This window comes from Trachemys scripta, chromosome 3 (assembly GCF_013100865.1).
Source record: "Trachemys scripta elegans isolate TJP31775 chromosome 3, CAS_Tse_1.0, whole genome shotgun sequence".
Taxonomy (NCBI): Eukaryota; Metazoa; Chordata; order Testudines; family Emydidae; genus Trachemys; species Trachemys scripta.
The window spans coordinates 114766284-114838372 of NC_048300.1; positions in this window are offsets into that span (position 1 = coordinate 114766284).

Genomic DNA, 72089 nt, shown 5'->3' on the forward strand with positions numbered 1-72089 from the left:
TGGAGCTAATTGAGTTATTCATTGTGAATAAGTTATCTGAGGAACTTAGCCCATTTTTTCTGTTCACATATTACTTGCAAATTCATCATGAATTCTGTAGATCTATTGGTTATTTGTCAAGGTCAAATAAAATTTTCAGTCTATGGATTGTTCAGACTCTTCAAATTGACCATTCAGTATTGGTTATTTAGCATTTGTAGTGTGTGATTGGTTGTCTGAGTCACATACTATTTCTGCTCTGAGTGAATGATAGACTTTATAATGAAGAATAGCAAACAGTGAACAGAGAATATGGAACAACATTCTTGTGGAACACATTTATAGATGAGTTATCATTCAAGCTAAAATTTCATGAAAAAGAGATTGTTATCTGGATGCTCATGACGGATTCAAAGACCGGTAGCCAAATGAATTTGTCAAACTTTGCTGATAAAAATATTCTCAAATCACTTTTTGTATTGGACCAGCTCTGTATGGAGCAGCGAAAACTCTTTAGAAATTTTCCATACCCTTAGTTATATTACACACACTGAAATATATGAGAGCTCTTCTAAATGAATACATCAGAAAGGAACAATGGTACAAAAAAACAGTGCATGCAAAGGTATGAATCAACATATAATGCAGAGTTATTGATTCCTAATAAAGAAATAGCTATGTCAAATAGATACAACTCTAATGCACTAACCTCTTAAATCAGGTTATGTGTTCAAAGGGACAATCAACATAAAGGGTACAATTTTCAAAAGCACTTAAGTGAGTTAGGAGCCTAAGCCCCATTGACAATACTAGTTAAGTACCTAAGTTACATTTGAAAATGGGACTTAGGTGCTTTTGAAAATTTCACCTAAAATCTCAATTATTGTAAAATAAATTTAAAATTAGTTTCAGATAGCACACCTACCTCCAAGACCCCTTGCCAGTTAAGACTTTACAAAGACCTGTTTGATTTTTTTTACATGTTTTTTGTTCTCTTCTTTGCTACGTGAAAGACCCACACTAAGAGGAAATTGACTACGTAGGGGGAAAATGTGGAACTGGTTCTACAATATAATAGAGAAAAATATTTTTCCTCTAAGCTCTTTCAGTTGTAGTAAACTTAAGTAAATATTTAGAAGTGCGATTTAACTTGCAGTGTTCCTATAAGTTTCCTATTTTACAGTACTCTACAGAAAGATGAAGCATCATGCTGAAGAAATGGAAGAGGAATGCAGCAACGTTCTTTGTAGTTCTGTATGCCTGCTATTGTCTGCATAGCAGCCATTCGTTCTGTAAGTCTCTCTTTTCCCCTCTAATGTATTTATACATATTGTGTGCATCTGATTTATGCCTCTTTTTCCTCCCTAATTAGGTAACATACAGTAAACTGATGTGCCTACAGTACCTCTGTATTCCTCCGGAAACAAACAACTATTTTGAACAAATTGAGAGTAAATTATTAGTTTTCTATAGCCATTAATATGCTGTTGATAGAATCCTCTAACTGGTGGTAGTTCTATGTGGGGTGAGAGGATTCTATGTGGGACAATGTGGGTGCAGGCAGCTCAGTGGGAGGTCTAGGTTTGGGGGAAGATCTGGATGCACAGAGGCTCATTAGGGGTTCCAGGTGCAGGGGCAATGGGACTCTACAGGGACTTCCAGTTGAAAGTGGTTGGGGCTCAGCAAGGGTTCTGGGTGCTGGGCAAGTGCCACTAGTTGGGGGCCTGGGTGCCGCTAGTTGGGGGTCTGGATGTGGGGGCTCAGTGTGGTGTAGGGGGCAGGGCTCATCAGGGTGGGGGTCTGGATGTAGGGGGCTCCAGATGCAGAGGTTGAGATTTAATGGGGTGTGGTTTGGATATGGAGGGCTAGGGGGGTTCTCAGTGTGTGGGGTGAGGCTTGGCAGGGGTGTCTGAGTATGGGAGGTCTGGATGCATGGGGGTTGGGCAAATGGGGGAGCAACTCCCCAGACAGTGACCCCTGCTCCCCCCACAGCTGAGGAGCAATGGGGGCAGGAAGCAGGAGAGGATGCTGAGCTTCCTGCTGCTGGGGCATGTTTCTGGGGGTGGGTCTGACATAGCCCCAGTCACTCCTTGCATGGGAAGAGGAAGTCTCATCCTCTCCTGCCTCCAGCCCAGCCAGGACTAGCAGCTGATCCTGGCTGAGGGTAGGAGGCACTGGCTGGGGTATCCCCAGCCCTGCAGTAATTTACCTGTCCACCAGCTGCTCTGGGTGCCTGAAACTTTGTTCCTGCACAGCTAGGGAGTGGTGTGTGACTGATCTTGCAGCTTTCCTTTGCTTCCCTGTCAGAAAGTCATTTTTCTGCAGGAAAGCAAAGAAATCTGTGGGTGACATGAATTCTGCACCTGTGACTAAATCTTAGCTGCTCCTGGGGCCCCAGGGTATTGCTGCACTGGGAGTTCCTGGGGGCCAACAGCTGGCTCCTGCTCCGTCAGCAGGAGCTGACCGTCCCCGGCCACCCCCTGCTCCAAGGCCCCTGGGGAAAAGTGCTGCTCTGATGCCCTTCAGGACTGCCCCCGGGGCCACTGCTGCTCCAGGGCCACCCCTGGGGCCAGCCATACTGGCTGCTGCTTGGGCAGCCCCCACGGCCACCCAAGCAGCAGCCAGTGCAGCTGGCCCCGGGACTAGTTGCTTGGGTTGCCCTGGGATCAGCCACACCAGCTGCTGCAGAAGTCAATGAGGTCCTAGAGGAAATCCATGACTTCTGTGATAGACTCCCAGCCTTACTCATGGGGGAGTCTCATTTGCTGAAGCAGCCATTTTTAGTACTGTTTTCTGGCCCTTTAGCTGTCAACTTTCACTAAAAAAAAAAAAATCTAGTGGTTTTGTTTAAAGATAATTGTGCCATGGCTGCAAGCACCACAACATTTTTGTTGGTTTTAAGCTCTCCTTTTGCCAGTACTTCGCCACACGCTATGGCCACAGGCCCTCCTTAAAACCAGTCTATGTATGTAAATCCATATTCCAAATTGTATTTGTGGTTTTTTGTTTTTTTTTTTTACTGCTGCTCAGATCCTCGTGGTCAGCCCTTCTTTTCCTGCAGGTGGCAATCAACTCCTCTTCATTACACCACGTTTCTTCAGAAAATGGTCCATAGCTAAAATTATTTCTACAGCACCTTTTCAAACTGGCTTTAACCACAAGGTGCTGAGTAGGTTGCTAGGTATCTAGTTCAGACAGTTCCAACAGGCACGTGCTTGAGAAGAGGAAGTGACGCATTATAAAATAAAATAGCTGTAATTTAATAGACCTACTTTTATTATTAGTTTTTGTGCAGGTGACCCCATTAAAACCAACTTTCAGTTTGAGAACCACTGTCCTTGATCACTCTCAGTGGTACTTCATGACAGCGCTGGAAAATATGCAAAACTGAAGCAAGGGAAACACTTTTCTTAGAGACAGTTCTCATTTCAGCTATTCACCCAGGACATACATACACACCACACCCCAAAAGAAAAAGGAGTCTCACATCCTGCTACTGAGCACCCAGGAAAAAGGCATTTCTACAATCTCTTTTTAAATGGGCTTGAGACATTGACTGGCTCTACTCAGAGAATGTGGAACTCACGTCTGTTTGAGGAACAGTCAACAAAATACATTACAGCAGTTCATGAACAGTTCATTTGAAGATTAGTTCATGAACTACTGATTACTGCTTAACTGAGCACAAGCCAGAAGCTATTGATGAATCAATTAAGATCTGGCTGAGCAAATGCTTTAAACAGTTTTTTAAATTTATTTGAAGAGACATTTAAGCTGTGCTTTACCCCTCTCTGCCTTATATAAACTTGTTTAAAAGATTCAGAGTGGTTGGGGAAGTGAGAGACTATTAAAAGGACCAAAGCAGCATTGAATGCCAATCTCATGCAGTGCAAGGGCCAAATGAGAGTAGCCTATCCCCAATCCTCTGTCCATCTTCCATTTTGTCTACCTTTTAGGATTCCAACCCTTTATTCCTTTACTTTTGTGGTTCTTTCTGCTCCCTTCCTCTAGATTTAGTCCTCCTTCACTGATTTTTATTCCTGCTCCTCTCCCTGCTGTTCAGCCATTCTTCCTTTCCATAAATCCCCTTCAACTTTGATTCCATTTGTCTGGACTCCTCACCCATCTTTCTCCCTGTTAAAACTAGACCAGACTCATGGTTCAAGTAGACCATCTTGTCTCTGACTATGATCAGTACCAGATTCTTCAGAGAAAGTATGATAATCCCCAGGATGGACAAATGTGGAATAACTTGTTGTGATGTAATGGACAAAACCCAGGGCAAGGAGGAGTTAAAGGTTTGAAGCTGGCCCTGTTCTGGAATACCTGGCAGCAATAGGAACTATGAAGTGATTGGAATAACAGAGACCTGTTGGGATAACTCACATGACTGGAGTACTGTCATGGATGGATATAAACTGTTCAGGAAGGACTGGCAAAGCAGAAAAGGTGGGGGAGTTGCATTGTATGGAAGAGAGCAGTAGAACTGCTCAGAGCTCCACTATGAAATTGCAGAAAAACCTGAGAGTTTCTGGATTAAGTTTAGAAGTGTGAGCAACAAGCATGATGTCATGGTGGGAGTCTGCTACAGACCACCAGACCAGGGGGATGAAGCTTTCTTCAGGCAACTAACAGAAGTTACTAGATCACAGACCCATGTTCTCATGGGAGACTTCAATCATCCTGATATCTGCTGGGAGAGCAATACAGTGGAGCACAGACAATCCAGGAAGTTTTTGGAAAGTGTAGGGGACAATTTCCTGGTGCAAGTGCTGGAGGAACCAACTAGGGGCAGAGCTCTTCTTGACCTGCTGCTCACAAACGGAAGAATTAGTAGGGGAAGCAAAAGTGGATGGGAACCTGGGAGGCAGTGACCATGAGATGGTTGAGTACAGGATCCTAACAAAAGGAAGAAAGGAGAGCAGCAGAATATGGACCCTGGACTTCAGAAAAGCGGACTTTGACTCCCTCAGGGAACTGATGGGCAGGATCCCCTGGGAGAATAACATGGAGGGGGAAAGGAGTCCAGGAGAGCTGGCTGTATTTTAAAGAATCCTTATTGAGTTGCAGGAACAAACCTTCCCAATGTGTAAAAAGAATAATAAATATGGCAGGCGACCAGCTGGCTTAACAGTGAAATCCTTGCTGATCTTAAATACAAAAAAAGAAATTACCAGGGAGGAGTATAAAAATATTGTTCGGGCATGCAGGAGTGAAATCAGGAAAGCCAAATCACAACTGGAGTTGCAGCTAGCAAGGGATGTTAAGACTAACAAGAAGGGTTTCTACAGCTATGTTAGCAACAAGAAGGTGGTCAGGGAAAGTGTGGGCCCCTTACTGAATGGGACAGGCAACCTAGTGACAGAGGATGTAGGAAAAGCTAATGTACTCAATGCTTTTTTGCCTCTGTCTTCACGAACAAGGTCAACTCCCAGACTACTGCACTGGACAGCACAGTATGGGGAGGAGGTGGAGAAAGAAGTGGTTCGGGACTATTTAGAAAAACTGGACATGCAGAAGTCCATGCAGCCAGATGCGCTGCATCCTAGGGTGCTAAAGGAGTTGGCAGATGAGATTGCAGAGCCATTAGCCATTATCTTTGAAAACTCATGGCGATCGGGGGAGGTCCCGGATGATTGGAAAGGCTAATGTAGTGCCCATTTTTTAAAAAGGGAAGGAGGAGGATCCGGGAACTATAGGCCAGTCAGCCTCACCTCAGTCCCTGGAAAAATCATGAAGCAGGTCCTCAAGGAATCAATTTTGAAGCACTTAGAGGAGAGGAAAGTGATCAAGAACAGTCAGCATGGATTCACCAAGGGCAAGTCATGCCTGACTAACCTAATTGCCTTCTATGAGGAGATAACTGGCTATGTGGATGAAGGGAAAGCAGTGGACGTGTTATTCCTTGACTTTAGCAAAGCTTTTGATACAGTCTCCCACAGTATTCTTGCCAGCAAGTTAAAGAAGTATGGGGTGGATGAATGGACTACAAGGTGGATAGAAAGCTGGCTAGACTGTTGGGCTCAATGGGTAGTGATCAATGGCTCCATGTCTAGTTTGCAGCCGGTATCAAGCAGAGTGCCCCAAGGGTCGGTCCAGGGGCTGGTTTTGTTCAATATCTTCATTAATGATCTGGAGGATGGTGTGGACTGCACCCTCAACGAGTTTCCAGATGGCACTAAACTGGGAGGAGTGGTATATATGCTGGAGGCTAGGGATAGGATACAGAGGGACCTAGAAAAACTAGAGGATTGGGCCAAAAGAAATCGGATGAGGTTCAACAAAGACAAGTGCAGAGTCCTGCACTTAGGACGGAAGAATCCCATTCACTGATACAGACTAGGGACCGAGTGGCTAGGCAGTAGTTCTGCAGAAAAGGACCTGGTGGTTACAGTGAATGAGAAGCTGGATATGAGTTAACAATGTGCCCTTGCTACCAAGAAGGCTAACAGCATTTTGGGCTGTATAATTAGGAGCATTGCCAGCAGATCGAGGGACGTGATCATTCCCCTCTATTCGGCATTGGTGAGGCCTCATCTGGAGAAGTGTGTCCCGTTCAGAGCCCCACACTACAAGAAGGATGTGGAAAAATTGGAAAGAGTCCAGCAGAGGGCAACGAAGATGATTAGGGAGCTGGAGCACATGACTTATGTGGAGAGGCTGAGGGAACTGGGATTATTTAGTCTGCAGAAGAAAAGAATGAGGGGGATTTGATAGCTGCTTTCAACTACTTGAAAAGTGGTTCCAAAGAGGATGGATCTAGATTCTTCTCAGTGGTAGCAGATGACACAACAAAGGGAAATGGTGTCAAGTTGCAGTGGGGGAGGTTTAGGCTGGATATTAGGAACAACTTTTTCACTAGGAGGGTGGTGAAGCACTGGAATGGGTTGCCTAGGGAGGTGGTGGAATCTCCTTCCTTAGAGGTTTTTAAAGTCAGGCTTGACAAAGCCCTGTCTGGGATGATTTAGTTGGGGATTGGTCCTGCTTTGAGTAGGGGGTTGGACTAGATGACCTCCTGAGGTCCTGTCCAACCCTGATATTCTATGATTCTATGAATATCAAGTCTGGAGGGAGGGCCTTCTGTGTGGAGGGAATAAAAAGGATGACTTCAGAATACTACCACTCAGAGAGACATCCTGAAAGGGAAAGACTTTGTTCACATCTTCACCACAGTGTTGATCTTCGGCAAGGAGGTCTACCTGGTTTTGTATTTTAACACAGGGGGGAAAGGGAGCATCCACTTTTACTTTCTCTGTACCATTCATCATTCGGCATGCCTCTACTGCATCCCCTATTTGTCTCCTTTCTAAAAAAACCACACACACAAAACACCTTTTTATAATTTAGATTTATAAAACAGACAGATTAAGATTGGGACAGCATACCTTCTTTTCTCTCTACACACAGTAATCTCTGCTTATCACCTGTCTCTGGATACCGCCCACTCCCTTCTAATTCTGCTATCCCTTTTTTAAGATGGGTGTCCAGAAATGAACACAGTTGCAACTGAGGGCATACAATGGGATCATTAGATCCTCAGTAGTTTCTATCCTATTCTCTGTGCAACCTGATATTGTTTTCTCTTTTACCACTGCTGGAAACTGAAAGACATTTTCACTGAGTGGTTCACAGTGGCACAAAGGTCTTTTACTAAGACAAGCAGGTGAATGATCGACAAACACATGGGATGGGGTTAAATGGCACACTGCAGCTTCATTAATTATAGCTTGGGGAGGGACACCAAGGAGAAAAATCAGTCATTTACCTGGTTCTACTGCAAGTTACAGCAAAACCACCACCACCTCCTCAGGTTAGACCTCTCCCTGCCCCCAACATAAGGGAGGTGGATTGACAGACCACAAGGCTGGTTGGGAAGGACCTTCAGTCTGCAGAGAATTCAAGCTCCTCCCCACTACAAGCACAAGGTCCAACTGTACAATCCTGGTTCTCATTTATCTCCAGCAGTTGACCCTTTTAGCTTTAACCCACACTGGACACTTGGAGCACCAGCAATTAGCATGGATGCACCCCATACCCACAATGCCTGGTACCCATCTCCTGCTTCTGCACTGAAATCTCTATATGGGTCTGGGAAACCTGCTAGCCTACACCAAAAGGACAGGCCAACTAGTCGACATGATATAGTGAAAGGAGCTAACCTATGGTGCATCAACACTACTACATACCTTACCACCTGATGCTTAAGGATGGGTCACAGATGCTGGAGCCCTTCCCAAGCTCTAAGTTCTATGAGCTCAGTACAGGCTTTATAGACCCTGAACATCCTCAGAGCAATTGCGTTCGACTAGACCTGCGGCTGTCAGAAGCCAGGGTTCCACAGTTGGTTGAGCATCACTTGTGGATTTCTGCTGGCCAACAAGATGAACTCCCTGAATCTGTTGGCCACCAGTCGCAAGGTGAACAGTCCCAGACTAGGTTGTGGTTCCTGTCTGCCGAGATCTCCCTGTCCTAGTCTGCTTCTCAATCTGGATAGGTTGGAGGCTTTCCTCAGTTCCCTTCCTCAGCCTCAGTGCCTTGCCAGTGGTCCCCTGTCCTCTCTAAGGTCTGGTAGAAACTGAAAATCATTCCCCTTTGGAGCAGAGATTTGAGGTCCATGATTCCCTAGCAAAGCTACATAAAGGAATCCATCCCTGAGGCCACCACTCAATGCTTCCATGAGAGATGGACTGGGACCCTCCAGGGCATGAGAGGAGACAAGTACTCTATGGTATGAGATGCCCCCCTCCCAAGTTAGAAGGAGATAAGGGATCAAGGCCCAGTGCTGTCCCCGCAGTGGCTCCACCACCATGTGGACCCCAGCACCATCCCCCACCAGCCAAGGATGGGGGGGAGGGGACCCAGTATCTTGCCAGCTCCTAGTCTAAAGTCTCTGGGAGCATGTTCATGAAGTTCCCCATGCCATACCAGCAGCAGCCACCGTCACTGCACATGTTCTGTTGGTGGGGGAGAGGGGAGCAGCAGCACCCCATGTGGGTCTGGCAGCAGGACCCAGGAGCCTCTCTCTGCACCCTCTTCCCTGAAAGTAGGGAGAGGGCAGCCACACCTTACTCAGTCCCTGCAGATTCCCCCAGGTTAATTATATTCTTTTTTGGCTCAGGAAGCAAGCTATGTCAGCCCACCTCCTTCCCCCCCAAACAGGACTCCTACAACAGGCTGTGCCTCCAGCTTGGGAAACTTGGGTGTGAAGCCCATGGTGGGACAGAGACCCCTCCACTGATGTGCATCCCCACAAGCAGGGAGGGATTCCCAGAGCTGCTACCTTCCCTTCTTGCACTGCCGCTCCTGGGTGCAGAAGACACCTCAATTCTTCCTTATCTTGGCATCTGGGGCTGGGAACTTAAATGAGCCCATGTGCTGGTTCTGTTATGATTCTTCCAGCATTATCCACATGTTTTCTTGCTCCAGGCTTATTTAGGGAAAGGGACACCGCACAGCATGCTCACCTAAGGTAACAAACATACATTTCTAGTATTTCCCAAACAAGAAGTATTTTTGAATAGGATGCCTACTTATCCCATTGACCAATGGCCACAGATTCAGACATGAATACCAATAGTAGTTCTAAGTCATAGCAGACCCATGAGCATCAATGGACTCGTACATCTCTGCTGCTACCTCCACTTTTAGAGACATCCTAAATTTTTTATCAAAAGTCCTCTTTCTACCACCTCGTTCTGTAACCCTTGATTTATGTGTTCCCAGCTAGTAGTTTAAACACAAGGGAAAATAACCAAAGAGAATTCTTTAAGATTTGAGCCTCCAGAGGTGTAACAAGATAATTTAATTTAGTGGAGGACTGTGAAAGACACCATGAGTGATAAAACTAAAAGACTAAACACAACATTTAAAAGTAAGATAGTTAAAGCAAACAGGCATTACAATATAACCATACACTGCATTATACTCATATTCTAAGATTGAATGATGCATCTGGGGCAGTCAGTGCCTGGATAGGAAAAATGGGCATAATCCTTTTTTTAACAGTACCTTGATGGTAGATGGGCACGTCACTCTAAAATTAGTGAGCTACCCCTTTTATAATCACTTACAATAACACCTCTGTAATGGGGTCTGCACCTGTCTCTCGCAAAGGACCCCTTTCTGATCAGGTGTGAGCCTGATTTTCTTTCAGTTCTTACAACCAGGCGGCACCTGCTTCTTGTGAGCATCCCCTGGCTGATGGTTCTTTCAGCAGGTCTTCAGTGACTCATTGCTCCAGCGGAGTCTCTCACACGGTCACCCCTTCCGGGGTATACAGTGTCTAGTTCTTACTCATGGGCCTGTTATGGGTACATAGCACCAAGGCTTCCTCACCAGCAGCACTGCTTTCTTTAACAGCCCAACAGCTTTAACCAGGTTAACAGAGCCCATCACAGTACTCTTGCCTGGTCTGCCTAGATTCTGGGCTCAGTCTGCCTGCACTGACCTGTCCATGGTCCTGCTGCTCTTCCAGCCAGCACCCAGTCTTCAGCAGCCTTCCCTGGGCTTGGCCCTGCTACTCTTCCAGGCCCCAGATCCTTCCTCTGAGCTCCAGGAAGCAACTGAGTGCTCTGCCGCTTCATTTGATATGGCCGTTCTGGTCCGATTGGCTACTCCCTTGCAGCCACATTAGGCTGAATGGAGAACTACTTCTCTGCTCTTTTCTGGGGCAAGGCTGTGAGGCCTCCAGACCTACTCCACCCAGTCACAGCCCCTTAATTAGCATTAAATAAACCTTTTACCATATCTATATTTCTGCTACCCTAATTAAATGGTTTCTACTTTCTTATTGGCTATTTAACATTAAGCATGGTCTTAATTAACATTGAGTAAATGCCATGCTGATAACTCATTATAGATGTTAATGTTTTGGAAAATGCTAATTTATGTAAGACACTTGTAAAAAACAGTTAGGACCAAAAAATGTTTTTAACATGACAGAGGTTATGCTCTACATTTGCCTCTGAATTGCCTCTTGACTTCACTCATGTTTTACTAGGCCAGGAAATCTATTTCTAGGAAATAGATTTTTGGGCCTACTTACATTCCAACACATTTCTATGCAACATAAGCAACCATCTCTGTAGGCTATAATTTGTAAAGAGACCACATCAGAACTGTAATGTCAAGAAGAGTTTCTTATATTGCAACTTCAACATCTCAGCCTTTTTTCTTTAATTGGAGATACTGATAGAGAGTTTTCAGACACTGGGTTCCCACCATTTGGCGTTTCTCCCAGATTTTCATGAGTGTAGTTCCTGGATCTCTGGAGAGCAGAGATATATTTTATCCTTCATATGCTTGTCTTGAAAATAAATGAATAAACAAGGTACTGTGACCTGGAGTGACTAGGGTAGCCCTCACTGAAAATGCAAAGGTCAGAGCAGCTTGCAAAAGGGAGAGCAGATAACCACCAGTTTTGGGAGTAACACTGAAGTTAAACTCACCAACCAGTCACAAATTGCACTTCTGATCCCCCACACTGGTTATCAAGAAGCTAAAAAAAAGAAAATCACACAGCCCCCTTATTGCATCCCAGTTCTCTGGCTCCCAATCAGCATGTAGGTCCAGTACAGTGAGAAGTTATTTAAAAAAATCTGTTCACTACACAAAATGTTCTTCTGAACCAAAGGGCCACCCACATTGCCAGGTCAATATTAGGTTGGATCTTACCCAAAATACCATGCTGCCAGCCAATCCTTTAGTGTCTAAAACTAAAGATTTATTATAAAGAAAAAAAAGAATGAACAAGAAGAGGGTTGTTAAATGATAACATACAGAAACATACAGAGATACAAAGTCCATGTATCAGGTTCTTAGCAATATTGGTGAGTTTGCTGGCTTGAAAGTCCCTCTGAAATACATCCACCACTTGGATGGGTCATTCAGTCCTTTGTTCAGAGCTTCAGTTTGTAGAAAAGTGGCTCCAGAGGTAAGAAGCAGGAATGAAGACAAAATGGAGATGATGCAGCTGCCTTTTATATTCCTTTGGCCATATGGCTTGTTTCCCAAACACAAGCTTCACAGCACATGGCATGGAAAAGCCTTAGAGTTCTCTGTCCACTAGCATACCACATGCCTTGCTGACTCATAAGGTGTTTCCCCTAGTTCCTTTCAATGTGTTCACTGTACCTTTAATGACCCTTGATGGGCACTCGAACAGCTTGGCAGTGCTGTTGTCAATCTGTCTGTGGGTGTCACTCAAACACAGCACAGGTTTGGAAATACAGATATACCCTACATATCTATAACTCACAATACAAAGGTGATACAAACATAAACAAGATTATCTTACTATCATATAACATTTTCAGATACCTCACATGGCATATCTGGTCAGATTCCTTGCAATTTTATAATATTTGTGTCAACAATATCATAAATGGTCACCCATATTCCCTAGAGCATCACAGGTACAAAAGCAAATTAAGGAAATGAAAAGACACACAAAGCCAGTTTAGGACAATAGAATGAACACTGTCCTTTGGCAGCAGTAAAAACAGTACTCGTAACAAAAGGATTCTTGTGGGAAAAGTTTCAAAGTGACCTAAATTCTGCCCTCAAATTTATATTCATGCTCACTGAAAGTCGATGGGACCTCTGCACGTATACCCAGGCTCCACAATTTGACCAAACACTATAATTAGAGTTAAAAATCAGTGATTGAGTACAGAAAATAAACTCCCAACCTTGGAGTACCTAAATTCAGTGTATTAAAAAATAGGGACAGTCACAAGATTTTATAAACAAACATCATATCCACATTTTTTCTCCAGCCTATCCTGTAGCTACTATTGATTTCCAATTAGTTATGATGCCTGATTTCCACTATACTGGTCAGACATCTGACCTGTTACCCTCTCCACCAATTCTGCATCTTAGCTTGGTCTGACATTTCCTCCTGGATTTCTCGTCAGCTTAAATTTAACAACCTAAAACAGAATTTCTAATTTTCCCTCTGAAACCCTGCCAATGTTCTCTGTCACTGCTGATAATCCCTCCATCCTCCCTGTCGCTATTGCTGCTACTACTCCTACTACAGAGGTTCTTATAATGCCCTCATCACCACAGTATTTGTAAATCTTCCAGTCGTACATTAAGTAACATGACTACCTTCTGTCATGGTGGTTTGTTTCTCTCTCATCCTCTTCCCAGAGGAAAACTTGTGCATACATGTACTGTGTTGTATTGGTAGAATTTTATCACTCAGGCATTTCACCTGGGCATCACCTTCAACTCCCTCTCTCTTCCCCCAAGTATCCGGGCTGTGTCCAAAACTTGCCACTTGTTCCTCAATGACATTTCTGAGATCCATTCTTTACTTTCTGATCAGCCAGCCATACCATTGTATTTCCTTACAGTAACCCTCTCTGGTCTCTCTAATGCCCACATCTCTCCACTCCAGACAAAATATTAGCTGCTAAAATCATCCTTCTTTCCCATCATTCTGATTAAAACACCCTTGTCCTTATCTATGAAGTTCTCCACTGGCCATACGTTTCACTACATCAAGATTCTGATCACCTTCAAGGTCCTCAACAACTCTGTCCCTCCTTATTTGCCTACCACTGATGTCCTGCCACATGGCTCCCTGCCTCTTCTACTCTGACAAAAATGCCAGCCCCATGCACTCATTTGTTCAAGAAGCTGAACAACATCTTGGTGCATTCTACTTTGTGGCTCCTTCAGCATGCCATCCCTGAAATGAACCTTTAGCTTTGGTATATTGTGAAGCATGGATGGGCTAAAGCTTAGCAAGCTTGTTGGGATATTAGTGCCAGAGAATACCAAGCAGCTATCAAGAATACAGACAAGAACATGTTAACTTAAGAATCATGACCACCAAGGAAAATAAAAATCAGAGTTAAGGTGAGGAACAATAGCCCCAACTGCCAGTCAACTTTTTTCTCCTGCTTCCTACCACATCCAAATACCTAACTACAATTGAACAAGAGCTGAGTGTATAAGCAGAGGAGTAATTGGATTTCATTGTTCCTCTACATATGCTTCATGGGAGTCCTTTCTGCCTCATGCATAAGAGAAGCTGAGATGAATTAGTCTCACAACAGCTATGGAGAAGATCATCTCAGTAATGAAATAAACAGCAAAAATAGTACTGTACAATTAACCTAACCTCTCATTATCCCTCAGCAAGTGTGTACTTAGGCTGCATCTTCAGTGCTGCTCTTAATAATGCTTCTCTTGGCCAAACAATGCTTGTGGTCACTGCAATCATAAAAAATGGCTGTTTCTCTTGTTTCTGAGCATTGGCCTGACAATCTTTTCAAATCTCCATGGAGGAGCCTTTCCAATGTGAGCAGAGATGATGATGATGATCCAAGCTGGCAGCAAGACAGCAGTAATAGTAAATAGTTTAACTATGCTAGAGGGTGGTGCTGAAATATAGCAGTTACAAAAATAAACTTCACTGAATGACATGCCACAGTGGTGAAAAAAATAGATTTTTATAAAAGCTTGCAGAATAAGCACTACTACAACTCAATCTTCTTCAGCATTTTCATTGTAAACTCCTATTTTCATTTATCTGTAAATATTTGCTCTGTGTTGAAGACTAGCATTTACTGTAAGTTCTTATCGCAGGAATAGCTTTGAAAAGATGTATTTAATTGTTTTGATCATTTAAATGATGCAAGTTAAACACAAAAATACATAAAGGTACCTAAAAGGCTTTTGTGGCAAAACCTCAAGTGAATGACACAGGTCATCCCAAATGCCAATTAAGCTGCTATGCCACAAGGCAACAGCATGTATTGTGTATATACACAACACGATTTACAAGAAAACTCTTTCAGAAGTGTTGGAAAGTTGTTTTTTATTTGGGGTGGGGGGAGTTAATGTTACACACAAAATACAATATAATCACCTGTAAAGCCCAATTTCCTTTGTACCTGGAGTCTAACTGTACAAACCACAGAAGCAGAGGAATATTGCACCTAACATCTTAAACTTTTAAAATTGACCTAAAATAACTTTTCCATAGATAAGGTGACAACTTGATTCAGATAACCTGGGACCATTCAGGGGTAGAAGCAAGTTCTTCACATCCCACTGAGAGTCTCAGCTTTCTGAATTACAAACCTCCTGGCCTGAATCTTCTAGTCCACTTGAACTTTGATGCAGGTCCTGCATAGAGGGCTAATGTGACTTTATACCACCTCTGCATTTCTCCAATCCTGTGGCTGGCCAGGAGCTTAAGCCCCTGGGCGTCTTACAGCAGCTTTTGAGCTATTTTAAGTTGCAAAAATCATCCTGTTGGGCCCTAGGCAGTCAAGGGCAATTAGGGACTGCCAGACCATGGGCAAATAGCCTCTGCAATGGTTGATTGCCACCAGGGCATTCCTTTTAAACTGTGGAAAACTGCAGGTAGCCATAAACCATCTTTGCACTGAAACATAATCTAGAACAGCCCAAGGAAGCCATAGGCTCTGGTTCCCCCATTTCTAGCTCTGATTTTCCATAAGATATCACACCACAAACTTGCCACTGGTCCATGACTGACTAATGTCCATACTGCACCCCTGAACAATATACATTTTGGGAGGAAAGCCCATGCTTTCAGAGTAAGGAGAAAAGATTTATCATGCTTCTATTTTATTTTTAACTTGCTTGGGTGATTAAAGCTGTTCACCGCTTTTGGAATGCAATCCTGAGAAATATAGATTTGTGGGCGGAGAGCAGATAGGGTGGTCAAACAAGCAAATTAAATGCAACTTATCACATGAGAATTTAGTTTATCACATGGATATCACCATCAAATGTGTGTCTATTTTGTTCATTATAATATTGGGATAGGGTGTACAGACTCCACACTGGACCAAGACAGGAAGGGGTTTACCAGCTGCCATGGACCCAGGCAGTTAAACGATCCTTAACCTGCAACCCCCACCAAAGCCTTCAATCCTGGAAGGAACTCTACCTAACAACTAAAGAGGGCAGGAAATCAAAGGGAGGAGTAAAGCTTAAACTATTTATGGCTGGGGAACACCCAGGCACTGAGTTCTAGAGGTAACCAGAGAAAGATAAAAAAAGCTGATTTACCCTCGAGGCAAAGGAGGTTGTTTTCTCTGTTGCTATGAACTTTCCCCTTCTACGATCAACACAGGGACTACTAAGGGCCTCCCTAAAAGAAAGGAAGGTCCAGTTCATGAACTATTCCACAAGAAAATGAGGACAGCATAATACCTAAGGACAAGAATACTGTGTTTGTGCGGTCTTTTTATGACCCCAATAAAACAATGATCTCTCACTTCATGCAGGATACCATATCATTGTTTAGATCCCATGGGTGGCCAATTTATGCAGCACTAGGCCTGGCTCTCAGTTACACACACACACACACACGTATAAAATGAAAATACACACATACCCATTCGTCTAATCTATGCAGCTAATCTATGAACTGTACGCTAACATTCTTATGAAAAAAATATTTATTGCTACATGCAAATACATTATATAATAATTTGTCCATTTTATTAATTTTCCTTCCATCACCAAAGAAGTCTAACCCATGATTTTTTAAAAAAATGGCCTGAAGAGTTGTTTTACAAAACAGCAGGTTATATATTATTTAATGAATGTTATACAAAAACCATTACATTTTTTAAAACAGAACATTGCAGGCCATTTTTATTTAGGCAGTGAGAAAAAAGTTTAAAGGGACACTGTCCACTTCGAATCTGGTCAGTTTCATTTAAAAATTTGGAATGAGAACCAGTTTCAGGTACCATACCTCTTCCCTACCTCACCCTGACAATTTGTGTCTGTTCCAATAAGATTTTTCCATTTTATTTTATATATATCACCTGTTATGAGAAAGAACCTCAAAAACAAAGAGGGAAACTGATTATGGCTCTCTTCCCACAATGAGATTTGCAGACAGAGTCTTATGCCTGAGCATTGCTCATTGGAGAATCAGGGTCTAACTCACCCTACAAGGGAAATAGTGAAACTAATTACACTCAAACTGCTTTGAAATACACTGAACAAACACATAAGCAAAATGTAGGAAAAAAACTCCTCTTTAATCGTGTTCAGTTACAGCAAATCTTGGCAACACCTGTATTAATAGCAGGTAAAAATATTCCAGATGAAAGTGTGACTTTTAAAATGATGGTTCCTCTCTTTCATATCACTATTGGTTGTTTATAATAAGAGGTATTTGCATAGAGCAATAACTACTTTCCATAAGGATATTAGTACACAGAGATTATAGGCCAAATCCATAAAATAGTTGCCCAGGTAACACATTGGCATGATAGAAACTGAAGTAGTTTGTTCTCCTGCCAGCGATCCCTAGACAATATAATGCCTCACACTTCCACTGAGGAGATGGTAAGCCTATGGTCCTTATTTTCTTGCCACATTGTTGCTGAAGGGGTTAAACTAGAAGCCCAGGATGCCCACAACCTAAGTGGCACTCTGGAGGAGTGTGTGAAAACAGCTGGGGGGCTTGGGAGATGTCAGACACCAGTTTCAGGATCTAGAGCAGCTAGGTAGTGGCACCCAACATCACAAGGAAGGGAGTCAGACATCTGATATCTGAGCCCATGGCATACAGGGCCCAGGCCCAGAACACATGGGCAAAGATTTCATTCCTGCTTCAGGAAGCATGGTAGGAATTAGACAAAGAATGCAGTCATTCCAGATTGCAATGAAAATAAGCTCTGAAGTATAGTTAAACTACTTTTCCCACTGATACTTCATGAGAATGCTTAAAATGGTTTCCAATATTGTGGGTGGCTCTTTTGACCCTTTCCATATCAGGTATTAGAACCTTGTATAACGATGCTTATTTGGGGTTTGTACAACCCATTAAGTCCTCCTGGTATAGAGAACAAAGGAGGTTCTACAGCGAAATCCTGGGGCAACCAAGCTCAGGGAGGAAGATTAGCCTGAGGTTATTTTCAGTTATAGTGCCTGATTTACCAATAAAGCTAAACCCCAGGCAGGGATGAGTTTGGACACAATGACCACTCCTAGACTAAACAAAATAGGTAACATTTTTCTATACCACTTAGCACATTCTAACACTAGCATAGAAAGGGTTCTACACCTTTAAAAGCAAGTTAGCTAGTCACAGACAACTCTGAAGGGAGCCTAAGATTGAGCAAAATCAACTAACATTCTTCAAGGTGTTAAAGCATGCTGCACTAGTGTTTTTAAACACATTAGTTACAACATGTTCACTATCACATTTAAAATACAACTTATTTTCCTAGCCTAGACACAGTCTAACTCAGGGTCTGTATGTTCTGTTGAGGACAATGTAGAGTCCCAGTCCTTAACAAATACTTAACAGGAGTAACAGTCAATAACAGCTTAAAAAGGAAAGTGCACATTAGATCTTATACATCAGGATAGAGTCTTTTAATGCTGTAACACCTGTTTAAACAATACACTAACATTTCAGCATTGTTTCTTAAGGCTGGTCTATACAGTGTAGCAATGAACACAGGAGGGGTGTAAATTGTAGAGTGCTCGGAAGTGTGGTGCTCTAGCTGCCTGTGGACACTCTAGTATGTATTAATGTAGTACTGTTTCAAACAGGACTGCATAAATGTGCACTATGTACCTTTTAGAGCAGGTCAGCAGGATCTACATGGGGCAGTTAGAGAGCAATACTTCAGAGCACTTTGCAATTTACTGCCCTCTAGGGTGCACTGCCATGCCATGCTGACAACCCCTTTTCTCAGGACTTGTTTACAAGGAAAAGTTATACCAATATAAGCTAAGGTGTGAATTTAAACCAGAAGTTATACCAGTATGTATGTACACACACACACACATGCAAGAGTATTTTTAGTTTAGCTATCTTGCTTGGGGAGAGGTTTATGCTAAGCAGAAAAAAACCCTAATCTTTTCCACATGGAGAGTTGTAACTATACCGGTATAATTGGTAAAAACTTTCCCATGTAGACAAGGCCTAAGAAAGGATAGGGATATAATGAAGCAGTTTCCAAGTAAGGCAGGCCAATGACTGAGAGTTTCAGTCTACAGTATTTGCATAGCATTTCCCAAAATATCACAAAAGTATTTTATTCAAAAGTCATCTTCATAGATATGCTATGCCCTCCACCAGGGAAACAACTCCAGGTTGCACAAACTACATGAAGTAAAATATAAATTGTCTCTCCAACCAAACATATCTATAGGCCTGAGTATCCTAATTCTGACCTTGCTCTCAGAGGTATGCAATTCCAGTCTTCAAACTTCCATATATATTTAAATCCAGAAGAAACCATTATGACCATCTGTTCTGGCTTCCTGCTTAACACAAGTCACAGTCTCTCACCCAGGAATTCCTGCAGTGGAGACAATTATTCTTCTTCGTAAGTGAAAACTATTGAGCACAGTAACCTATGGCTAACTTTTGTTATTAAGAAAGCTGAATTCAATCACAACCTAATGTAGTACTTTCCAGGTCAGTCATTCATACACACACACTCATAGAATATCAGGGATGGAAGGGACCTCAGGAAGTCATCTAGTCCAACTACCTGCTCAAAGCAGGACCAATCCCCAACTAAATCATCCCAGACAGGGCTTTGTCAAGCCTGACCTTAAAAATTTCTAAGGAAGGAGCTTCCACCACCTCTCTAGGTAACCCATTCCAGTGCTTCACCACCCTCCTAGTGAAAAAGTTGTTCCTAATATCCAGCCTAAACCTCCCCCACTGCAACTTGACACCATTTCCCTTTGTTCTGTCATCTGCTACCACTGAGAACAGTCTAGATTCATCCTCTTTGGAATTACTTTTCAGGTAGTTGAAAGCAGCTATCAAATACCCCCTCATTCTTCTCTTCTGCAGACTAAATAATCCCAGTTCATAGATCCATAGATTCAAGGACTGGAAGGGACCTCGAGAGGTCATTGAGTCTAGTCCCCTGCCCTCATGGCAGGACCAAATACTGTCTAGACCATCCCTGATAGACATTTATCTAACCTACTCTTAAATATCTCCAGAGATGGAGATTCCACAACCTCCCTAGGCAGCCTCTCCTCATAAGTCATGTGTTCCAGCCCCCTAATCATTTTTGTTGCCCTCCTCTGGACTCTTTCCAATTTTTCCACATCCTTCTTGTAGTGTGGGGCCCAAAACTGGACACTGTACTCCAGATGAGACCTCATCAATGCCGAATAGAGGGGAATGATCACGTCCCTCGATCTGCTGGAAATGCTCCTACTTATACAGCCGAAAATGCCATTAGCCTTCTTGGCAACAAGAGCACACTGTTGACTCATAGCCAGCATCTCTTCCACTGTAATACCTAGGTCCTTTTCTGCAGAACTGCTACCTAGCCATTCAGTCCCTAGTCTGTAGCAGTGCATGGGATTCTTCCGTCCTAAGTGCAGGACTCTGCACTTGTCCTTGTTGAACCTCATCAGATTTCTTTTGGCCCAATCATTGAAGTTTGATAGAGCACTTCTGCCTCCGCCTTCTTTTCCCCATCTTAATCAGAAAACCAGGAAGTCCATAAAAGCATTTGTGTACAAAACGTTGCTAACTCAGAAACTATGGTTATGAGTCCTATAGAAATAGCTGCAAATCAAGATAATTAAAGAAAACAAGACAAAACTTGGAAGTGTGCCTTCAGTGACATTTTGTTTCCTTTCTGAGAAAGTGGTCAACTTGCCAGTGGAGCTCCATTCAGTAAGCTGAAATCCACCAAAATCTAACTTGCAAAACAACGAAAATTCTAAATGGCTAACTTCTTAAAAATCTGTTTTTTAATCATAAAAATTCTGGGTGGGAGACTAAAGTGTCTAGAAATGTTAATTATGGCCTATAAACACATCCACACATGCTTATGAGGTCTTTTTATTCACAGTCTTGAGGATAAACTGGACAGGAGAAAAGATGCTAGAGGAAAACAAGATGTATGTCTAGGAGCACCATCAAGACCACCAGCACAGTATATAGTGTGGCAGAAACACAATTTCCCCCCGCCAGCATATTTCTAAAGGAGCAGTCACTGAAGCAAAACAGTGGTGCTGACAGTTTTTTTTTTTTTTTTTTGAGGCTGAAATATTGACCATATTGATCTACCAGATGATCTTTTATCCTTAATTGTAATCTAAAAGGCCCTATATCGCCACAGCCTTTGCTACTAGAAGTCCTAATACATAACATGCTTTCACAAATCTCTGCACAATTTTCTTTCATGCCCTCCACTTAGCACATCAGCTCATGAAGCAGTGGGCGGTTATTGTTCTTTGATATCTTCACAAAGATGAGTAATAGGATCAGCTGCCTTATGAGCACCCCCTCGTGGCCAGAGGTCATTCCGTAACACTCTACCTGACCCAGGTCAGCCGCAGGTTTTTTATTGCTGTGTAGATGTTTCCTTAGATTCACCCTTCACCAGTTCTACTCAGGCTGGCACCCAATTTTTCTATGAATAGAGCTCAATGGTGTCTCTCCCCTGGTTGCCCAACCCCTAGTCTTTACACTGGTTTTATACTATTCCTTCCTAAGGGGTCTGTCTTCCCTACTCTAACACAAATACCATTCCCAGACTTTACCTGTCTGGAGCTCAGCCGTCTGGCTCCTAAACTCCCCTGGTGTCAAACTCTTCCCTGCAGGAACCTCTCTCACTCTTCTGTTTCCTGCCTGCTTCCTGCTGCTCTTTATAAGGAAATTATCTGATCCCTGTCACAGGTGGCTCATTCAGTAATCAGGGTTGACCAGCCCCAGGCCCTTCAGCCCTTAAGGGCAAGCCACCATGTTATAATGATATTAACAGAAATTCAATATTTATGACCTAGTTAGGCACTGGAAATCTCATCATAGTTTAAAGAAGCTGAAGTGTGCCATGATCTTTATATAAAACATAGAAAAGTTCTCATACACATACACACAAAGCCACTGTTGTATTTAATGGAAGCAAGAAATAACTTTTCAATTTAAAAAAAAATCCTTTCCAGGCGCCTTTAAAGGATAAATATTTTGTTTGGTTTGAAGCAGAGGTAAGCAAATTATTTATGTCAGTCTAAACACAGTGGCACATAAATCCATGGTTCTGTATCTTCTGCCCAGACTGAACTGACTGCAGGCAATAAAAACCTCTCAAGGAAGGTTAGTTTCATCTGGATTAAAACATATTTTTAGTGTATAATAATTCACAATATGGATGGATTTCACACTGGGATTTAAAGGACGCCTTTTAATAAAAGGGATCTGGTTTGCAATGAAGCCACAAGAATTTCTGGTTAAGTTGTAATTTAAAGTTGATTATTTCAAAACCTAAGTTTCAATATTATTGCAAAGCCTGTCTTTTGCTAGTGGAGGAAGAGGGGCTGCAGAAGCAATAGTTTCCTATCCTGGGCGCTACTTCGGGAAAACATTAATGTAAATCTGTGCTTCAATCCCATGGATTTCAATGGAATTTAAGCACAGATTTACAATTAGGAATGTGATAAAGTGCTTTCCTAAATTAGGGTCCTGCTTAGGGAGTAAGTACTGTGACATTCACTGCAGTAACTCCTACATCTAACTACATCTCACTCATTTCTCCTTAGACAGAATAATAGGTACCATAGCATGGTACCATTAGCAGATGGATGGAGTTTAAATGGGAAACGATTTAGGGATGGCAGGGTTGTCAGAGCCCTGAAAAAGATGAAAAAAGTGTAGGCTTCCTGTTGTCATCATGGAAGAAAGAATGATCTTTTGATTATGGCACTGGATTAGACTTGATAGATTTGGGTTCTCCTCTGGCTCTGCAACAGAATCTTTATGATCTTGGACATGTCATTATATCATTGTGTGTTGCAGTTTCCAATCTTCTGCTTTTTCGGTCTATCCCTTTCTCCCAACTTTTTCCTCTCTGGCTATTCTGAATGAGAGCTCTTCTGGGCAGGAACTGTCTTACTGTGCATTTGTACAGCACCTAGCAGAGGGAGGCCCTGATATTGGTTGAGGCATCTAGGAGCTACTGTAATATAAATAATAAAGATGCAGCAATTTAGCAGAGTTTATAAAGTGACATTAACTTTAAATGTAGTTTTATGTTTATACTGCTAGCATGAAATGGGCCATACATGAATATTGTCAGTGTGCAACCTTCATTACATGTCTCAGTATACATGTAACCCTTCTACCAGGTGAAGTCAGCAGCAACAAGGGCCAGGTTCAATATCTAAGGGTCGCCCTTAACAATACAAAACAGAATGGGCTCAAGCCCCACACACTAATCTGTGAAAATTTAGCACTATCCGTAGGTGCCTCTAAGAGGTAATATTTCCCCACTAGCAAGCACTGAGTCTGTGCTTAACAAGAGAACATTTATTAGACAGGAAAGGGAACCAAGCATTAATTTGGGAAAACACCACAGCCACATCCAAAAGCATGTGTCCGTAAGCAAACCCAACCACACAGTGTGACAGACAGTGTCCTTTGCCTCAGTGTCCTTTGCCTCAGTTTCCCCACCTTGCAGTGGGAAAGTCCAACGAACAAATGTCCTTTTTAACACATCACTTCCCTCTCCCCCTGCTGCAACCCACTCACAGTTGGCTATTCTTGGTTAGGCAAGACCCAGAGTTCAGAAGGGTGGTCACAGGGTTTACCTTCCCCTCCAGGGGCAGCAGGGGGCAATCAAGTAATGTCTCTGCTGCTGCCTCACAGCTGCCACTGTTTCTTTGCCACCACTCGCTGCTACCACTGCTTCTCAGCCACCGCTGGTCACCACTGGATGCTGTCTCTCAGCTGCCACTCTCCATTGCCACCACTGGCCACACTCTCTCTGCTAGCACCATTGCTTCTTTGCTACTGCTGGCCACTGTCTCTCGGCTGCCACTAGCTGCTGATGTTTGCTGCTCCTGCAATGTTCTGCACCTTAACCCAGCCGTTAGTAGTCTCAGCTCTCAATGATTTCAGCAGATAGTGGGGAACCTCACAGCCAGTGCAGCCTCTGTACTTACTGTCCCCACACAAGGTCTAAGGCTAAGCCTCTGGACCTGCTCAGAAGAAATGGCAGCTCCAGGACTCACCAACTGAAAACAAGGACTCTCAACTGAGTCTAATCAGCTCTATCGTTTAAATACTGGAGAGTAGGTCAAATAGCATGGATGCTGCTTAAAGAGTTCTAGACACCCCCCTCTAAAACAAACTCCTATCCCCACCCACTCATGTTCACTGGGATTTGGCATCCCTACCCCCTGATAAGCAAGTGAGGCTCAGTTTAGGGTGACCCCCTCAAGCAGGCCATGCTAAGCACAGCTCCGCTGTCCTTTACTCATACAGTAAGGATAACAACATTTCATGATCCCGACATTTAAATACTAGAGTGATTTGCGCCCCTAACCAGCCAAAAACAATCATTTTGGTAAAACAACTCCAGCTGTTATGCATTCAGACCCTGCTTACATACAAGACACATACATTTTTCCTATAAGTACCTCAAACAAAAATGCATGAATTCATTAATTCTGTATGAATCTTGCATGGCCATAAGATTTCATACACTTTTAGACCCCAATTCTGCATTGCAATAAATGTAGGCAGACCCCTCTATCCACATAGAGCCCAGTGACTTCAACAGGACTCCTAGTGAGTGTGTCCACATCCACTACAGTATAGGATTAGGTCTTCAACTAGTGTTTAGTTGCAGATCAAGTCTAAACTGCTCTGCTGGACTAACGAGTCATTATTATAGCCTTCCATTTGGGAGTCTACAGTCATTAATAAAGTCCTGTTTGCATGCACAATCAAAACTATCATAATGTTATTGACCTCTGAAAGGTGACTGAAATGGGGGATTTCATGCTCAGCATCTCAGTGTTTTTCAGATGAGAATTTGTTCACCTGGCAACAGCTAGCTCTGGAAACTTCAGGTGTCATCTGAAAGTCAAGTTGGGGATTTTTTTTTTTTTTTTTTAAACACACACACACACACACACAGAGAGAGAGAGAGAGAGAAATATTCAGCAGGCTAAATTCTGCTCTGAATTACAGCTGTGAAACCCCATTATCTTCAGAGTTTGTCCTAATTTTTTTTTCCAATTGGCCCTATGAGTGGAATTTAGTTAAAAATGGTTGATAATACACAAGCCAGAGGAGAATCCCTCTCACCTTCCTATAACTATTGGCCTCTGCAGTGCTAGCAGGAGTAAAGTAGTAATAAAAACTTTTTATCTTGCTTGCGTTAGTAAGAAAAACAACTCTCAACACACAGAGGAAGCATATCTGAATAACAAAGTCATTTTTACAGTTATGTCACAGAGCAGAACTGCTGTTTAAGCAACTGCTCAAGAGACTGACAAAAGTTAATTGCATAATGGAGATGGCCTCCTAAAATGATTTAAAATAAGCATTTGGGGATACTTTGCGGTTGGTGTTTTAAATAAAACACTATCTAATACTTATGGTCTGGTACAGATTTCACTGTATACAAAATAAAGGGAAAATGTTAGGGTTAGTTCATCTGTAACCAACATTTCTGGGAAACAGCTGAAGCACAGTGTAACCCTGACACTTGCCACATGTTGGTAGTGAGATAACAGCTCATTTCAAGTATGTAGCGAGGCATGAGGGAGCTATAGTGATTTCACCACAAAACCCATATCTGTGCTATTCCATTTGAAGTTGTTGCCTAAGGGCCTGCAGTGCTCCTTCTAAAGTTTTCCTGATGTTTGTTGTACATCTTATCATTTTTCATGAAAATCTACTAGTTACTCTGCATACATCCCTAATTTATGGTAAAAAACTCTTTAGCCTGTATGACCTTTCTAATACTGAAGCATATAACCTCATAGAGGAGAAATCTGGCTATCAATGACAATTCTATTCCTTTGAAGTTACATTCTGTTGGGAAACAGATGCAGGGATCAATATTTGGAACTTTATGTGTTTTAACTTTATTTGTTTATACCCACTGTGCTTTGGAGGTCTAGTGCTTGTTTATACCCACTGTGCTAGGGGTGAGGGGGGGGGGGAAGAGGGATGCAGTCAACTGCTTTCTGTTTTACAGGATTTCATATAGGTGTAGAATCATAGCTCTGGAGCATAACCTCTCTGTTTTCCTCTTTTTGATCCCCAACTGTTAGCCAGTATTTAGGGTTTTGAGAGCTGTTTACATAAGGGGAGAAACTAAGGGTGCAATCCTGTCTATTTACCATTAAAAAGAAAAAAAAAGTCCTGTTTCTCAGACCACAGCAGGAATTAAACAGCAGGAGACAGTTTCTTTGCTCACAGTTCCAACCCTCCTTCCAGCCAGCACTCTACCCAAAAAAACCTCTACAATTTCTCAAGGTCACAGTACAAGTGCTTCTCTGGCTGGCTATCAGGCTTCCTTTCTGCCTTATGCAGGTGCTTCTGCTTCTTCTCTCATACGCACAGAATTCCATCCAATGATATCCAACACCCTGAATTTTTATTTAGATGCAAGTCAAAACCTTCTGTCTACATAACTCAGATTCCCAACCAGGCTTGCATGTGGCCTGTGCTTTGGGCAGTAGCTCCTTTTGTCCCAGCTATTTTTCTATAGCTAATTTAACTGCTTTTCACCTTTATCCTGAATTAAGGGCAGCTTCAATGAAGTCTTAACCAACCCTCAGTATAACATTAAGGTTGGTGGAAGAGTGAACTCACCACTAGAGCACCTCCTTATGGCTGGCATAGTGTAGCAGGCTATCTTCTTTCTAGTGCCCCTTGCTGAAGGTCTCTCCAGACCCCAGTGGTGTCTCTTCCCACTCTGCCCAGGTCACATTTAAGTCTACTCCTTCTGGAGTGAAAAAGGCCAACAGAAAACCCAAATGTCATTATAAGAAACATCCTCTCAGCCCCCACTCTGGAATCCATTGTCTTCATAACCCCCACCCCCCCCCAGGACTCTCCATCATCTCAGTCCCCTTCTCTGGCCTCACATCTTATGAGTGGCTTGTAGAGGAATCTGGGCTCTGGCTTGCAATCCAGGGACCCTACAACCAGCAGCCAAGGTCTGCTCCATTTGACTCCTGGCTGAGGCCTTCCTGGACTCCTTCCTACTGCAGCCTTTTACCAGGCCTTCTCCCCCACAGCCTCACTACATTCACCCTTCTCTCAGGGCCAGGAGTCACAGGGCTCTTCCCTGGAATCCTCCAATAATTCCCAAATCTTAAACCCACTCCTGCCCTGCTCAGGCTTGACTTTTCATCACTCACTGCTTCTTTCTGGAATGCCTCCCTGAGCTCTAGTCCTGCAAGTCCAGTGCCCGTCCTTCTTTAAAGGCACACAACCAGAGGCTGCTCCACCCCAGTAGCTACTGTCTGTCTGTCTCCTGGCCACCTCTCAGATTTCTCTACTCAAGCAAAAATCCCAGGGCTTCCTCTTCCTGTGGGTTTCTTCCTTAATCATCCTGGTCTCCCTATGCTCTAATCTCAGAGAGTGATTACAGAGTTCCTTCCCTCTCTCCCCTGCAGACCCCCATGCAATCAGTACATCCCCTGTTTAAACTAACCATCCCAGCTCTTCTCCCCACTTTAATTAAGCCTGTGCCCCCCCCCACACCCCCACCAGGTGCAGACAGGTAGCATAATTGGCCTTTCAAGCCCACATTCATCATTTCAGCATCTGTGGGGGGCATATATCCTATCATAAGCTCATGTTTGTAGTGTATATTATTTAAAAAGAAAAGAAAAAAAGATACTTGATTACCTTTCTTTTCCAATTTGGAGTTCAGAAATTAACTCCATTCTTATCCCACATTCTTCTGCCTTGGCACTGGTTCATGACAAGAAATCTCAAGCTCTGCATTAAGCCCTTATTGCCTTCTCAATTGTGCAAGGTCCCCAGCAGTCTGGTCCAGCAAAGTCTGTAAGGATTTCAGTGGGACTCTCATGCTTGAAAGTAAGCATGTGCTTAAGTGCTTTGCTGAATCAGGGCCAGAGTGCTTAGCACCTTGTGGGATTCCTAAAGTGTCCAGTTTCATGACTTTTATACCAAGGTGCACCAGTGCCGGGGCAACAGTTTTAGATAAGACTATCCTGACAATCTCAACTGAACTTTTCTTTTCTTTTTCAGTTCATGGCAGCTTGTTATTTTCAACCATAATTTAATTTTTAATTGTTTGGATCATATTAGTAATGTGAAACTGGACACATCTCCCATGCCAAAAACAAGTAAGACCACCTGTTTTATCACTGTACCTCCCTTTCTGCTTATCAGACTGCCATTTCACACAATGCTGCAGTCTTTTAAGATCCATCATAGCATGCCAAACCTCAGTTCACCGGCACACATTCTCAAAACACTGCAGCATAGATTAAAACGGGGGCACCTAACTACATCAATAACAGAGGCTTTGACATGAGACACCTTAATTGCTCATTGTTTATCATGTCAACAAGTAGTACAGGTTAATAAATGAATACTGAGCACAATGCATCACAACAGCTTCTTCAGAGTATTACTAATGCAGTACGTCAATCTACAGTAAGCAGCTATTATGATGTCAATAACAAATTCACTTTTACCATGTGTGTTCCAAGGCTAGATGTCACTCACTTGTTTATACTCAAGTAGTTTCTAGGTCAGAACTACTAACATCAGGGACAATGTTCCAGTAAACTGGGAGGCCATTAATCCCCCAAGCTTTTACATTCTGGTGAATTTTAGGTTGCTATTATTATGAATGGCTTAATAATCATTTTAGACCCTACAGTCACATAACCACAACATCATAGAGTATCTTCCCGTACCTACATATAATCTGCAATCACAAATACATTGACTGACATAATTAAACCCTGTAAGAATATGAAGGTTTTTTAAAAGCCATGTTTTCCCCTACTGAGTTGAGTTTCTCATACTAAAGTATGAATCTCTTTTCCTTTTTAATTAATTCTTGTTCTGCTACTAGAACCACATGAAAGTAAAATTAGCAAACAAATAAAAACTCACCATTAAAAAAAAATTCAAGAGCATAAGCAAATCTGCAATTACACTGCACAATGAAAGATATTCCCTCATCTGCCTTGTCTCTTTGCACTGCACAGTTAGATAAAATTTAGTAATGGGAGAACCTCTAAACATTTGTCACTCAGATAAGCAACCAGAAATTCAGGTGCTTGTTTGAACCTATGTAAGGCCCATAAAATGGCCCATGAACATATTCTTATGGAGAAGTCCAATACCCAGCAACCTACCTCTGACATGGCACCAAATTCTCCCAGGATGCACCAGTGAAATTTTGTCCAAAATAGCAGATATCAAACATGAGCACATGGTCTCACAACATCTCCACTATCTTAGGCTAGAATCTTATGAGGTCAGCTGTTTTTGTGAGATGGCGGCCTAAACCAGAAACAGAAAATGTGATTTTGGATCAATCCCAGAAACAAACCTTTAATGATGTGTTCAGCTTCTAAGAGTCAAGTCTGAATCTCCTCAAAATTGAAAGGGATTCAGAACAGAGATTTCAGTGTTTGCAGTCTCTAACCACACCATCTACATTACAGTATAGTTATACATCTTAATCCTTGATCTTTGGTATAAGAATGTCAGACATCCTAATAGCTGACCTGCAGAGTCTATATTTCCCTATTACACCTGAAACAAATTTTTTACCATGTTGCCCCTTTGACTGAGCAGCAGTGGCCAAAATTTGGGGCCTTGGCATCCATTTGGATGAGAAATCGGTGTCAGAGTCAGGGTAAATTCTTGGAATAATCTGATTCTTTACAAAATATACACAAAGTCCTGTTTCTCTGAACAGTAGTATGAACACACAGCACATGGTTTTTTGCAGAAATCCCAAGTCAGACAATGCAACCCTGCACCAATAAACATCTGTGTATGCACATGTTTCCTTTCAGGATCACTCTGCAATTGCTTCTGCCAACCAACATAGCATGGAACCAATACCTAGCCCCTACATTTGGAATCTCTAAAAAAAACCCCTAAAGCTCCACATTCCTTAGCTTGGGCTACATGGCTGGCCAGTTAAACCTGGGCCATTAATTTCACAATACCCCTTTATCGACCCTCTGGCTAGTTACCTATCCACCCTTTTAATAGAGAGTCTCCTACCTTAACCCTTAGTGGCACCCAATTGCAACCTTTATGTCATACAACACAATCTACCTATGGCCTTCATCTTTACATGATAATTTTATTTATTTTGAAATTGAAAGGCATACTGCCAAGTAGTTCATGCTCCATTAAAATACATATAAAGTCAATGGTTTACAAAACCTAACAGAAATAGAAATATATACACATGATATTTTAATAAAAGTGTCTGTGAGAACTAGACATGGGTAAAATGGAAGGAAATTTGGATACCCACACATTCAAACCCTCTAAAGTTCAAGACAGTTGGAAAAATTGCTGTTGGCTTGACCTCTCTGCTGTGAAAACAATGTTTTTTTTGTGGATTTAAAGATTCATCCGCAGTGTTGAAAATCCAAGCAACATTTTTTATCTAGTGCAGGAGAGCCAAGAAAGTGAAACGGATTAAACAGATCACTATGGTACCTGTTAGTTACACAAAACCATTGGTGTGCATAGCACTTTAAAGAGCTAGAAAACAGGATTGCTTCCTTGAAGATCTTGCAGCCAAAGAGATAAAACACAGACAAAGGAGGGGGGAAGGATACCACATGAGAGCAAGAGAAAGTTTGCAATAGCCTTGTTACTTCCAAGGATGTTTTTGTTTTTTAACTCCAACTACACTAGCCAATGGAGTAAACTACCACTGAGGCAAAGAGACACTGTAAGGTTAAGCCAGAAGAGTACCCCACATGTCTGTTCCCTAAAACGTAATGCAGAGTCAAGGGAGACACAGAAAAGAAGGCACTATTCTAGCTAGGGCTGCACCTATGGCTCCTGGAGTCATGTGACTATATCAGAACCCCAGCTTTCATACAGGGAAAAATATTTCTGGCCCTCGTGGTTGTGAAGAAGAGCTTTTAAAATGTGAACCCCGTACAAACAATTTAGAGATGTCTGCCAGTGTCTGCAGATCGCCTGAACAATGGTCTGTGGGTAGGGGGTGTAACAGGTTGGATCACAGAAACTCCCTTGGAATTACCACCTGATGTGCCAAGACTACCTCTGAACCCATTTTCCCTGGCAGCTTGGGACTTCAGTGCCCTGCCTGGGTTGAGCTAGACATGCTTGCCTGTTACAAACAGACCCAGGTCTGAACCACGTCCCCTAAAAGCTGCAGGCTTAACTGAAAACAGCTAAAGAAGTGTTTCTGTCTCCAGCACTCAGATGCCCAGCTCCCAATGGGGTCCAAACCCCAAATAAATCCATTTTATCCTGTATGAAGCTTATACAGGGTAAACTCATAAATTGTTCACCCTCTATAACACCAATAGAGAGATATGCACAGCTGTCTGTCTCCCCTTTCCCCCCCCCCCCACCCCGGTATTAATACATACTCTGGGTTAATTAATAAATAAAAAGTGATTTTATTAAATACAAAAAGTAAGATTTAAGTGGTTCCAAGTAATAACAGACAGAACAAAGTGAATTCCCAAGCAAAATAAAATAAAACACGCAAGTCTAAACCTCATACTGTAAGAAAGTGATTACAGATGAAATCTCACCCTCAGAGATGTTCCAGTAAGCTTCTTTTACAGACTAGCCTCCTTCTAGTCTGGGTCCAACAATCACTCACACCCCTGTGGTTACTGTCCTTCGTTCTACTTTCTTTCAGATATCCTTTGGGGGTGGAGAGGCTATCTTTTGAGCCAGCTAAAGACAAAAATGGAGGGGTCTCCCAGGGGCTTAATTAGACTTTCTCTTGAGAGTGGAGACCCCTTCCTCTCTCCTATGCAGAAACCTAGCTACAAGATGGAGTTTGGGGAGTCACATGGGCAAGTCACATGTCCATGCATGACTCAGGACTTTACAGGTGGCAGTCATTGTTCACATGCTACCTTGACCGTCCTCAGTTAGACTTCTTATGTGGATTGGAGTCTTCCAAGGTTCCATTGTCCGTTAACTGAAAATACCAATTTAACATTCCTTTGTGTATTTTTTTCTTGTCCTTCATGTACGGATGGTGTTGGTAACCCCTTGATTCCTGCTGACCAGAGGAGACTAATGGTTTAAAATAAATAAAGAACAAATCTATCAGAGGGGAATGACAGAAGGAAAAGAAAGTGAAGGGAGGGTTTGGCAAGCTGAAGCCAAAAGGAGGAGGAGTGGGAGGTCCCTAAAATATAACTAGTCTGAAGGCTCCCGACAAGGTATTGAAAGTCAGAGCTAGAATGTCGGGTTTTTTAAAGCAGGGAGTTGGTAGTGACTCAAACTATTGTTATACTTAACTTTATAAAACCACATTATTTACAAAATAAAACATTTTCCTGTCTCTTTCTCTCTTCACACTGAGCTGAGATGATTATTATTTATTTATATTATTGTATAGCTTAAAAGTCCCAGTCATGGATCAAGACCCATTGTGCTAGCTGTATACAGAAAACAAAGACAGTTCCTGTATAGTTCTTCTAAAAGGTGGCTTTGTAAAAAAGAGATCCTTATGTGTATTTAGAGTTTTATCTAGTGACTTTAGTGCCTGAAAATAAGGTTCTTGTGTTTTTTAAATCATTTACACTCGTGTTAGCACTGTAGAACCAACACATCTATGACAGAATAAGCACTATATTCCTTCTTTCATCAATACCAGAAGTGTTAGCTAAGTTTCAGTTGCCAAATTCTGGGAATAATAAGGTCACAGAGGTGTAAATGAAGACTGCATTTTGACTGCAAAATCCGTATTATGGATGTTGAAGGATGAGCTAGAAGAAGACTTCTGGGGGCAAGGACTATTGAATGAGACTACTCACATAATTAAAGTTAAGCATAAGTCTTTGCATAATTGGGCCCAATCCTCATATTGTACAGTGATGAGTCAGTATCGGTGCTTACCAAACAATAAATAATAATTCAATCCGTTCCTCAGAACCAACATCAGATAACCAGGTCTGGCCGTTAGAAAACCCTTTTATTCTTGACGACTGATCAAATTATATCTGAAAATCACTGACACTAACAGGGAACTTCACAATGCCATTTTTACAGAGACTATTCAGAGTAGGACTGAATTAACTCAAACTATTTTCACTGTTCCAACTGATTTAAATGCCAAAAGTAGAAACATGCAAAAAAGGATGAAGAGTTACTTGTTTATATAATTTATTCCACAATTTAGATATTATCAATAAAACAGAAAGTATTTTAAAACAGGATCTTCATCTGTACTCCATTGCTTTAATGATACAGACCTTTCCTTATTACACTCACATTCTTTGTTCATAAATTGATCAGAGTGCTCTCTTCAAACTGTAAAATTAATTATTTTCTTGTAGTCTTTCTTAAGCTACTCCAGAAGGGGACATCAGATGTGCAGCTGTCAGCTGCAAAGCTCTGTCCTCTCCCTCAGAGTTTTGTCCTCTGTAGTTACCTTATGCTATATCTGGAATACATTCTTCACCATTACAAGACACACATAAGCCACGGCTTCAGTCTTGAAAACATAAACAAAGCAGAGACTACACAGCAGCTAGCTACTCATTACAACTCACATTGCCATTACATTAATCTCCCAAACCCGGGCAACACTACATATACAGCTAAGGATGGTGTTTTTTCACCCATGTTACTCACTCTATGAAAGTTTGTGAGACTTCTGCCTGAAACCAATTAAATATAAAACTTTTCCTTCCACAACTCATTCAGCTGAATGGAATTTTTCCTACCATGTGACTGAACATATTTGTCTTCGGAAGCTAGGGAGCATTTAATGGGTTAGGGAGCATTTAATCATCATAATTGTGATGATTTGGGGTTCAACCCAGACCAGCAAGGGGTTGTGTCACTGCCTGCCCCACAACTCTGTGTGCTTTAAATGCTCTGCTGCTGTGGCTCACAGCCCTGACATCACATACAAATAGGCAGCTTACACCCTGACTTACAGGTCCAAGTTGCTTTTTGCACAGCAACCCCAATACTCTCCCAGTACTGAATTTCCCCAAAACTGTCTGCCAATGTGACAATCTGCTTATATTCCCAGAACTGCAAGTTACAGCAGAGCCAGGTCCCAGGTACCCTCTGTTACTCCTCTCAGCCTCAACAAGTGAGCGTTTTGCTATTACTAAGCTGTGTGATACTCCCTGACATAGCAGCTTGTCTGACTTGCCAGCAAACTCTTCAAAACTCTGCCAATTCAAACTGTGCTGTGCAGCTAACACTGAACCCCAACTCCCGAGTTTCCCAGAGACATCTTCCTGAATCATCCAGCCATCCCCTGGAACGCTCACAGAAGTTCATTGCTCCTTTACAGAGACAATACAATGCAGTTCATTAATTTAACTGGGGTTAACAATCACAGTGCTGAATTAATTTATAGTGAAAGTAAAACAAGTTTATGAAACAAAAGGTCATAGGTCTATGTAATACCAAGTCTAAGGAATAAAGATAGAAAGAGTTACTAGCAAACAAACATAACAATATGCTTCCAAGACTAATACTTAATTTCAGCAAGTTACTATCTTTGTCTAAATAGATTTCTCACCTATACTCAGTTCCCAGAGTTATCAACCCCCTTGGCCGAAGAATCCAACATTCTGTGATTTCAAGAACTCCAGCCCCTTGAATCCCCCAGGTGATAGATACCAAATTGGCTCTCTCTTTCTGATTATATCTCCCAAAGTTCATTGACCCTGTTACAAGAAGCCGGAAATCTTCCTGCTGTTATTCACTTCCTCTTAACTTCCCATTCCCCTGCTTATTCATATGTAAATGAAGCTTCCACTGTTTTGATTCCATAATGCTTAATTTACACTGGAGCCAGCTAGATAGCTCCCTTCCCTCCTGCAGGGCCGGCTCTAGGCACCAGCAAAACAAGCTGGTGCTTGCGGGCTGCACATTTTTAGGGGCGGCATTCTGGCGCGGGCCATGCCGCCCCTAAAAATGTGCCCCGGCTGCCCTAACTCACCTCCGCTGCTGCCGCTCACGCGCTGCTGCTCACCCTCCCTCCCCAAACCTGGGAGGGAGGGGGAGATCCCGAGTGGCCGCGGCGCACGAAACAGCTGATTCGTGCGCCGCGGCCGCTCGGGATCTCCCCGTCCCTCCCGGGTTTGAGAGCCTGGGAGAGAGGGGGAGACCCCGAGTGGCCGCAGCGCACATGCTGCTTCTCCCTCTCCCTCCCTCCCTCCTAGGCTTGAGAGCCTGGGGGGAGGAGGCAGGGCTGGGGATTTGGGGAAGGGGCGGAGTTGAGGCGGGGCCACGGGTGGGGTAAGAAAAAAACGGGGGGGGGGGCAAAATTGTTTTCGCTTGGGGCGGCAAAAAACCTAGAGCCGGCCTTGCCCTCCTGTCTGGAAGAAAACCTGTTTCTCCTTGTGTTTGGTCACAGAATGAAAAGCGCAATATCAGTGAATATTCATAATTCCTCAAGAAGTGTTAATGCACACATTTCACGATGATATTAATAATCAGTGTGTCCCAGGCTTTCATAAAAGACATTACACTTTTATAATACAGTAATATTGTATATACTCAGTTGATTCACCTGCTTATCATTTGAGGGTCAAACCCCCTGTCTTTATAGCCCAATAAAACTTTGAAATGTATTCTTTGAAAATTAAGCCCAGACCAACGTTCTCTCTTCTTCTGGGGTGTAGACGCCAGGCTGTGTTCCCAAAGTGCATTGACCCTGCTTCAAGAGGAAGGAAGGCTTCCTGGGGGTGCAGTCTACATCCCCATGAAGATAGTTAAGTATTCATCTTTCCCCACTTGCCCTCCTGACTATTTTGTTTACTTTGCATGTAAATGTGCTTCACTGTCTCTTCCTAACAACCAGACTGGTCAGACAAGCAAATACACATTCCTTTGTATGGGGAAGACCGGGCTTATGCAGTTCTTGCCAAACACATTTTAAGGAAATAATTCTTAACACATATTTATAACTCTTTATACATACCTCGCACATACATCACACAATGATTTTCAAGACCAGTGTGTTACCAGTTTGCATATGATACCTTGTATGACACCTTTCAGATATGATTATGACAACAGTGTGTTAGGTGTATGTTAGGCTTCCAACAATCTCCAAGCTACCATTAGAAACAAGCTCCCCACAGAGTAGGACACACCAACTCAAAGCGGCACCAGACCCTGCCAGAACAACAGATGCAAAACCTGCAGACATTTATCCACTGCTACAATAATCAACAACCCCCACAACACACTTTTCAAGATCCATGAGTCCTACACATGCAACTATGCCGCTATAAGGCTCATGTAGCTGCTCTATGCCAACAGGAGAGAGTTCTCCTGTCAGCATAATTAAACCTCCCCCAACGAGCGGAGGTAGTTATGTCGGTGGCAGAGTGTCTCCCGCAAACATAGTACTCTCCATACTGGCACTTTTGTCAGTGAAACATCAGTTGTGAGGGGGCTGTTTTTCACACCCCCGACAAACAAAAGTTTTACTGAAAAAAGTGCTAGTGTAGACACAGCCTTAGGAAGTTTCCCAGACATGAAGAAGTGCTCTGTGTAAGCTCAAAACCTTGTCTCTCCAACCAACAGAAGTGGATTCAATAAAAGATATTACCTCATCCACCTTGTCTCTCTAATATCCTGGGACCGACACAGCTACAACAACACTGCCTGTAAGAGCTGCTGACACAGAGTAGTGAACCTTCAATGGGCCTCTGTATCATAATCATATATAAATACATTTTTCTTCATCCTGCCGAATGGACCATGCTGGAAAACCTCTTTTGTATCTAAGGTAGTACTGCAGAATGTCATTAAGTTAAAGTTATCCCACTCTTCCAGCTGTTGAAAATATATTGTACAAAATCAGGGGAACCCAGGCCTCAGATATGTTCTACTTTAAACCAGAAATGGATGACAATTAATATACATTTCCCTTTTTTCTTTTCTTCTGCACCATGATGGTTGTTTCCTAATATGAAGTCATAACTCCCAGTTACTCTGGAGCTCCTAAAATGTCCAGTGAAACCTGTTTTAATAGAGTAATCAAGGGACCAAGAATAATCAATTGCTTGCAGAGTTGGTTATCTAATAACAGGGGAGCAAAATTGTGGGCAATCAACTAAATAAACAAAAAAGTTGATTAAATATCAATAATAATAAGCTAGTCCTGAGAAAAGAGACTTGACCTGAACTCTAATCTGGGACTTTATTTATCCTTCCCTGCCTGGTGTATCTGTCAATTGGCACATAGAGACATTATTTATGACATCAACAGTAGTAAACAGGAACCAAAGTCAAAGAGGTTAACTGATTTCATCTTGCTTTATTTCTTTTTTTCTCCTGATCAGAACTACTACTTAAAAAAATATTTTCAGTAAGATTATGTGAAGAACTCAGAAATACCCAGTAAATAAGAACAGTGGTCAAAGTATTTTCCATTTAGAAAATCTTTTTCTTCCCTCATGGTATATAATAAGCCTTTGGAAGACTGAGTCTGAAAACTGTCTCTTCACCAATTTTGCACTTACTCTAACATGCATGCATTCATTTGTTACTGTAGTTGCTGTTGTGAGTAATGTGCACCTTCTGAACAGGGCTACTTATTTAAGAAACACACTGAAACGTGCTATGTAAATTTAAAAATCTTTTGAACTCTAAAACCAAATACAAGAGTTAAAAAAAGAGGTTAAATTTCAACCTTTCTTGCCATGACAGAATCTATCCAGATAAAAACCTGTCATATTCAAGACAATTCACAATTCCTATGGGGCAAAATGCTTTTTGCACTCACTGTGTGAAATGTAAGAATGTTGTGCCTAGCAAAATTTGTACAAGTTTCCTTTAAACAATTCTTAACTCCTTAAGCCACATCGGTATAAGAGAACTACCTCTATCCTATCCTGTAAAAAGCAACAGAGGGTCCTGTGGCACCTTTAAGACTAATAGAAGTATAGGGAGCATAAGTTTTCGTGGGTAAGAACCTCACTTCTTCAGATGCAAGGAAGAAGTGAGGTTCTTACCCACGAAAGCTTATGCTCCCAATACTTCTGTTAGTCTTAAAGGTCCCACAGGACCCTCTGTTGCTTTTTACAGATTCAGACTAACACGGCTACCCCTCTGATACTATCCTACCCTGCTATCTGAAAGTCATATTTTAACTTAACCACGTATATCCAGTCATGGTACGTCTACCCTATGAGCTAGAGGTGTGAATCCTCTGCTTGTGTACACATACTTGCACTAGGAGCATGGGAGCAGAGGAAGTGGCAGTGGAGGCACGATTTAGCCATGCTAAATACATACCCAGAGGGGTTCAGGTGGGTTGTACTTGGCATGGCTCAGCCATCCCTCAGCTGCTGCTGCCCATGCTACTGAGGCCACACGGCTATTTATATTCATGTTAGCTCAATGAGAGATGGTGCAAGTACATGTATGAGAGCAGGGGAATCACACTCATAGCTCACAGTGTAGACATAGCCCATGTATTAATAGTATTTAACATTTATGTAGCACAATTCATTGATATATCTCAAATTGTTTTCATAGAATGTGAATTACTCCCATTTTACAGATGGGGAAACTGTATCACAGAAACTGCAAATTGTGATTTATGTTATTTGAGACAAGGACTGTCTTTTAGCATGTGTTTGATGCCTAGCTTAGTGGATCCCCCAATACCAGCCAGAGTATATAAGCACTACCGTAACACAAATATTTAATAATGAATAATAAAGTGGGATAATGTTAGAGCTGGAAACAGAAGCCAAGCTCAGTGCTATCTCCACTGCACTATGCTGCTTCCCATTCAGCCTATCTAGAGTACATAATGAAACAAAAAGGTATGCTGAACACACACACAAAAACAATAAAGCAGGGACATCTTGAGCATGAGGACTAGCTCAGGAACTGTCCATAAAGGAGAAGATTAGTTAGTTGAGAGTGATAGCAAGCCAGCATCTTTCTAGAGGGAATATGTGATGATGTAATGTGGTCATCCCAAATGCATCGCAAAAAAAACTTTATAGCACACCACACTTTGCAAGGTGCTATCAAGTTTTCATCACCACACATTTGGGATGACTGCTTTACTCATGAGTGCTAGAGACATGAGTGAGTTATACAACTCTTTTCCAGACAAGTAGCATTGACAGTAAAAAAAATGTATCGCACTCCACACATTTCATGTATAATAATGTGGGGAATTGTGTGTGTGTGTTTGTGTATGTGTGTCGCTTTTCAGCCTTCCTTTACTTTTTCCCCATTTTGAAGTGCACTGATTAATCTAGAAGCAATGGTGCATTAGGATGGGCAGAGCTCAATTACATCCACATGTGCCATATAGAGTCAGTTTATGGAATGGCTTTTGAAAAAAGTTTGTACAGTTAAATGTAAAGGTTTTTGTTTTAATGGTTTATGGCATACAGAAAAGGTGATTACACATGTGTGTAATATGTGCATGTAAAGGAGGGAGATAAGGAAGACGACTCTGGCTTTGATCCAGCAATGAGCTCTGTGCAGACCCCTGCACCTCTGGGGAACCCATTGTAGAACTGGAGCCCAAATCACTGTATGTATGTTTTTTCAATAATCAGTGTGCTTTGTTTTATTTTTATAAAATGCTCTGGGGCCAATGAACAACAAGCTTTCTGGTTTAAAACTGCCTCTCCGACAAATACTGTCCCACCAGCCAAGTTTCTGCATCATTGCATTGTCCCCCAGGGCAATGTCATCAAACAGGCATTTTCTGAAATCACTATTTAAAAGAAAGCCCTACTAAACTACACTCAGGAACTGATCTCACTTACTAAAAAGGAAATCTTGAGCAGTTTGGAGCAATCTTCTAAGAACCAGATGAGATGGTAGCCAATTTGGAAGTCACCATGGAAGGACTTGAAATGATTATTTGAATCAAGCAAAATTAAATCTCTGGAATTCAAAGCAGATATGATCTGTTGAAATGACTTGATCGCTTTGCTTACAAAACATATTATGTTTGTCCTTTCTGTTTCTAATGTAATTGTCTTGTTCCTTTGAGGGGCAGAATTAAAGCCAGAATTTGCTTATGTACCTATCTCAATACTTAGGCAATTTGGCAAAGGGCCAATCAGATTATAGTAGCCCATCTGCCCGTACTGAATGGGGGAAATCAGTGGCCAGACAAGGTTTACTGGGATCTTTCTTCAGAAATTGGGTTTATTTTATTTTTAAGAGACTTTTAATACCCCTCTGAGAGTACCTGGACCCAAACTGCAAGCATAGGTTGGGAGTATATTTTGTACGACCTATAATTCTTTGTCATTTCATTTGTTTGGCTGCCACTGAAGAGATATGTCCTCAGGTTCTCCAAAAACCATAAACCTATATCCCAGTTGGGAGTCCAGTGTCACTTTTATTATTTCTGGGTCTTGGGCTATCTTTCAGTTTTGCTTTGTAAGAAGTAGTATCTTCCCAATGGGCACAACAGAATCCACACGATTGTCAATGGGTACTGCATGTCTTTTTTGCACATTGCTCATGGAGTTGTATATTTTGCTAGTGCAATAAATAAAGTGCAGAAAAGCTTAAGCAACAAAGAAGTGATTAAAGGAAATGAGTGGGGAGGAGTGAACACATCAAAAAATAGGTAGTGTATAGTGACAAGATTATACGCAAATACAAAAAAGAGGCTTCAGTTAGTGAAAATAGAAAGAACTAGAAAACAAGGAAGAATGAAATTACATATAAAGAACTGAGCAAGAGCTGCACACACAAAACATGAGAAAAACGAAAGTTGGTTAAGAATATGTAGTATGTTGAGTGGATTTATTCTCCTTTAAAGTACAGTTCTGTTCTAAAAAAGACTATGTAAAAATGGCGCTATTCAACTACATAGACCGGCTCCCTGTGTACACTGATTTTTTTAGTGATTGTCATGCATCAACAGACCTGTTCAATAAGTTCTAGTCACCTGTTCAAAACTACTGATGATGCTGGAACTTTACAGGCATCGCTGAAGGCCTGATGTGAAGACAATAGGGTTGCACAGGTATAGGGGGGAGGGATAGCTCAGTGGTTTGAGCATTGGCCTACTAAACCCAGGGTTGTGAGCTCAATCCTTGAGGAGGCCACTTGGGGATCTGGGGCAAAATCAGTTCTTGGTCCTGCTAGTGAAGGCAGGGGGCTGGACTTGATGACTTTTCAAGGTCAGTTCTAGGAGATAGGATATCTCCTATAATTATTATTAACTGAGGGCCTAACTTAGCCAGCAGAAGCTCTGTTACTGGTGATGATGTGTAAAAAGGAAAGAATCCAGCTTGACTCTGAGCCCAGGTTGAGATTGCATGTCTGGCAGACAGAAAAAAAAACATTTTTCATTGTAAACTGAACACATTTGATATGGAAATCACTGAGAGAAGCTAAGCATGGAATCCCATGATGCCATTTTTAGCATCACTCCTCAGAGCAGAACCACACTTTAAACTGCTGCCAGAGAACCAACATTTTTGGAGGATCCAGTGATGCTCCTGCCTGATGCTCCTGGCTGACTGCGGGAATTTGTCAATGTCTGTCAAAGACCAAAAGAGACCAACAAACAAAAAATAATCCAGAAGAAAGGAAAAAAGGGATGAATTTTTTTTTGCCATCTGACCCATAAATGATCCAAGAGAGATTTTCACTGTTTTCCTTTGCAAAGTGAAGTCAGTAAAGTTCAGACCAATGCATTAATAATGCTCACCTCACAAAATGTAGTGATAACTATTATTAAAATTCATATTGGTTCACCGGTCAGAAGCCAGCCCTTCACAGCATGTATAGAAAAGTAAGTTAGAGAAGAGCCGATAATACTTGTCACAAATGTGATGGTGCTATTTAATATTTATTAATCCTGAAAAAAACTTTCACTAGCATGGTGTTTCTGTTCCATACATGGAAATGTGTAGGAGAAACAGAGCCTGGGTCAAGAAGGAAGAGGCCCTTTCTAAGAGTCTTCTAACAGCTTCCACTTAAAGATTGTTAAAAGACAAGGTCAGAGCAGGTAACCTTAGTGGCTCTAGCCTGACCTCCTCTGCAGCACCCAAACCAGTTTGAACAGGGTGGATCAGGGCCCAGGGACACTAGGTAGGAAACCCAGGAAGCAGAGAGAGGATGATTGATTTAAGAACACAGTTTCACTCCAGAATGAGGGCATGTGTACAGGGGGACACTCAGGAAAGTTAAGGTGAATCAACTAAAGCTGTGAAGTCAATGCCCATGAGTTAAAACATGATAAATCCCTGTGTGGATGTGTAACACCAACAGCTCCCAGTCAAGTGGGGACAGTGGGTGGGGGTTCCTCTGGGAGGGAGAGACCCAGAACTGTGGGGGTACTGCTGGGGGGGCAGCACCCAGTTAAAGGGGCTCCGGGGTCCTGGGAGGGACATGGGGGCCAGCAGCAGCAAGGCGGATCACTGGCCTGCAGAGGGCACTCCAACGGCTAGATGAGCTAACTCCCGAGAAGACCAGCAGGAGGTGCCACTGGATGAGTCCCGCACCTTTACACTAGTCTATTGTGATTTTGGCTATATCTTGGGAGGTATTTGGATGCTACAGTGATGGGTGCCATTATAAGAGCATAGGCAGGTCACCATGGTGATATAAATGTCTATATAGGTACTTTTATGGCCCTCATCCCATAAGTGTCCGAGTGCCTCTTAATCATTAATGGAGTTTATCCTCACAACACCTTTTTGAGGTACTATTTGCATTTTACAGAGGAACTGAAATACAGGGTAGATTAAGTGATTTGCCCAGAAGTAACACATGAAGTCAGTAGGAGAGCAAAGAGCTGAACTCGGGTCTCTTGTGTCCCAGTCAGATCCTAGACTAGACCTGTCTAGATCTGTCCACTAACTATCTGTCTTTTCCTATCATTCTGCCTACACGAGAACTGAAGGATCCATCACTAAATTCAGACCCCAGTTCTTCATGTAAGAGAACACATTAGCTGTTCAGTGTTTTACTGCACACTTCCAATTATGTATGATAGATCTCCTAATGCATAATAAGACTTTTGAGAAAAGAAATGTAACACCTACATGCATCTATATGCTTCCATAATAAAGAATGCAGTCTTTCTACCAGAAATACTAACAGACAACTGTCTACTTTCATTTGCCTTTCTAGTTTGCTCTTATAACTGTTGGCAGTTTTACCTATAGTACTTTAGCCTAAAATGAAAACTTGTATAGGGTCATAGAGTTTAAGTGTTCTCCATCACTGAGGAAAACATAATTCTTAGAAAGAAATTTACAGGTAATTGAATAATATTATAGAACTATGAAAGATCTACTATGTTACCTAGTCCATTCCTCTGCCATTGTAGAATGTTTCTTTCTGTTATATATTTGCCTAATTTACATGGATATCTGCTAAGTCATGGTGTCATACGGCGGAAAGGGATCTGGGGGTCATAGTGGATCACACGCTAAATATGATTCAACAGTGTAACACTGTTTCAAAAAAAACAAACATTCTGGGATGTATTAGCTGGAGCATTGTAAGCAAGACATGAGAAGTAATTCTTCCGCTCTACTCTGTGCTGATTAGGCCTCAACTGGAGTATTGTGTCCAGTTCTGGGTGCCACATTTCAGGAAAGATGTGGATAAATTGGAGAAAGTCCAGAGAAGAGCAAGAAAAATGATTAAAGATCTAGAAAACATGACCTATGAGGGAAGATTGAAAAAACTGGGTTTGTTTAGTCTGGAGAAGAGAAGACTGAGAGGGGACATGATAACAGTTTTCAAGTACTTAAAAGTTGTTACAAGGAGGAGGGAGAAAAAATGTTCTTCTTAACCTTTGAGGCTAGGACAAGAAGAAATGGGCTTAAATTGCAGCAAGGGTGGCTTAGGTTGGACATTAGGAAAAACTCCTAACTGTCAGAGTGGTTAAGCACTGGAATAAATTGCCTAGAGAGGTTATGAAATCTTCATCATCGGGGATTTTTAAGAGCAGGTTGGACAAACATCTGTCAGGGAGGGATGGTCTAGATAATACTTAGTCCTGTGTTGAGTGCAGGGGACTGGTCTAGATGACCTCTCAAGGTCCCTTTCAATTCTATGATTCTATCAGCAGGCAGGATTGAACCTTGGGAGCTTAGTACATGAGCCTCTATTGCATGAGCTAAATGCCACATGCCTCTTAGCTAAGGCTCTAGAGCAGACTCATTAATCTCTCTGAGTGATCTTGGTGCCACTAGATGGGACAGAACACCACACAGAGAAGGTGGGTGAGTTATAGATGCTCTCATTCAGAAGTAAAGTGGTCTTAGTTCGTTGAAAGTGAAAACTTTTGCTGGCATAGTAATGTCATTTAGGGTGTGACTTTTATATATAAATTTTATACTGGCAGAATCCCTGATGTAGACACTGTTATAACAGCAAAGAAGTGAAGGGTTTGCCTGGATAGCTAGCAAGACTAGCTCTAAGAAAATGTGAGTTGTTCTGTTCCAGTCACTTAAGGAGAAAGTTCATCTAACTTAGCTTGTAGGGAAGCATAAGACCAGATACGACTGAATATGTACATAGGCTGTTTGTTGCTTAAAAATCCTGTTTCTTCTAATGCTTTGTTCCAAGTGCTAAATAAAAATATTCTGCTTCAAGACAGCTGTTGGTCAATAGGACTGGTCACAGGTTCTCATAGGAAGGAAACACAAGTGCCTAAAACCCAAACAGACCGTCAGGATGATAAGCTATTTGTATAGGCAGGGTAGTGTGCCCAGGTGCTGAAGTGAGTGGAAAAATCATGAGATTCCCCCACAAGATAGGCAGGGACAGGAGGCCCAAGAACTGAATGAGGTAGGTGCACTCAGAAGCCTTGTCTTCACTACTACAAAAGGTGCAGTTTTTACCCCTGAGTAACTAATGGACATGAGCTATCACAAGATAAAAACACAGTAAAGAAAAGGCATTTTGGTTTTCCACAAAGAAAACTAGGCAAGGTCAATCCCAGCCAAGAGTATAGGGCTGACCTTGGGAAATTTCTCTCATGATAAAACTAAAGTTCACTGTCTTCACTGTGTTTTTACCTCAGGATACCTCACACATGTTAGTTACTCAAGGCAACTTGAGGGGGGAGGGATAGCTCAGTGGTTTGAGCATTGGCCTGCTAAACCCAGGGTTGTGAGCTCAGCCCTTGAGTGGGCCACTTAGGGAGCTGGGGCAAAATCAGTACTTGGTCCTGCTAGTGAAGGCAGGGGGCTGGACTTGATGACCTTTCAAGGTCCCTTCCAGCTCTAGGAGATGAGATATCTCCATTTAAAAATAATAAAAAAAAAAGTAAAAATCCCTATCTTTTATAGCAGTGAAGACAAGACTATAGAGATCAGAATGGGGACAGAGATGATGCTAGCTTGGTAATTGTGACAATACTGTAACCAACCCCTCTACTATAATGTTGCTGTGAGCATTGTGTGAATGTTGTGGATGCCTGGTAGCATCAGGGCTGGCTTCCCTCGCACTCTCATCAGTACAAATTACCAGGGCCCAGTGGTCCAGAAGGGGGCCCGGCTTTCCCCCACCCCCACCCCCCTCAACCCTATTTAGCCGGTCCACCCTTGCTGGGGGGGCCCAAAAAAAAATTTTCACCAGGGCCCGAACCCACTCTTGGTGGCCCTGGATAGCATACTTTGTATACTACCAGCTTGTAGGCAAGTGCTGCAGGTGTTCCAAGCACTAGGCTCTATAGACTGTAGTCGGGTGGCCTCCATTAATACTCACAGATTCTGTCAAAGTATCAGCAAATTGCTTTATTAGGGCTGCCAGAAATAAAAGGTTCAAATACTCTGCGCTCATTACTATATATTTATCACTACAGTAGCTCAACATGAAGGATCCTGGGCTTGCTACTGTGTAATTAACAGTTAAAAGCTTGGACTGGGAAATTTCAAATACTGTACAATAGCCCCATAGATTAAGCATAACATTTTAAAAGGCTTAATTTCCCTTAAAGGGGAAGAGTTAAATAATGTGATTATTCTAGAGCAGTCCTCTGTCACTAGAGTGCTGATGAAAATTGGGGCACTCACTCTCCAGTGGGATTCCTGGTGCTTGATATAAGCTTTAATTTCAGTTCAAGGCTGATTCTAGCTAGGTTCTGATGAAGAACTCTGCCATCCCATTAAACTAATTTCATTGTTTAGCAGGCAAAATCCAGACAGATTATGTTACAATTTCTCAGGCTCTTCTTTATCTTTATAAATGGGATTATCAGATGTTACCTTTGCCACTCAAAGATATACATTTTGAAAAGACAGTTGTAATAAGGGATGGATGAATCTCATGGAATTCAGACACTTGGAAAATTCTGAAACTCTTCTGGGAGTGTGTTGTAAATCTTGTAATTTAAACCAAGGGTTTTTAATTTACCCAACAAAAACAAATACAAATGAATGTCTTTCTAGTTATCAGGAAGCTTGTGCTATGTTTTAGGGACAAAAGAACCATCATTCCTAAAAAAAAAAAAAAAAAAAAAAAAAAAAAAAAAACCACACACACGCCACCCTGTCACCCTGGGTCTATTACTCAGTATATAAATGTGTGTTGTATTTTCCCATTACATATATTAGAGCATTGGAAGAGATCAATTATGAAGAAGGATTAAGAAAGTTAATTATCTATTGATTGGATAAGTGATGACAGTGACAGGGTGTAATTGTATCCTAATATTTCAAATTGAGATTAATTAAAGCTGAAAATTCAAATCCTGGCTTGGGTTCAGATTTGGAACCTTCCAAAGTTCAGAGGTGGTTGTTTTGGAAGTTCCAGTTCTGGTCTGTCTCTATTTTGGAGGGCATGGAGAAGGAAGAGGAGTTATTTAGGATAGTCCAAGGGGACATAGCTAAGAATAGTGGGATGAAATGAAGAAAAGGAAAAATGAAAGCTATCAGAAAAAATTTCCTGATAGTGAGACATATTAGTGTATGGAGCAGTCTTCCAAAGGGAATGGGTGGAAGCCCTATTACTTGAGACATCTAAGATGACAAAACTCTAGTAAATGTTCAAAAGATAACAATCCTACATGGTGAGGAAGATAGACAACATGACCTAAGAAGTTTTTCCGTCTCCAGCTTCATGGGCCAAATTGTCTCCTCCATAAACCAGTATAAATCTAGAGAAATTCCAGACTCATGCTGCTGTCATTGAGGAGCAAGGGACAGATTGTACCTTTTTGAGCTGCACTCCTCTCCCCACACTGAAAAATGAGAACCAGCTGCCTTCACAGTAGTATGCTCCTGTTCCTTTTCCTAGACCCCCTAGAGACATCCCCACAGGCTGGAGATCTCATGAGAGAAGGAAGCAGAGAAGTAGATGAGCTGAGGGAGGAGTGGAGGGCAGAAGCAGAGCTGGGGGGTATGTGGACTGTCCCCCTTTCATGCAGTGGGGATTACCCTAGAAATGCAATACAGCCGCTGGCTAGATTAGATTCCACAGCTTTCCCTTCATGATGCAATAAGCACTAGAGGGCCCCAGGATCAGCCATGGCCAGGTAAGTTCTTGGCACACAGCTGCTGAAGATGTACAGTGTGTCCCTGAAAATCACTGATATCCACATGCATTTCAGGCTATCCACTGATTTTCTTTTATTTCACAAAATAACCCCAACACCCAGTGAAATAATGTAAAGGAACTTCAGAGAGCTACCAGATTGTATGTTTACATGGTAATACCCACTGAGGGATGCAGGAACTCTCGGATGCCAATATTTAAAGAAAGATGCCAGGTCTTGTATTTCAAATTAATGCACGATAGATTTAAAGTAATAATCTTATCTTGTGTTAAGAAGCTATTGAGCTCTGTAATGGTGTACTGGCCTTGAAGGTCAGAGGAGGTAGTCTGAGAGGCCAGTTACCCCATACCATATATCCTGCGAAAGCAGATGAAAGACAGAAAAAATAATTGAAATAGTAATAGGGAGAGAGGAAGATGGTCCTGGGGAGCAGCTTATGTTTGGGAAAAAGAAAGTATAGGGCTATCCCAGACCTTATTTCCTTTAAGGGCCTGGGACTAGGAGGTGGGGTGAAACTTTCCTCTCTGCCAGCCAGCATAGACAGATTATTAGACCCACCTGGGGAGGATCAAGAGACTGATTAGCTGACTGGGCAGGTGCCTTGAAAGTAGGCTCAAGATCAGTCAACAAGGAACTTGCTGAGAGGAAGAACAGATCCTGAATACAATCCCTACAAGGAAGGGTATGACACCTAGGACTTGAGGGTAGAGTTTGTGGGCCAGGGAAGCCAGAATTTGAAGTACACTGTTCCCAGAAGGAGGGCTGTGGGACCTTGAACCTAATGATACATCCACACAATAACAATCAAACCACAGCAGTGAGTCTCAGAGCCTGGGTCAACTGATTTGGGCTTGTGCTACAGGACTAAAAATAGCAGTGTAGATGTCCCTGTTCAGGCTGGAGTCCAGGCTTTGAGCTCTCCTTCCTGCTGGATTTCAGAATGTGGGCTCCAGCCCAAGAGGGAATGTCTACTGTGCTATTTTTACCCCAATAGCATGATCCCAAATCAGCTGAGCCAGGCTCTGAGACTTGTTACTGTGGGTTTTTTTGTTTTTGATGTATAGATGTACCCTAAGAGGTGGCCAAAAAGAGCTATTCTGGGATCTGGATGATGTTTTAAAAGTTAGACAATAGAAAAGAGAGAGAATGTTGTTTTAAAGGAGAGAGAGAGAGAGAGAGAGAGAGAGGGGATTACCCTGAAGGTAGGCGTCCTGGCTGCAGTGCCATCCTATGCCACCAGGGGATGCCCTGGAGATAGTGTTTCAGTTACAGTCACCTATGTATTAAACCACTCTCTCAGACTCTTCAGGAAAATTACTGCATTTGTAGAATTTATGAAATGTCCCACAGAAGCGACCTGGTACTAGGCATAGAACAGAACAATATAGAATTGAATAGAATTAGTTTTTTTTTTTTAGTGCCTGTCATACAGTGTAGTATATCAAAGCACCTTATGAAATAAGGAACCAAATAATAAGTGGCGCAGTGATCACCGGAAAGTAGTCCACATATAAAACCCTATTATTAGACAGAAAATACAAGCTGGGACACATGTGCTATCCTCTTATTCTACTGGACTGTGCCATGAAATCCCTAACTTTCACCCAATCCCTAACTTCTCAATTGCAAAGGAGGAGATGGGGCCTCAACTTAATGTCTCAGACAAAGGACAATACCTAAAACCAAACCTCCACAGCACAAAAAGATAGTTCTGAGTCTTGCAAACAAATCTCTATTTAATCCCTACATGTACAGTGGGAGCTGGAGGTTTGAGCCCTTTTTATAGATGAAAGAAACTGCAAAATGTGTATCTGGCCCATTACAGAGAAAGGCAGCAGCTGTACAATTTTTATCTAGATTCTAAAACCTCAAAATTCAGAGCTATTCAGATCTGGGTTATCCCTATTTTGAGTTCTCTAATTAGCCTATGCTGGCATGTGATACTGCTGCTAATAGATATGAGATGAGGTCTTTTCCCGTGATATGTGCGTGAAAAATTTACTGCTCGTAGACTATTTCTGCAATGGTACTTCAACCCAGCAGGCTGGTATAGTTCTTACTGTATCTGGAGACGTGTCTTCAAAAATCTTAACAATAGGAGAGACAAATTGACCTTAAAGATTCTCTTTCTTATGAATAATAACTCTCCCTGCAGTTTCTTAAAATTCTACTTTAAAAGATTAGAGAGATGGACTCAAACCCATATTGCAAGTACAGAATTATGGGAAATTGATTCTGATTGACAGCCCATTCAACATCCAAACATCTAACCATATGTATTTTAAAAGATCAAATAGAATTAGAGAGAGATATCGCTGAAGAGACGACAGTGCTAGGTTAGCTGCCCACAGGGATTTTTGTCTCTGTTTGCTCCTTGTGATCACCAATTCCTTTTATATCAGGCGTACTCTCTTTCTAACTAGGAATTCTAGTTGATCCTTGCCAGCACAGAAAAGAGCAGCAACATGAGATAGCATTGTCTGTGTCCCTGAGTCTCAGAGATAATATCCTTTGAAAATTCTCATCAGAGAAAGAGCTCTTGGAAATTGCCACATTCTGGGGTACAATGCAGACCAGTGAGGGGTTGTGTCTGCCCCACAACCTTGGGTCCTCACAATGCTTTACTGTTGTAGCTCCCAAATTGGGCCACTCACAAACAGCCTACCAGCATACAGGTCACACCATGAGTGTCTGTGTATAGCTACAGCCCTGGTCCAGCAGCTCTGACTCCAGCAGCCTGTAAGCAACACTCTAGTCAAACTCGGACTAATACCAGCCTTGATTACTATTTGCAGGGTGACCCCAACATACTCCCAATCCTGAATTTTCCCAAAACATGTGTTCTGCAATGTCCAGCCCTCTCCTGGACAGTTCACAGATTAAAGGTCCATTGCCCCTGTAAAGAGTCAATATTCAACAGTTTGCTACTTTAATTGGAGTTACCAAACAGTTAAGTTTAACACAACACTCAATTAGTTTGGATTAAAAATAATAAGTTTATTTAACAAAAAGAGAGAGACTAAGTGAGTATAAGGTATTAAAGTCAGAAATGGTTATAGGAGAAATAAAGATCAAACACTTTCTAGTAACTAGACTTGGTTCAAGGTAAAATCATTACCACATGATCCCAGCAACATGACTGATCAAATTCTCTGGTCAGGGTCTACCCCAAAAGTCAAAGGGCTGGTTCCTTTGTCCTCTTGCATGAAAGAGGGAGAGAGAGAGAAGTAGGGAGAGGTGACTTGGAGTGTTTTGCCCCTCCCTTTTATAGTCCAGTCACCCTTTGAAGTGGCTTCTTTTGAAACCTCAAAGCAAAGTTTATTCAAATAGTAAAGAAGGTGACATGGTGGCTGGTGGTGAAGGTGGCTCTATGTTCTTTCTTATCCCCTGTGTATGCTGAAATGCAAATTTGCCTTGTCTCCTGCCATTTCTCCCTCTTGCTGTCTCAAGGACCCTGTTTACTACTTATATGTAAATTGAGCTAAATACACATAGACCTGTTTAATAACTTCTGCCTAGTTAGGACTATGTGGATTTGAACGTGTGCTAACATCATATAAGGGGAATTCCTACCTTTATATATAATGTTGCTACATATGTTTACCATGATATCATTGACCAGCGAGTTATTAGTTTTCAAATGATACCTCACCGGGCATATTTTGTACAAAGATTATAACAATACTGTGTAGGGTGTGAATGCAGGGGTTCTTTTGGTCACATAAATCTGTATACATATCACAGTTTATAATATTAGGTCTATGTAAAGGGCAAGATACCTTAATCAGTTACTCAAAAAATGTTACTGGTACAAGGTAAGTAAGCATGACCAAAATGAAAACTGAACCAAAACATCTACTAAACAAAATCATGTTTTTGTTCTGACTTTCACGCACCATTTGTCCTATGGTTCTTCTCTTTTCCAAGCCCTATGACCCTTCTCACTGCAAGAGATGCAGGAAGATCCTACAGCCAACCCAGCTGCTGCAGCCAAAATGGGGAGAGGGCCATACAGCCATCTCAAAGAAAATTCTCCTACTTCTGCAGGAGGATTTTACATAAGAAAGATACTGGCCTTTCACCTATATCCCCAGTTGATGGTGGAAGAATACAATAAGCACTAAAAGATAGTTCAAAAGAGGAGAGCGGGAATAGGGCCCCACCTCCACAGTTCTGATCTCTCAGATAGCCACACATCTTCTGACTAATTTTTGCCAAATGTCTGTTTACCAAAATATTTGCATTGCGAGTCCAAGGTCTGAATCACCTTAGTTTGCATCAAAGGAGATTCAGGTTAGATGTTAGGAAAAAATTTCTAACTATAAGAATAGTTTAGCACTGGAACAGGTTGTGATGGTATACCTCCTTGTGTTCACACCTTACACACTATTGTAATAATCTTTGTACAAGGTATGTCTTGTGAGGTATCATTTGGAAACTCATAACTTGCTAATCAGTAATATCATGGTAAAGTGCATATAACAATATTATATGTAAAGTTATGAACATAAGCTGAAATCATGACTGAAGTGTGTTTCCCAGTTAAGTCTGGGGAGCATAGCTAAAACAGTTACTCAAGGGCAAGTTGGCACCCCAGCCAGGCGTTAACAAAGCTAATGGGTGGCCATTCTCTGGCAAGACAGGGAGACAGGGACAAAAATCTACATCAAAGAAACAGCATGACATTTTTTCTGACTCAGACTTTAAAGCCAGAAGGATCATTGTGATCATTTTGTCTGACTTGCTGCACATTGCAGGCCACAGAATCTTGCCCATGCACTCCTCTAGTAGCGCCATAAACTCTTCAAGTTACAGAGAATCCACCACTTACACTAGTTTAAACCTGCAAGTAACCTGTGCCCCATTCAGCAGAGGAAGGCAATAAACCCCCAGAGTCTCTGCAAATCTGACCCAAGGGAAAATTCCTTCCTGACCCCCAATATGGTGATCAGTTGGACCCTGAATATTTCAGCAAGACCCAACAGCCAGACACCACAAAAGAATTCTCTACAGTAACTCGGAACCCTCCCATTACCAGCTGTTGGCAACATTTGCTACTAACAGTCGCAGATGGGCTACATGTCATTGTAGGCAGTCTCATCATACCATCCCCTCCATAAACTTAATTTTGAAGCCAATTAGAATTTTTGCCCCCATGGCTCCCCATGGAGGGCTGTTCCAGAACTTCACTCCTCTGATGGTTAGAAACCTTCCTCTAATTTCAAGCCTAAACTTGTTGATGGCCAGTTTATAGCCATTTGTTCTTGCATCAACATTGGTGCTTAACTTAAATAATTCCTCTCTCTCCTTGCTATTTACTCCTCTGATATATTTATAGAGAACAATTGTATCTCCCCACAGCCTTCTTTTGGTTAGGCTAAAGAAGCCAAGCTCTTTGCATCTTCTTTAGGAATGTAGGTTTTCCATTCCTTGGATCATCCTAGTAGCCCATCTCTGCACCTGTTCCAGTTTGAATTCATTTTTCTTAAACATGGGAGACAAAATTTCACACAGTATTCCAGATGAGGTCTCACCAGTGCCTTCTATAATGGTACTAATGGTCTGTCTGTCTACTGGAAATACCTTGTCTGATGCATCCTAACACTTCATTAGCCTTTTTCATGGCTGCATCACACTGGTGGCTCATAGTCATCCTGTTATCACCAATACACCAGGTCTTTCTCCTCCTCTGTCACTTCCAACTGATAAGTCGCCAGTTTATACCAAAATTCTTGTGGTTAATTCCTAAATGCATGACCTTACACTTTACACTATAAAATTTCATCCCATTTGTATTACTCCAGTTTTCAAGGTCCTCCAGATCTTCTTGTATGATATTCCGGTCCTCCTCCGTATCAGCTATACATCCCAACTTTGTGTCATCAGCAAGTTTTATTAGCGCACTCTCACTTTTTGAGTAAGATCAGTAATAAAAATGTTAAATAAGATTGGTCCCCAAGACCAATCCCTGAGAAACTCCACTAGTTACTTCCCTCCAGCCTGACAGTTTACTTTTCAGCATGACCCGCCTCCCCTTTAACAAGTTCCTTATTCATCTTTCAATTCTCATATTAATCCCCATCTTCTCCAATTTAACTAAATAATTAACCATGTGGAACTGTATCAAATGCATTACTGAAATCCAGATAGATTAGATAGTCTGCATTTCCTTTGTCTAAAAACTCAGTTATCTTTTCAAAGAAGGAGATCAGGTTGGTCTGGCACAATCTACATTTTGTAAAACAATGTTGTATTTTATCCCAATTACTGTTTAAATCTATGTCCGTAACTTTTTTCTCTTTAAAAATAAGTTCAAAGACCTTACATACAATTGAGATCAAACTAATAGGTCTGTAGTTTCCTGGATCAGTTTTTCCCTCCCTTTATTAAAAATAGGTACTATATTAGCAATTCCCCAGTCATATGGTATGGCCCCTGAATTTACAGATTCATTAAAAAATGAATTGGTATTGGACTTGCAATTTCATTTGCCAGTTTCTTTAATATTCTTGGATGAAGATTATCTGGTGGACCTGATTTTGTCCCATTAAACTGTTTGTGTTTGATTTCCACCTTGGATATGGTAATTTCCACTTCCATATGCTCATTTCCATTAGCTAACCTCCCACTAACTCTAAGTTCCTCGTTACCCTTATTAAAAATTCAGGCAAAGTATTAATTTAGGTTGGGCCATGCCAAGATTATCTTTAATGTCCACTCCATCCTCAGTATTTAGCAGTCCCACTTCTTCTTTCCTTGTTTTCTTTTTTTATTTATATGGCTATAATACCATTTACTGTGGGTTTTAATTTCCTTTGCAAGGTCCAACTCTTCTTGGTTTTCGGAACTTCTCCCTTATATCTAAAAGGTAGCTTTCCTTGCTGATCCATCCCATCTTCCATTCCTTGTAGGCTTTCTGCTTTCTCTTTTGAGATGCTTGGTCTCCAACCCTTCCCTATGAATTTTTTACCCTTGTTTGGAACACAGGCTCCAATATTTTCTGCAACTTTGACTTATAGTAATCCCAAGCCTCCTCCACATTCAGATCTTCGGGTTCTTCCATTCAGTCCATTTCCCTGACTAATTCCCTTAATTTTTTGAAGTTTGACCTTTTGAAATCAAGGACCCTTGTTGCAGATCTACTTTTGTTTATCTTTCCATTTAGTTTAAACTGATTTACTTATGATCACTAGAACCAAGGTTGTCCCCTACAACCAGTTCTTGTATGAGATCCTCACTACGCACTAATACTTAATCTAAAATGGCATCTCTTGTAGGTTCGGTGACAATTTGGTAAAGAATCTGTCAGCTATTACATCCAGGAAAATCTGGACCCTACTACTATTAGTAGCACTTGTCCCCCAGTGTATATCTGGGAAGTTAAAGTCTCCCATAATCACACATTTCCCAAGAATATTTATTTCATTAATAACATTAAAGAGCTCTCAATCAATATCCAGATCGGATATGGGGGAGGGTCTGTAGCATACCACAAGCACTATCTCAGGGGAGCCTCTGGTAGCTTTCTTCCCAAATGTGATTTTATCCCAAACAGACTCTGTTTACCCATTCCATCACTTCTAATTTCTTTAGAGTTTACTTCATCATTAATATGCAATACTATTCCACCACCTTTACCTTTATTTCTGTTTTTCCTGAACAGTATATACCCTTCAACATAGGCACCAACTCTGTGGGTGCTCTGGGGCTGGAGTACCCATGGGGAAAAATTGGTGGGTGCTGAGCACCCACCGCTCTGCCCCCCTGCTCCAGCTCACCTCTGCCTCCTCCACGAGCACGCCGCTGCATCCTGCTTCTCCCCACTCCCTCCCAGCGTTTGCGCCGCCAAACAGCTGATTCGCGCAAGCCTGGGAGGGAGGGGGAGGAGGAGGAGGAATGTGGCACACTGGGGGAAAGAGATGGGGCCAGGGCGGGGATTCAGGAAGGGATCTAAAGGGGAAGGAAGGGGGCAGAGTTGGGGCAGGGGTGGGGCCAGGGCAAGGATTTGGGGAGAAATCCAATGGGGCAGGGAGGGGGCGGGGGCGGAGCGGAGTTGGGGGTGCTAGTACTCACGGGTACCAACAAAAGTTTGCGCTTGTGCCCTTCAATACATTTACCCCAGTCATGATTACTATTCCACTATATTTCTGTAATCCCTATAATATCCCTTGGATCACTTCCTGCACAAGTAGTTGTAGTTCCTCCATTTTGTTACCCAGGCTCCTTGCACTGGTGTACAAATATCTTAGTTGTTGCTGTTTGGCTTCACCCAGATTCCTCACTCGATTGGATACAGTCATTGTACTGCCAGTATTACCTACCTGACTGCTAGTGTCTTTCTTCTTAATGTCCATTCTCCTACCCACAGCTGTTCTTTTCTTGATTGCTGTATTCTCTTTCTTAATTTTTTCCCGGTTAATATTAGAATCAGGTGTGAAGTTTACATGAGCATTTCCCAACTGTCTCCCCCAAGTTCCTAGTTTAAAGCTCTTTAAACAGTTGTACCAAATGGCTACCTCCTAGTCCCCAGCTGGAAGTGCTTTTCAAAGAGGAATAAGAGACTATAAAAAAAAAGGACCCCTGTCTCTCCCTGTCTGTTTCTGGCATAGCATCTAAGATGACAAAGGAAAACAGCCTTTGGACTTTAGGGGAAGGGGTCCTGACCTGAAGAGTTTAGTCAGTAATCTTGCTGGAAGCATGTGATGAGGAATTTTGCTTGAATCTAACAGTTGAATTTAGGCACCAGAAAGTGTTTTATCTTTATTTGTCTTGTAACCATTTCTGACTTATGTCTCATTACTTGTACTCACTTAAAGTCTATCTCTTTGTAGTTAATACACTTGTTTTATTGTTTTATCTAAGCCAGTGAGTTTAAATTGAAGTGTCAGGGTAACTCTATCTAAGATAACAGGCTATTGTATATTATTCCCTTAAACAAATAACGGACTTAATATATTTGGACTGTCCATGAGAGGGCTGGGCAATCCAAAACATACATTTCTTGGTGTAAGTCCAGGAGTGTGTTGGGATCACCCTGCAGTATAACTAAGGCTGGTGAGAGCCAGGGTGTGACTGGCAGACTGCAGTTACACAAACACACCTGAGAGTGACCTACATGCTTCTGATTGGTTGTGAGCAGTCCAGATTGGAGGCTACAGCAGCAAGGCATTTCAAGGCACCCCAGGTTACAGGGCAGGGGTGACACAGCCCCCCCATTGGCCTGGATTATACCCCAGTATGTCACACAGGTTACCTTGAGATGTTCTGGAATCCCTGCCATGGAGGTTTTTAAGAACAGGTTAGACAAACACTTGTCAGGGAAAGTCTATGTATACATAGTTGCCTCAGTGTGGGATGATGGACTAGGTGACCTTTTGAGGTCCCTTCCAGACCTACATTTCTATGAGTCCGAGATCAAGCACTTCGCTGAAGTTGATGCTACTTGGGGTGAAAGGAGCATCCCTGTGATTAAAAAGTGGCAAAGGGTTATGAGGAGAGTATTGGCTTGAGGGCTGACCAGGGTCAGAGGGACAACATTACAAGAACTGAGATCCTATTAAAAAACCCCTTTCTGCAGCTCTCATATCTGAGTTAACTGCACATCTTCTGGCTCTATTTGCCAAAAATATTTGCATTGTGAGTCCATGGTCTGAAATTTAAGTCTATTAACAACCCAATTCCAGTGTTTACAGACAGATGGTGGATGACAGCTATTGTATTTGCTTTGCTACCTGACATCTCTGACTTAAGTAACCACTGTAATTGTGCTCTAATGGACTCCCTTCAATTTTGGTTGTTTATAGTACTCCCTATCTTTGGACTTTTTTATTTCCTTATTAATCTCCTCTTTTGCAGCCACATGTAAGGATCATTATCAGTGAAGTGAGTGAACAAGGTAAACTTAATAAGCTAGTCTGTGGTGATTTAAAAAAAAAAAAAAACACATACACCTCTACCCCGATATAACACAATTTTGAATATAACGCAGTAAAGCGGTGCTCTTGGGGGAGGGGGCTGCGCACTCTGGTGGATCAACGCAAGTTCGATATAACACGGTTACACCTATAATGCGGTAAGATTTTTTGGCTCCCGAGGATAGCGTTATATCTGGGTAGAGGTGTATCTGGCAGCAGAGAATGCAGAATAAGTAATCCCATTTAGAGTGATTCAATGTAGGTTTCATCTTAAAAGGACAACAGAACATGTGAATTAATCTTATGTCAAAACAAAGTCTTGGTTCTATTCAGGATCCTGTTTAATTCAACATTCAGAGGAAACAAATCCTACAGGTAATAAAATAAAGGTTCATTTGATGCTAACTTGAGAGTGGTTTTCAAGGTAACAGCCATAGCCTGAGCTAAATAAACTTTGTGACAAAAGGCTAAGAAGTTTATTAGCCCAAAATAAGAAGCACCCTTAAGTTGTGCTTGTACTGAAATGTTCTCAGCTGCCTGTCACCAACTCCGCTGCTCCTGCCTTGCCAACATTTGAAATCTAGTATTTCCTTACTCTGCTTACAGGTCATGCAAGCAGAAGGAAAGGGGAAGTTTTAGAAGGACTGTACTGAGAGACATAACAGCAACATTATTGTTACTTGCTTTTCCTGATCCTATGGATTTTGCTGCAGTTCTACTGCCTATGCCCCATTGCTAGGGGCTAAAGATAGGGAAATGCAACCCACCTACTCCAAAATCAGCAGTCAAGAAGAAGATGGTGGGGTAGCTCCATTTTTTACATGCAGGTCTGATGTTTCTTAAAAACCACACACAAATAAAGGGGAGGGGAGCATTTTCCTCTAAGGCCAGGTCTGTACTTAAGACTTTTGCCAGTAATGGTGATTTGGGGGTGTGATTTTGTTATGAAATTTTACACTGGCGAAAGTCATAGCATACACACTGGCAAAAAAAAAATAAGGTGGTTTTGGCAGCATAGCATATTTTGCCCACGGAACCAGCATAAGCTATACTGGCAAAAGTGCACCTACACTAAGAGGGTTTGCCAATACAGTTATATAGCTACAATGGCAAACCTTTGCTACTGTGGACTAATTCTAAGGGCCAGATCTTAAAAGCTCTTTAGGCTCCTAACTCCTATTGAAATCAATGGGAGTTAGGAGCCTAAAGAGCTTTGAGAATCTGGCCCTTAGAATTTAAAAGGGCAAGGACAGACCAAAAAACCTTGGGTATTTGTGAGGATAGGGTTGTGGAGGAGGAGAACAAAGTTTTTATAAAAGTTCCTCTTGATCCCTCCTGTTAAGGGAGGTTTAGCCCTCACTCTTTGAGAATGTGTATTTATTTCTGAAATAACATTTATTTACATATTTTATAGCCTTTCCTCTTCCCTCAATCTGTAACAGTAACCACTAATTTCAGGGACATTAACTTTTGTAATTCTGAACCAGGTCAGGTGGCAGGGCCAGGATATAAAGGTCAGTCTCTTTCCAACACTCCTGAATGTTATACCTGGGAAGAGGGTGAAAATGTTATAGATATAAAAATGTACCTTAATAATCTATTACTTCACTAATTAGTGATGGAGGAGAGGAGGGCTAAACCTTTCTAAAGAGCAAGGAAAAGGAGTGAATCATTGTGCAGGGATCTGCATGTGGTATGATTATTTAGATGAATTTGCCAGTGCTTCCTATTTACAAGGTCTTCTACTGAAGTGGAATTTCCTGATCCAATCAGTATGGATGGATGAAATCCCACTGCTGACCCATATTATACACTTATTACTGAATTATTCAAATTCCCTGTGCACTGATTTAGAGGCATTATTCTGCCAGAGAACAGGGATTTGCATAATAATTGTCTGGTTATTTCCAAATAGCCATACAGTGACTATGCAAATTGTTCTCATTAATAGACTCCTATCAGACTTTCCCTGAATTCCCCTATTGCTTTCACAACTCTCCACAGACATACCACAACCAATAGGAGTCCCTCAACTTCTGACCCAAATTCTCAATAGCACTCTCTCGTTAGTCCTGTTTCTCCTTGCTCCTTAAAGGAAATTTTGTTTGACCCACTCAGCACACACACAGCCATCCCAAACCATTAAATCCTTTTAAAAATAAATTGTATTAAAATTTAGGGCAATGTATTGTGACAGGATAGGAAAAGGGCTAGAAGCTGAGGCTGTGTAAAATAAAAAACAATTTTTAAAAAAGCCCAAAACTCAATATAAATCCAAAGCTGTTCTGTAGTTAAAAAAGTTAGCTCTTTACAATTTTTGTTTTTCATTTCCTCTTGTGACAGGGTGGACTAGGCCCTGAGGCTACCTACTGGAGGCCTTGTGGCCTTTCCACACCCCACCCCAGAAAAGGGCAGTAGAGAGGTCCTCTGAGCTGCTGAGAGCAGCCACGTGGGAAGCAGCCAATCACGGCCCAGCAGGCTAGTATAAGAAGAGCTTCAGGGCCAGAACAACTGCAGTTCCTTGCTTGAGCTGGGGGAAAGTGCATGGTAATTTGGGCTGGCTGCTGGGACTCCAGCAGGACAAGGCCCTGAGGTAAGGGTGAATAACGTGCTGGAGTCATGGGGAAGTGGCCCAGGGAATTAGAGTAGCAATGCAGTTTATTTAAAGGGAGATGGTGGATGGCTGCTATGTATAGGGTCCCTGGGTTGGGACCTGGAGTAGAGGGTGGGCCTGTGTTCCCCCTGCCAGCCACTGGAAGGTGGCCTGGACTTTAAGGCACCCCGAAAGGGGGACTGAACTGTAGCGGCCGAGCTGGGGCCAGAAATGCCCCGAGAGGGTGAAGACATTGCCTTCAGGGAAGGAGCCCTGGGGCACTGCTCTATTCTAGATCAGGGACAGCTTGAGGGAGACATTACAGAGGGCACGGAGAGAGGCCCCTGTTGGACTTGTACCCTGAAAGGGGTTTGCTTTGCTTTTATCTCACAGATGGATTGTGTATGACTTGGCCGGAAGGCTGAGTCAGTGAAGACCTACTACAAACAGGGAGAGAGAGTACAGGCACACGTGCTTCACCAGGGAGTGCTTGCGAGAGGTGAGTGCAACCCTGGTACACCTCTATTTCCTCATGCAGGATAAGTTCATCAATGGTCAGGGATGCAACTCCATGCTCTATATGTTCCTAAGTCTGACTGCCAGATGTTGGGACTGGATGACAAGGGCTGGGTCACTTGATGATTGCTCTGTTCATTCCCTTTGAAGCATCCACTATGACCAGATACGAGACTAGATGGACCATTGGTCTGATCCAGTATGGCCGTTCTTAGGTACTTCTGGTTCTGGTTGGGGCCACAAGATAATAGCTAAAATAATCAGTGATGGTTCTAGCAATAGGTTCAACATACTTGGAAAATGAAAGTACTTTCAATCTGAGGACTCAGTCAATTTGGATAATTGGAATGTGTATTCCTGACTGTAAACCTCAAAGTTTTAGAGCTTTACTAAAACAGACCCCTTAAAATTTTACCAAAGCCCCAGTAAACTGTCATCTACTTTCTTTTCTCATCATTGTTCAATGTAATATTTGTATCACCTTTAAAACCAGCTGTCCTGTCCGATTCCTTGAACAATGTCACAATTTGATGCAAGAGATTAATATACTGTAAAATATAAATAACAAATCCTTGTTTCTACAAACTCAAATATTCCACACCATAAAGACATTTAGGCCTCAATACTGCAAGCATTTACACTTGAGAAACTTTAATCAATGAGATGATTCATGTGATTAAAATTACACATGTGTTTACAAGATCAGGCTGTTAGCCACGTGTAGTAATGTGTTCCTAATACAGATTTCTATACATAGAGTGAAATCCAAACCCTATAGAAGTTAATGAAGGTTTTGTCATTGACTTCTGTGAGGCCAGGATTTCACCCATACTATTTACCATGTATGTGTTATGGTATCTTTAATGATTAATAATATATTTCCCCTAAAAACAAGGGTGTACTCTTGTTTTGACTCTTTGCTTAGTATTAAGCACAAAATTTATCAGCACACATTACCCTTGTTTTAATACAGGTAACTTCTGTCTAAGCACTAGACTTCCAGTAAAAGAAAACATCCCTGGTCTGGAAATAAAGGGAGACATCCAAACCAGGCAATTAGAGCTGAATTTTTAGACCTGCACGCATCTGTGACATTCCCCTCTGGTGTTATCTGGATCAGTCATCTGCTAGGCCTCTCCAATCCTTGACTCTGGGAGCCAGCCTTACCCGGCTCTGCTGTGAGAACCCCCACTCTTGGGCTGTTCATATAGCTTCTGGCTTGTAAGCTGCTCCTTGGATTGTGCAACTGAATGACACTAGCCAATATCTCTGGTCCCAGACAACCCTAGGAACCTCTGTCTTGCAATGTCCAGTTATGCCCGCTGGACACTGCAACCTTATATGAGATCACTTTAAACGAAGAATTTGATATGTACCAGGCTTGTTATCCCAAGGGGAGCCTCTGATACACTTCAAACCAACTGCACTGCTTCTGGCAGAATAAACAAATTTATTAACTATAAAGATAGATTTTAAGTGATTATAAGTCAAAGCATAACAAGTCAGATTTGGTCAAATGAAATAAAAGCAAAATGCATTCTAAGCTGCTCTTAACACTTTCAATGTCCTTACAAACTTAGATGCTTCTCACCACAGGCTGGCTGGTTGTTTTTCAGCCAGGCTCTCCCCTTTCATCAGCGCTTGATGGGATATCTGTAGATGTAGGTGGAAGAGGGGAGAGACATTTGCCATGCGCTCTTTTTTTCATGTTCTTTCTTTCCTCTTTGCTTTGTCCCTCCCCCCTTCAGAGTCAGGTGAGCATTACCTCATCACAGTTCCAAACTGACCAAAGGAAGGGGGTGACTCCCTCAAGAGTCTAACAGCTTCTTTTGTTGTGTTGGCCAGCGTCCTGTGAGGCTGGGCTGGGCTTGGTTTGTCCCATACCTGCCCTGCTGAGGTGTGAACTGCCCCTCTGTTCTTGGAGAGGTTTTGCCTGGGCTTGCTTTAAGCCATGAAGATACATTCAGTCTCATAACTATATACATGAAATTATAACCTGTAATGTTACTGTAACAACCATGCTCAATGCATCATGAGCCATGCAACAATCTCAAGGATGAATATAATTTACAGCAACTGATTCTCCAGATAGTTACTTCTGCTGAGGCAACTTAGTAATATTAGTATTTCTACAGCACTAAAAGTATTTTGAGCACAATACAAAACATGCAGGAACCTTTATCCCCTGGCCTGAGGCGTTTACTATCTAAACCAGACATCAATAGTTCAGTCCAAATGAATTAAACATTGACAATATATATTAAGTAACCCATACACAAAAGTCAATTGGTTACGAACCTTGGGAGTCTCCTAAATTGGCAGTTTGTTCCTGGACACAAATCTAGAAAAACAAAACGTTTTGTTTCCTGCTTTTTACTGCAAATGTTTCTCACTCATATTTCATTGTTCATCTTCTGCCATCCAAGTCTTGAGGACTAAAGAGGGAAAACTCTCCCCATTAACATTTTTAATTTTCCATATTTTGCAATGAAATGTAAAAAAATATATATTTTTATAAATACTGATTTTTTTGCTGGGAATCTCTGGTAGATTTAAGCATATTGTTCTAACTGGCCTTGATATTCCTGTATCTGGATGTACATATCAAAGTGGTGTATGCAAACAATTGGTTCGGCAGTGGAAAGATCTCTTCTGCATCTGAGTTCAGAGGGATACATAATGGCTACCCCACATCCATTTTCCCTAGGTATATCTTGCTGAGGCAAGTTGTACTTAAACAAGACCTTGGGGTCACCAGGCCAGATTTCAGTGATGCAATCCAGTTCAGATCTTTGCAGATTTTGGCATGCAGAATTCCACTTGAAGATCCATGCCACAATATGTCAGAAAGCAAAGCCGTTCGTGCTGGCATGTTCTGTACATATTTATTTATTTCAGTGAAAGTTTACTTTTTGATATACATACTGTAAGAATATTTGATTAGCACTAAATTCCAGATGCTTCTTGCAGCATTCAGACATCTTTCATCCCCTTGACACACAGATAAGGAATCAAAGCTCTTAACTGTCTGTTTGAAGATGCACTGTATCTCCTCATTCTTATTTAACTTCTCTGACCCTTTGTAACAGGGTTGGGACTCACCACCGTGGCACCTCCTACTGGTTGTTCCAGGAATTAGCTCAGTCCAGTGGAGCGCCCCCTCCTAGTGGTGTCCTGACTGTCGTCTTGCCCTCGGTTGGCGTGTCTGAGCCCACATCGCTCACCAACTCACGGCGTCCTCTTCGGGACCACTGCCCCTCTGTCTTTCCACACCCCCATCCGGGGGGGGATGTTAATCAGCAGTCTCCTGGTCCAGCCACCGTAGTCAACCACACACCCTAAAGTCTAATCCTTCCCGTCAGGGATCTGGCGTGGTCTGTACTGGCTGCTCCCTACAGCCAATGGCTAGATGTACTGGTAGGGGGGAACCCAGTCCCGCCCTCTACTCTGCGTCCCGACCCAGGGACCCTCTGGCAGCAGCCTCGCTGTCCTCCTACTCTCCCCTCATCTGTCCGCTTCCCTTGGCTGCTTCCCCTACAGCCTCTTGCACCTGCTAGGCCCTTCCACTCAGGGCCTGCAGCCTGGCAGGCCTCAGGCTAGAGCTCCCTTCTGCTCCCTGAGCCTGGCCAGCACTGCGCTGTCCACAGTGCTAGTCTCCCACTTTAGAGATAGACCTTCCCCTCTCAAAGGCCTGGGATAGACTGCTTGCACTCGCCCTGTGCTGTCTTTTATAGGGCTGAGCCTGGCCCTGATTGGCTGTCTCCAACCTGGGCCTTGATTGGCTCCCAGTAAGCCCTTCTCTCATTGACTGTGTGTCTGCACAGGCCCACTGGCCCGCCACAGCCCATAATCTCAGGGAGTGGGGCAGCCGCCCCACTACACCCTTCTATCCCATCTTTAGGTAAGCACTGAAATAAATTGCCTAGTGAGATTGTGGAATCTCTGTCATTGGAGTTCTTAAGAGTAGGTTAGACAAACACCTGCCAGGGATGGTTTAAATAATAATACTTAGTACTTCCATGAGTGCATGGGACTGGATTCTCGGGGTGCCTTTCAGTCCTATGCTTCTGTGAGTAGAAATTGGAAGAGTTGGTGGGGAAAACATCCAAGTAGCTTTTTCTCTTGTATTCTACTCAAACATCTTTCCTGCTTAAAAAGGCACTTTAGATTGCTAAATTATTGTTTCATATAAATTCTTGACAGACCTGTATTCCAAGCTCTAAGAGCAGCTGTTACTTAGAGTGTTTCCCCAGCCCTTTCATTCTGGTTACTGTTCATGTCTGATAATAACAGGTCTGAAACCCCCCTTTTTTTTTTTTTTTTAATCCTGAAAAGTAGATAATCTGACCATTAAAAAGGGATTTTCAGCCTCCTGTAAAATCAATGGGGTTTGGAATAAGTTTGCATATATGTCTATGCAAAGATAAATGGAAGAAACATGTTATCTGATTTTAACAGAGGCAAGACTATCTGAAAGTCTGTATATGTCCAGATGAGTCTCTACGGGCTCATCTTTACAGTGTCCGTCTACATTGCATACTCCTTAAAGTGGCTTTTATGGTACATACACTGCACACTCCCTAGCATGGGTATAAACAGCAGAATAAACACTGAGGCAAAGCTTAGGTGTGTAAAGGCACTCCTGAACTGTTAGGGTATGTTAGAGGCTGCTGGTCCAGTTTTATACCAGACAGTCCTCTTTTTGGCTCTTTCATCCCCTGTCCAGTATGGGGACAAAACTAGATTCAGTTTTCACCGATATCTGATACAGGACACAATTTTGAACTGAGCACTGCTCCACCCTCACTGGCATGATCTCATATGCTTGCTGTGTGCAAAATCAGGCTGGTCAGGGCAAGGCGGACTGCTCTTGAAAATGGCATTCCCTGTGCAGTGTGACCTCACATGCCCATGTGTACAAGATCAGGCTGGCAGGGGCAGGGCAGCATGCTCTTGAAAGTGGTGTCCCCCATCGGCATTACCTCACATGCATATGAGGTTGTGGGGGGTGGGTCTACATCATTCCCAGGCGTGCCAGAATGTCTGGTATTCCAGGAATGTGTGAGTGGCCAGTGTAGGGTGTATGCCCTATATAGCTCTCTATATGCCCAAGCAATGGCTTCTCTGTCTAAACTGTTGTCAGTCTTTCCCCCCCATCAGTGAAAGATTCCATCAGATGGGGAGGCAGCAAAGCTGCCTTTCCCCATTGCCTCTCCCCATTGCCTCTCCTCTTCCAGAGCTTTGCATGATGTATGTTGCTGCACATCGCAGTGTTGGTGCAGCCTGCTTTTCACTGCAGCGTGTAGCTACACATATTCTACTCACCACTGCCAATGGCATGCAGTGTAGATGTGGCCACAGACATTCTGGGAATGTAATCCAAATTAACCTAAAGTGTGAATTTAAAGTGGATTAGTTAAAATCACATTAAACCTCTGTGTGGATGCTCATTTACAGAATTAAGGTGGCCTTAATTTGATTTAACTTAATTCACTTAGTTTCAGCAGTACAATAGCAAAGTGAATTGAGCAAAGCCATGGGTACCCCCTCTCAGACATTTTTCATATGGTACACACAACTGTCCCCCTCTCAAGTCCCTCCTCAAGGCTCCCCACTGCCCCTCTCCAGTTGGCTTCCCCCTGGAGACACTCACTGCAGCTCCCAGTACTTACAGCAGGTCTTAAGGCTGTCACTGAGCAACTCCAGCAGGCAGAGAAGAGGAGATACAGGCTTCTGGAAGCAGAGCTAGGCAGAGCACTGGTGCAGGAGCTGGTCCCATGGCAATGGCAAGGAGGAGATGCACTCCACACACCACTGCCTACTCACATTTGGCTCCTCTGTTATGACAAAGGGGTGATGGGGCCAAATTTCAGTGAGTGGCATTGCAACCTGGCCCCTGGGTTTGCAGCACCACTCAGGTTTGATGATTTGGGGTATTTCCCCCAAATCTCAGGGGGGAGTCTTAAGAAATGGAGATCAAATGTCTATTAGATCATTTACTTCATTGCCCTGCCAATGCAGGATTGTTCCTTAGACCAATGGTCTCCAAACTTTTTTGATCGCGCACCCCTGTCAGTAAAAAAAATTTGAGCACGCACCCCCTGCCACGCTGGCTCTACCATTTTTGCCAAAGCAAAAAAAAAAAAAGCCGCTCGGACTCCCGCCCGAACTGCCAAAGCAAAAACAAACAAACAAAAAGAAAGCGCTCCTCCTGCCGCGCACTCCCAAGGATCCTCTTGCACACCCCACTTTGGAGACCACTGCCCTAGACCATGTACTTCAGTGTTTTATGCAGTCTCAGTTAAAACACCGCCAGTGAGGCAGTGAGGGGGCTAATAGAAATTTTTTTCCTCATAATTAGGCAGTGTCTCAGAGAGACTTTGTTCTTTGCTTGCTTGTTATTGCTGGTCCATGGTTGTTGGTTTTTTAAATGAAAAAAAACCAAACTTGTCATGAAATTGTTCACTCTTGTAGGAAATTACTGTCTGACAAATATTTCCACTTATCTGATAGCTCAAGCTCTTGGAAAGCTTGAGCTCCAAATATGGAAAGTGTAAAGATTTGATGTGTAAAGATAACCCCATTCCTGTTCAGCAAATGTCACTCTATAATTAACAAAATCCTGATGGGATACATTGGCTAGTTTCTGCATAGAAAACCCCAGTAAATAAGTTGTTTGCAGAGTCCACACTGAGCATTTTCAAAATGGACCTTATAAGGTTAATGGTTATCAGGAATCCATACAAAATAAATATTTATTTTTATTGCAGTAAAGCCTATAGACCAGGACCCATTGTATTAAGCACTGTACACATAATGAAACGACAAGCCCTGACCAAAAAGAGCTTCTTTTGATCTTTTTGTTTCTTTAAATGGATTGAGTCTAGTGTCTTTTTATTTTAAATATAAACCACTTTATATTGATCAGATTTTCAATGGAAAAAAATCAAAATACAGATGAAAGACAAATACAAAATCTCTAATTAGGGGTGTTTGATTAAATTGCAAGTAGGTATTTTTTCCTCACCCAGTAAATATGGAATTGTGTTGTGTGTATGTATCAAAAAGAATAAATTATGGTGTGGTATAAGGATTTATAAGCAGTGTGAATGGGGGGGTGGTAAAGCAAACAGATATTTATACAGGTAATCTGAAACAAGTGCTGATAATGAGGGGAGCTAGGTAGAGCAAAACAGAAGTGTAGTCGTGCCACCTCCTTCACCAAACCTTTCCCTGTCCTCCTTAAGAGGCCAGTGACTAGCAGTTATTGTGGCTGTCTTTTTCAAATGGGGTGCACTGGTGGAAGGTTCTTTATGCTCTTTCCGTCCACACCCACACAGAGCAAGTCAAAATCTGACCCTAAATAACTCGTCCAAGATGAAACAAGTGATCCAGAAAGTCAGGCTTGTAATTTGAGAGCTAATGGCTTCAGGCCTTTGTCTTAATCCACTAAACAGTGCTGCCACTCAACTCAAATATTGACATTCACACTGTGTACTTTCTGCATGCATTGCTATGATGAATGGAACAGACAATTCAGGACCAAGAGGAAGATCCTGTAGGTGTGACAGACCCATATCCTGATTTCCTAAACCACAGTCTGCTTGCAAGGTAGAGAGCAAGATCCCTGAGATCTTCCCTCGGGATCTGTAAGAAGGTAGGGCAGCTGACCCCAGTTTTCAAAAGCACATACCAACTACCTAGTAAGGGAGCTATTGCGTGTGGAGAAAATTACTCTCTGTTGCCTAAAGAATTACACCAAACATATGTGCTTTTATCTAATAATTTTGTGTTGTGACCCTTGTTTTGAATACACAGCCCAAGTGACTTTCACTTTGTGTTGACTATGAAAAAACAAGGCCTTTTTCCCCAAAACAGGGGGCAGGGAGAGATGGGAGGATATACTTGAAAAGGGTCTTCTGTTTGTGACAAAGACTGTGGAACCGGACTCTCCTATGGTTGCCAAACATAAAAAGGAAAAACATTGTAGCTACTTTGCAATGTAAGTTATATTTTTGTCATTTGCAGCATGAAGACAGACAAAGTGAAGAAGAATATGATCCTTAAGTGAAATGGCATTTGTAGTATGCAAAGCTGAAGAGAAATCTAATGAAAATAAATTGTTTTCCCAAAATCCTAGTCAGTGAAATTTAAGTGAATCATACTATAAAGGGAAAGGATTTTTGAAACCTAGGATTATTAAAAGATAAAAACTTACATGTATTTTTATATAAAAATTTGAAGCCTTGTCCTCATTCTTGTTACTCGTATGCCTAGTTTAAACATTCCTGAATCTTATAAACTAATTTAGCTACAATGCAGCAGGACTAGTGCTGGAGTAATAGAATATTGATTGTACAGTGTTCGGAGACAAAAAGCTCATGTCGCTGTACTTTATATACATTCATGATGTTGCATCAAGTGATCCAGGTCAATATTCTTTGCCAAATATACCCAACCACCTCCATACCTACTGGTGATTTGATTATGAAATATAGTATTTTTGGAGGGGTATGATACAGTCAATCTTGCATTAAACTAAAATGTCAGTGATGGAACTGACCTTCAGGGCAGGGGGGCAAAAAACCCCTAAATGTTCAAACACATTGCAAGTGTTTGTGATTCATTTAACTTTATTTCCTTGCCAGTTATTAATATAAAGAAAATGTTTCATAGAGTTGCTGGAAACTTATGTAAAGGTGAGATGATGGGCCTGAGAGGCAGAGTTCACATGCTAATAGACACTAGCCCAAAACTTGTGTGTGTGTAGTTTAGAAATGAAGCTTGGTTGGAAGCCCATTTTTAAAATGAAGAGAACCATATTCTTAGCTGAAAATAGAAATGAATAATACTCTGCACTAATACACAACAATGCTTTCCAAAATACTTTAAAAAACTAATCAATCAGAACATGGGGCAGATTCAGGCTAAAGGGGCCTAAAACTCTGTCTTCCTCCCATTCTCAATTCCTACTTATTCCTCTAACATTAGACAGCCTAGCCTTCCCCAGCAGGTGTCCAGCCAGCAGCAATCAACCGTGCTCTGCATTACTGCCTGTTGTTCAGCTTCATGCTTCATCTCATTGCTGAGTCCAGGCTCCTTCTCACAGATCCTCTCTTAATAAACCCCGGGGTTTTCAGGCTCTCTGTGAATCTCTCTCCCTATTTTACAAGCACTTTATGCCAACATTTAGCTAGTGAGGGTGAGGGACAGATGTTGGGGAGTGGGGTGAACTGCACCAAGTACACATCCGTGCTCACGTTTCCATGAATGAGGCACCAGCTGGTATCTCCAAAGGGCCGTGGGACCAAGGTAGAATACACACTGGCCCACTGGGATTCCTCACCCTCCACAGGTGGAAGGAGATTCTACCACTTAGTGTCAGGGTGGGACACGAGGGTCAGAAAATAGAATGTGTGGCGCACAAGTGTGTACAGGTGCTTCTGAGGCATCTTTCGAAAACAAACTGACTGCAGATCACAAAGCCAGCTTGGGCTATGCAGAAGGGGCGGCTGGGTGGGGGGTTGCAGGGAGGGGGCCTGATATGCCTGAAGCTAACAGGTTAGTCAAGGGTTACTCGTGGGAGGTGCATGAAGGGCCAAGTGCTCCTCCAGCAGGGTCAAGTGCGCCCAGGCAGGGAGTAGAAGGGGCAGGGCCAGAGCCTCTCCTCTTCCAGCCATGCTGCCTGGGACATTGCCCGCTGCAGCGCAGCAGCTGACTGGGAGAGCACCCAGGCTCAGCTTCTGGGGACAGTGGCCGAGCGAACCGGAGCCCCGTCCCTCTGGCATGCTTAGAGTCAGCCCCTGGCCCCAGTTCCCTGTCCAGGCTCCTCATCTGGGGACAGAAGTGGACACTGAGCATGCTGGGGAGGGTGGAGGGGGCTCTGACTCGCTCAGCTGCTGTCCCGGAAGCCAAGCCTGGGTGGCAGGCAGCCTGCTGCCACTGCAGCCAGGCACTCTCCCAGGCAACTGCTGTGCTGTACTGGGCAGCATCCGGGAGTCGCTCCAGGGCTTGGCTGCCAGGAAGAGCAGCCAAACATGCCAAGGGGAGCCAGTGCAGTGGGAGGACAGAGGCCCTGCCCCCAGTAATGTGGGGTGGGGAGGGGATGGGGAGAGTGTGGGGGTCCCAGACTGGGGGCAGGATGGGGAGGAGTCACATGGTTTTGGCTCTCAAAATCAGAACAGTGAAAGAATGGCAGACTGTGTCTGGTGTCAAGGCTCATGACTGGTGGAACACATTCTGACACAAAAGTGTCCATAAAGTAACTTGGAAGTCCCCAAACAGTGTCACCAGGGACCAGACTGGCCACCCTATGTACTGGAAGGAAATTTAGATCTACTCTCCAGGACATCAGAGCATTCAGATGAGCTGATGTTAGATGTGAGACATTAATATGTGGCAAGACTGAAGCTTACAGTTAAGACAAATAAAAACAAAGAAAGGTGACCTAAGCAACTGTGCTAACTGGCGAGGTGTTACACTCCCTAAGTCTTCCACAGTATCATCTTAGTAGAATAAAGAAAGCAACTGAAGCAAAGCTAAGGGAAGCGGAGGCTGGATTTTGACCTGGAAGATCATGTGTTGACCAAATTTTCACTCTAAAATTGGTCATCAAAGAGACTACTGAATGGCAAAAGCCACTCATAAACTTCATAGATTTCTAGAAAGCATTTGACAGCCTTCTGCTCAGTTGTTTACCCCACACCAGCCCTGAAAGTGTTAAGGAAGCCAAGGAAAGGACCAATTAGTGTGATAGGCCCTATATGAGGGATTAGACTGGAGAAGCAACCCCTGACTGGAAGATGAAGATCAGCTGAGCAGGTGTGGGCTGGGCTAGCACAAAGCCAGGAAGCTGGCAACAGAAATGGTGGCAGTGAGGAAGTCTGCAGTCACCTTTTGTGCATTAGAGAGGGAAGGAAGGTACCCAGGGAAAGAGTAGGACCCTGGAGCCTGGCCCTGAGGGAAGGCTGTGCCCAGAAGAGAGACGGGGGTGGAGAAGAAGCAACTCAGGGAGAAAGCAGCCAGGTTGGAGACGTAGCAGACTTTGGCTGTGTGTTGTAGGATCCCTGTGCTGGGACTTAGAGTACAGGGCAGGCCCATGTTCCCCTACCAGTCAGTAATGGAGTGGCATTACCTGGACAGCTGATCCAGTGAGACTCTTTACCCAGGAAGAGGAAGCCACATAGTGACCAGGCCAGAAGGCCAAGTCATGAAGAGTGAGCTGCAGTTCCTGGGGCAAGAGAGGAGCCCCAAAGCGAGAGGATAATGGGTTGAGAAACTGCAAGAAGAGGCATCAGAACTGCAAAAGCACTAATCCCCAAACAGCCAGGAGGAGGTGCCACCTGTGGTAAATGAGTAACCCATCACAATTCTCCATCATAATTCACTCTGAAACATCTTGACCTGTTATAGTGTGTCAACAGAAATAATTATAAGAAAATTACATAAAAGTACAGTTTACGTGGTTAAAGTAAATGTACACTTAAGCAAATGGTTCAGCCCACACACTGGTGTCAAATTCTCTCACCTCTCCAGTTTGGAATTGCCATTGATTTAATTTTGCAATAAAGCATAGACAGATACAACACACCACTTAACAAGGATATAGAT